The sequence below is a fragment of the Meriones unguiculatus genome, chromosome 14 (genome assembly GCF_030254825.1).
Source record: "Meriones unguiculatus strain TT.TT164.6M chromosome 14, Bangor_MerUng_6.1, whole genome shotgun sequence".
Classification (NCBI taxonomy): domain Eukaryota; kingdom Metazoa; phylum Chordata; class Mammalia; order Rodentia; family Muridae; genus Meriones; species Meriones unguiculatus.
This window is the reverse complement of record NC_083361.1, coordinates 90137035-90197982: the sequence shown is the minus strand read 5'-3', so window position 1 is coordinate 90197982 and position 60948 is coordinate 90137035. Positions and strand designations below refer to the sequence as shown.

The 60948-nt window shown below is 39.4% G+C and overlaps 3 protein-coding genes and 1 pseudogene across 3 annotated transcripts; all 4 read left to right on the top strand.

Moving 5' to 3' along the window:
* The first annotated feature begins 7999 nt into the window (after positions 1–7999).
* LOC110542046 (olfactory receptor 6B9-like) lies at positions 8000–8755 on the top strand (annotated as a pseudogene).
* Positions 8756–20541: 11786 nt separating this feature from the next.
* LOC110542048 (olfactory receptor 6B9-like) lies at positions 20542–21577 on the top strand. The gene has a single exon (XM_021628703.2). It carries the CDS (start codon positions 20612–20614, stop codon positions 21545–21547), a length of 936 nt encoding a protein of 311 aa, XP_021484378.2. The 5' UTR covers positions 20542–20611; the 3' UTR covers positions 21548–21577.
* Positions 21578–35667: 14090 nt separating this feature from the next.
* On the top strand, positions 35668–36624 carry LOC110543751 (olfactory receptor 6B9). The gene has a single exon (XM_021629981.1). It carries the CDS (start codon positions 35668–35670, stop codon positions 36622–36624), a length of 957 nt encoding a protein of 318 aa, XP_021485656.1.
* A 15318-nt stretch (positions 36625–51942) lies between these two features.
* LOC110543510 (olfactory receptor 2D3-like) lies at positions 51943–52887 on the top strand. Its single transcript, XM_021629815.2, has one exon. The coding sequence runs from the start codon at positions 51955–51957 to the stop codon at positions 52885–52887; it is 933 nt and encodes a 310-aa protein (XP_021485490.1). The 5' UTR covers positions 51943–51954.
* Positions 52888–60948: the final 8061 nt, after the last annotated feature.

Below are 60948 nucleotides of genomic sequence, written 5' to 3'. Positions count from 1 at the left end.
CTCATCAGAAGTGGCTGCATTGTCATCTTCTGTGGCCTGGTAAGGCTACTCCCCCCTCAGGGGGAGGTGATCAAAGAGCAGGCCAATCAGATTATGTCAGAGGAAGTCCCTCTTCCCATTACTATGTAACCCACTTGGACACTGAACTGCCATGGGCTACATCTGTGCAGGGGTTCTAGGTTATCTCAATGAATAGTCCTTGGTTGGAGTATGAGTCTCTGCAAAGTTCCCTGTGTTCAAATTTTCTTGTTCTGTTGCTCTCCTTGTAGAGTTCCTGTCCTCTCCAGCTCTTGCTATTTCCCACTTCTTACATAAAATTCCATTCACTCTGCCCGACAGTTGGCCATCAGGCTCGGCATCTGCTTTGATAGTCTGCAGGGCAGAGGCTTTCAGAGGCCCTCTTTGGCAGGTTCCTAGGTTGTTTCCTGTTTTCTTCTTCTGGCTTTCAGAGGCCCTCTGTAGCAGGGTCCTAGGTTGTTTCCTGTTTTCTTCTTCTTCTGATGTCCATCCTCTTTGCCTTTCAGGATGGGGATTGAGCGTTTTAGTTAGGGTCCTCTCTTTTGCTTAGTTTGTTTAGATGTACCGATTTTACTGGGTTTATCCTATGTTGTATGTTTATATGAGTGAGTATATACAGTGTGTGTCTTTTTGCTTCTGGGACAACTCACTCAGGATGATCCTTTCCAGGTCCCACCATTTACCTTCCCACCAGCAGTGGAGAAGGGTTCCCCTTTCTCCACAACCTCTCCAGCATGTGTTGTCACTTGAGTTTTTCATCTTGGTCATTCTGACGGGTGTAAGGTGAAATCTCAGGGTTGTTTTTGATTTGCATTTCCCTAATGGCTAATGAGGTTGAGCATTTCTTTAAATGCTTCTCTGCCATTCGGTATTCCTCTATAGAGAATTCTCTGTTTAGCTCTGTTCCCCATTTTTTAAGTGGATTACTTGGTTTGCTGCTTTTCAGCTTCTTTAGTTCTTTATATATACTGGATATGAGTCCTCTGTCAGATAAAGGGTTGGTGAAGATTCTTTCCCAATCTGTAGGCAGTCGCTTTGTTTTGATGACTGTGTCCTTTGCTTTACAGAAGCTTTTCAGTTTCATGAGGTCCCATTTATTGATTGTTGTTCTTAGAGCCTGTGCTGTTGGTATTCTGTCAGGAAGTTCTCTCCTGTACCAATGAGTTCTAGGGTATTCCCCACTTTTTTCTTTTTTTTCATCTCTCATACTCTTTTATTTAACAGTTTTTTTTTTAATTTTTCATCAATTACACTTTATTCATTCTGCATCCCCCCATAAGCCCCTCCCTCCTCCCCTCCCAATCCCACCCTCCCTCCTCCCTCTGCTTGCATGCCACTCCCCAAGTCCACTAATAGGTGAGGTTCTCCTCTCCTTTCTGATCTTAGTCTGTCAGTTCACATCAAAAATGGCTGTATTGTCCTCTACTATGGCCTGGTCAGTTCACATCAAAAATGGCTGTATTGTCCTCTACTATGGCCCCACTTTTTTTTTCTAGTCGATTTAATGTGTCTGGTTTTATGTTGAGGTCTTTGATCCACTTGGACTTCAGTTTTGTGCAGGGTGATAAGTATGGATCTATTTTCATTTTTCTACATGTAGACATCCAGTTAGACCAGCACCATTTGTTGAAGATGCTATATTTTTTCCATTGTATGGTTTTGGCATCTTTGTCAAAAATCAGGTGTCCATAAGTGTGTGGGTTTATTCATTTTTTTTTTATCCCAATCCCAGCTGTAGCCCTCTCCTTTATTTTGACTTTTTATTGGGAATTTCAATTATCTTGATAGTCATACACAGATATTACTTTGGCTTATTGTATTCATAAAATGATAATTAAAGTACAGAATAAACACCCTGAGTTACTGCTTTATATACTTAGCACTTCAGCAAATCCCACTGGCTTTTTTTAGACATCACAGGCAGTCTTGGGTAAGCTTGAGTGGACAGTCTTATGCAGTGCAGAGAACAAAGTCTGTCTGTCAGGGGTCTTCAGTTTTTCTTAGACATTTTCCTCATGACAAGATTGCTGTGGCTGGATTTTATTTCCATTGGTACATTTTATGAAGATCTGTGTGGCTAGGGTTGTAGCTTAGTGAGAGATACTTCCTACTAACTGCAAGACTGGGGCCAGTCCTGGATTATCTGGAAACAAGTATGAAGCACATTGAACTTGTTATATATACTTCCATTGAATATGACTTGAAGAAGAGGAAGAAGGTGAGGAAGAAGAAAAAGAAGGGAAAGATGAGATGTAGAAAAATATAGAAGAAGGGGAGAAGAGAAGTACTAGGTCCAGACTCCTTCACTACTCACATATAGAACTAGTCAGATCCTTACAGACTGAAAGAAGCATTCCTAGGATTCTGCCTCAGTATATATTATTCTACTTAAAATCCCATTAGTTTCCAAAGGACATGTACATAGCTTAAAACCTTACACCCGTCAGAATGGCTAAGATCAAAAAGTCAAGTGACAACACATGCTGGAGAGGATGTGGAGAAAGGGAAATCCTCTTCCACTACTGGTAGGAATGTAAACTTGTACAACCACTTTGGAAATCAATCTGGCGCTTTAGCAGATAATTAGGAATAGCACTTCTTCAAGATCCAGCTATACCACTCCTAGGCATACATCCAAAAGATGCTCAAGTACACAATAAGGACATTTGCTCAATCATGTTCATAGCAGCTTTATTTGTAATAGTCAGGATCTGGAAACAACCCAGATGCCCCTCAACTTAAGAATGGATACAGAAATTGTGGTACATCTACACAATGGAATATTACTCAGCAATAAAAAAACAAGGAAATCATGAAATTTCCAGGCAAATGGTGGGAACTGGAAAATATCATCCTAAGTGAGGTATCACAGAAGCAAAAAGACACACATGGAACATACTCACTCATAAGTGGACATTAGATATATAATATAGGATAAACATACTAAAATCTGAACACCTAAAGAAACTAATCAAGAAGGAGGACTCTGGCTAAGATGCTTAAACCCCATTAAAGAGGATGGAGATCAGAAGAAGGAGAAAACAGGGAACAGGACAGTAGCCTACCACAGAGGGCACCTGAAAGGCTCTATGCTGCAGGGTATCAGAGCAGATGCTGAGACTTATAGCCAAACTTTGGGCAGAGTGCATGGAATCTTGTGAAAGGAGAAGGAGATAATAAGACCTAGAGAGGACAGGAGCTCTACAAGGAGAGCAACAAAACCAAAAAATCTGGGCACAGGGGCCTTTTCTGAGACTGATACTCCAACCAAGTAGCATGCATGGAGATAATCTAGAACCATGCACATATGTAGCCCATGGCAGTTCAGTGTTCAAGTGGGTTCCCTAGTAATGGGAACAGGGACTGTCTCTGACATGAACTGATTGGCCTGCTCTTTGTTCACCTCCCTCTGATGGGGGAGCAGCCTTACCAGGCCACAGAAGATGACAATGCAGCCACTCCTGATGAGACCTGATAGACTAGGATCAGAAGGAAGGGGAGGAGGACCTCCCCTATCAGTGGACTTGGGGAGGGACATAGGTGGAGAAGGGGGAGAGAGGGTGAGATTGGGAAGGGATGGTGAAGGATCTACAGGGGGATGCAAAGTGAATAAACTGTAATTAATAAAAAAAGTGGCTATAAGTCTCAGCGTCTGCTTTGATAGTCTGCAGGGCAGAGCCTTTCAGAGGCCTTCTGTGGCAGGTTCCTAGATTGTTTCCTGTTTTCTTTTTCTGGTGTCCATCCTCTTTGCCTTTCAAGATGGGGATTGAGCGTCTTAGTCAGAATCCTCTCTCTAGATTAGTTTCTTTAGATGTACAGATTTTAGTAGGTTTATCCTATGTTATATCTATGTGAGTGAATATATACCATGTGTGTCTTTCTGCTTCTGGGATAACTCACTCAGGATGATCTTTTCCAGTTCCCACCATTTACCTGCAAATTTCATGATTTCCTTGTTTTTCATTGCTGATTAATACTCCATTGTGTAGATGTTCCACAATTTCTGCATCCATTCTTCAGTTGAGGGGCTTCTGGGTTATTTCCAACTTCTGGCTATTACAAATAAAGCTGCTACAAACACAGTTTGTAAACAAACACAGTTTAAGCAAATGTTCTTATGGTGTACTTGAGCCTCTTTTGGATATATGCCTAGGAGTGGTATGGCTGGATATTGAGGAAGCGCTATTCCTAGTTGTCTGAGAAAGCGCCAGATTGATTTCCAGAGTTGTACAAGTTTACATTCCTACCAGCAGTGGAGGAGTGTTCCCATTTCTCCACAACCTCTCCGGCATGTGTTGCCACTTGAGTTTTTGATCTTGGCCATTCTGATGGGTGTAAGTTGAAATCTCAGGGTTGTTTTGATTTGCATTTTCCTGATGCTGAGACTTATAGCCAACTGTTGGGCAGAGTGCATGGAATCTTATGAAAGAAGTGGGAAATAGTAAGACCTGGAGAGGACAGGAGCTCCACAAGGAGAGCAACAGAACCAAAAAATTTGAATACAGGGATCTTTCCAGAGACTCATACTACAATCAAGTACCATACATGGAGATAACCTAGAACCCTTGCACAGATGTAGCCCATGACAGTTCAGTGTCCAAGTTGGTTCCATAGTAATGGGAATAGGGACTGCCTCTGACATAAACTGATTGGCCTGTTCTTTAATCACCTCCCCCTGAGGGGGGAGGAACCTTACCAGGCCACAGAAGATGACAATGCAGCCACTCCTGATGAGATATGATAGACTAGGATCAGAAGGAAGGAGAGCAGGACCTCCCCTGTCAGTGGACTTGGGGAGAGGCATGCATGAAGAAGGGGGAGGGAGGGTGGGATTAGGAGGGAAGAGTTTATGGAGGGATACAAAATGAATAAAATGTAATTAATAAAAGTTAAAAAAAGAACAAAAAAGACATGATTATACTGATATGACTCCCATTCTGATGACCCACTGGATGATGAATGATTTTATATTCCAAAATAATTGTCAAAAGAAAGGATTTTCAATAAATGTTAAAAATGTATAAATTAAAAAAAAGTTTCAGTATGCCAAAAAAAAGAACTCAACTCAGTCTTTTAAAATAAAGCATAAACATACAAGCTTGACTCTTATTGGCCAACTTTTTTCATTTATCCTTTCTTCATACTTTCCTCATACTTTCTACTGTTCTATTCTCAATTTCTATGAGATCAACTTTTTCAGATTTTACATGTGAGTAACATCATCATATGCAGATTTGAGTAACACTAGGAAAAAAGAACATATTCATAAAGGTATACACACTCACTTACATTCACCCCATACAATACACACAGACCCATATATTGCTATATTACAGATGGCATACATGTATCATTCTACCACATAGTGTCATATGGATGTATAATTATGTCAATTAAAATAATAAGCTAATAGAAAAGCAACAACTGGTTCAATATTAAGAAACAAACAAAGAATGAATGTACTGTTTTATGAACCCAGTTAACATTATTTTAGAGGAGTTTGTAACTTGGCATTACATCAATGAACATACAGGAATAAGATGAAAGGGTCATGCCTAGAGTTAGAGATATAGTCCAGATATGAAGAGTAATCCATTGATGGGTAGAGATTCAGCTTCTCTGTGCTAGTCCCCTGGACATAGTCTTGGCAGTGCACAAAGTTTCCCTAGAGTCAGGACAAATGTGTAAGTGAGCCTCCTGAGAAGACAGAGGTGTCTTCACTGAAGTCAGCATGAGGTGATTGTGCAGTATACTCTCCTGTCTCTTCTCCTGCCTTCTTGTGTCACTGTTGTAATAAGTTCCATGCAGCACAGACAAGGACTAGATGTTGACTTCAGAGAATGGGAACACCCACCCACAGTAGCCCTCTCCTGTGTAAATGTCTCAAGAGTTTTCCATTCTCTAAGAGGGCTCTTTGACTATGGTGAGTGGTTAGAGGTACCAGGTGAAATTATTTACCTTAAAGAAAGCTCCATGGAAAACTAGGAGCTTGTGAAGCGTCAATAGCCACCATTTGTGGACATATGAGAGATTCTGAAGGAAAATAATAGGTAAATGAAAGTACAGTGCCCAATGCACAACTTACCTCAGGTTGGAGAAATGTGGACAGGTGGAGCGCTCTGAGCACTTGACCAGACACAAAATATGCTCTTGCTCAAGAAGTATTATGCTGTGCTCTCCCCTGAGAAGAGTATAGAGAGTGTAAAAGCATTCTGTAGCACAATAGCAGGCTTCTTTTCTCTTCAAAATATAGAGGTAGGCAGGCTCAGGGTTCTTTATTCTCAAAATAAGATAATAAAAAGAGAATTCTTCATTAGTCAGTGATACATGTAGACTTTACTAAGAAGAATATTAGGGACAAGCAAAGTGGAGCAACATTTAAACAGATAAGTGTGCCTGAGTACATGAGAAGAATTCATTAGCACAAAGGTAGCGTGGAGGTCCTATGTTCTATGAACTTCAGAGCTCTTCCATGGAGACCAGAGCTCAGTTTTAATTTCTCAGACCTTGGGTATATGCTTGTTGTAACAAGCATCATGAGAGTGCAAACTCTGGATGTGTCAAACATGTATGATCTGGTAGATGAGTACCTCCTGTTCCTGGAGACAGACATCTTCCTCTCTGGCCAATTTCTCTTGGACTTTAAAGGTTCAGGAGATACATGAATATAATTATGAATCTGTATTCAGTTAATATTCATGTGCTTACTAGTTCTCTTAGGTATGTGGGTCATAGTCCTGAAGATATGAATATTGAGGTTTTCAAGTGTTAGATCTCAAACCTGGGACAAATGGCTAAGAAGGTGCTTATTAACATATCAAAGCTGACCCTGGCCTCCAGGTTCTCCCAGCATCCCTCAGTCCCTACCTGTTACAGAGTCTTGGCTGCTATAACCTGACCTCTACCCTGAACGCTCCAGCCAAGGGGTTGGGCTGCCCTATCCTGAGAGGCTCTTCTGTATAAAATCCAGCCATTTGTCTATGCTGGTCCTCTGATCCTTTTTGCCTTCTTGGCCACTGTACTGGTTTTCCCTCTCTCTCCTCTTCCTTCCCCTTTTTCCTTACACGGCTTGGCTCAGGGTCATGTTCACTCTGGATTCTTCCAGATGCCTCTGCCTCTGGCTATGCTCTTCCTTGTATCTACAACAAACCTCTTTCACCACACATAGGAGCATTAATGTCCTCCCTTTTCTTTTTTTCCACTCAGCAAGCTTGAAAATATGTAGCAAGAAATATTTACATATGATGAGTTTACACTAGGAAGCTAATGCTGGTTAGATACTTGTCTCATTTTTTTATGTTTCTTATGTATAAACATGAGTTGTGAATTATCAGGTGAAGCAAGTGGGGAAGGGTTAAATAGGAAAGTGGGAGAATATTTACAAAGCCCTGTTGTCACAATCAGTAGTGGGGTGGAAAATCAGTTATGTATGCCTGGAGCAAAGACATTTAGTGTCATAAAAGATGAAGCTGAATAAATAAGGATTAGAACCAGAAAGTACTTCCTATGCATAGTAATTAAAACATTTGGATTTTAATGTGAAATCAACCTAGGAGTCCTAAAGAAATGTTAAAATAGTTCCCTCATTTAAGAATGTCAGGGGCTCCATTTATTATGAAGAAACCATGCTAGCTAAAATATGATATAAAAGGGGTCACAGATATATTATACTTTTGAAACTTTCAGAGCCAATGCTATTGTCTCTGTTTTCTTTTAGAGAAATTAAAAAAAGACATTGGATCTATGTTCATTGAAAAAACTGTGAAAGATAGCTACTGACTTTCAAGTCACTGGCAATCAGGATAGTGAGAGCTGGATGAAAATGAATTTTGATAGAAGGAGATAGTTTATTTAAAAAATCTTTGAAGAAATATGTAGCTTACATTTTAAGACATAACACTAGCAGAAAGTCAGAATTACTAACTCACTTTGCTCTTTTTTAACTGATGTTGCACACAGCATTGTTTGCAGTGATTCAGCCATGTTGAACACAAGCTCCAATCAGCGAGTTCACTCTGGTAGGCTTTCCCACAGATCCTTGGCTTCAGATGTCCTACAGAGATGGTGCGTCTCCTCCACAGGCTGCATGACACATCTCTCTTTCTTTATCTCGCTTGCATGCACAGAGCATGTGTTCCTCGCAGCCATGACCTATGGCATCTGTGTGGCTATATCCAGGCAGAATGACCACCAGGTTATTGTGTGCTGCTGGTGGCTTTCCGTTATGTGGCTCACTTCATGATCACCATGATCAAAGTCTACCTCATTTCACATGTCACCTTCTATGGCTCCAATGTTATGAGCCACCTTCTCTGTGATATCTGACCATTCCTCACACTGGCATGCAAAGATATTCACTGCTAAATTACTAGACTTTCTTTGGTTATTGTAATTCTTGTCTTCTCTTTAACCACCATTGTCTTCTGTACGTATATGGTGTCTAACAGTCAGGGCATATACTCCACCAAGGAAAGACCTCTTCCTCCTGTGCCTCCTGCTTCACTGTGGTCATAATTTATTACACAGCCATGATTTTCACGTAAAACTGACTCAGAGCTTTTAATTCCAACTAACTTATCTCAGCTGTGTATGCAGTCTTCACATGCTGAATCCCTTCATTTGCTGCATAAGAAACCAGGAAGTCAAGGTTGCTATCAAGAAGACCCTAGCAGGCAGTCAGTGTGTCCAACTCAGGTCATCACCCTGCCTTGAGAAGGGCACAGAACCCCATCCGTAATATAGCCCAACAGTGCTGGTGGGCATGTTTGTTATTAGCAGTTCTTCATGCACGTCATTTCCTAAAGAAATCACAGGAGGAAAGTAAACAAAATAAAAACCTAAACTCAAAAGGGAAGCCAGACACTATGTAATGCTATAACTATAAACTATTATTCTTTGGTATAGACATGTCCATAACTTACAAATGATATGTTTAAGTACATTGAATGCTTCTTACAGATTAATTACATATAATTATATGTTTAGCATTTATTTAATATATGTGAAGTGCTAAAGTAAAACTAATGCTCTCAATAATATCTATTGGTTCTACAAACCTTGAAAAAAAATCCCAGGTGCCTTAGTTTCCCTTTCAGGTTCATAAGTACAGACTTGATGATAATGCTTGTAACTTTATGTTGTTCACATATTGAACCTGTAAGAATGAATCTTGTATTGATATTAATACTATTTTTCAAATCTCAAACTTGTGATCCAATATTTTTTATTATATGCTGCCATTTTATATTGAAGAGAGTCAGGAATGAAATTTCAAATATATCTGGATAAAGAGTGTCTAAAATTGTAACTCATCTTTAGTTAAGAAAAATCTTTTTTTTTTCCTAGCACAAACAACCAAAGTGTGTTTCAATCAGGAAAATGGACAGTGTGCTGCCATCTAAAGACTGTGTCTAAATCTATTTAAAACCATTCTATGTACTTTTGCCAGGACATGCCTTTCATTGTAGAGTTGTTGACTTCTGTATGTGGCCTACTGAAGGCATTACCAACATCACTCCTCTACTGTAGTCCCATTTAATCTTTCTTTCCCTTAGATAGACATTATCATCTACACGCTCCATATTTCACCATGTTCCTTTCATTTTGCTCTCCCATCAGTTCTTCTTTTTAATGTGTGCTTTATTATTATTATTAATTACACTTTATTCATTTTGTATCCCCCCATAAGCCCCTCCCTCCTCCCCTCCAGATACCACCCTTCCTCCCCTTTCTGCATGCATGCCCCTCCCCAAGTCCACTGATAGGGGAGATCTTCCTCTTCTTCTTTCTGATCTTAGACAATCAGTTCTCATCAGAAGTGGCTGCATTGTCATCTTCTGTGGCCTGGTAAGGCTATTCCCCCCTCAGGGGGAGGTGATCAAAGAGCAGGCCAATCAGTTCATGTCAGAGGCAGTCCCTCTTCCCATTACTATGTAACCCACTTGGACACTGAACTGCCATGGGCTACATCTGTGCAGGGGTTCTAGGTTATCTCAATGAATAGTCCTTGGTTGGAGTATGAGTCTCTGCAAAGTTCCCTGTGTTCAAATTTTCTTGTTCTGTTGCTCTCCTTGTGGAGTTCCTGTCCTCTCCAGCTCTTGCTATTTCCCACTTTTTATATAAAATTCCATTCACTCTGCCCGACAGTTGGCCATCAGGCTCAGCATCTGCTTTGATAGTCTGCAGGGCAGAGGCTTTCAGAGGCCCTCTGTGGCAGGTTCCTAGGTTGTTTCTTCAGTTGAGGGGCATCTGGGCTGTTTCCAGCTTCTGGCTATTACAAATAAAGCTGCTACAAACATGGTTGAGCAAATGTCCTTTTTGTGAACTTGAGCCTCTTTTGGATATATGCTTAGGAGTGGTATGGCTAGATCTTGAGGAAGTGCTATTCCTAGTTGTCTGAGAAAGCGCCAGATTGATTTCCAGAGTGGTTGTACAAGTTTACATTCCCACCAGCAGTGGAGAAAGGTTCCCCGTTCTCCACAACTTCTCCAGCATGTGTTGTCACTTGAGTTTTTGATCTTGGCCATCCTGATGGGTGTAAGGTGAAATCTCAGGGTTGTTTTGATTTGCATTTCCATAATGGTTAATGAGGTTGAGGATTTCTTTAAGTGCTTTTCTGCCATTCGGTATTCCTCTATAGAGAATTCTCTGTTTAGCTCTGTTCCCCACTTTTTAAGTGGATTACTTGGTTTGCTGCTTTTCAGCTTCTTTAGTTCTTTATATATACTGGATATGAGTCCTTTGTCAGATAAAGGGTTGGTGAAGATTCTTTCCCAATCTGTAGGCAGTTGCTTTGTTTTGATGACGGTGTCCTTTGCTTTGCAGAAGCTTTTCAGTTTCATAAGGTCCCATTTATTGATTGTTGCTCTTAGAGCCTGTGCTGTTGGTGTTCTGTCAGGAAGTTTTCTCCTGTACCAATGAGTTTTAGGGTATTTCCCACTTTTTTTTTTCTAGCCAATTTAATGTGTCTGGTTTTATGTTGAGTTCTTTGATCCACTTGGACTTTAGTTTTGTGCAGGGTGATAAGTATGGATCTATTTTCATTTTTCTACATGTAGACATCCAGTTGGACCAGCACCATTTGTTGAAGATGCTATCTTTTTTCCATTGTATGGTTTTGGCATCTTTGTCAAAAATTAGGTGTCCATAAGTGTGTGGGTCATTAAAATACTGTAGGGTTGAAAAACATCAACAAATTATGACTGAAACCTAAAAAAAATGGTTAATATTAAATACCAGTTTCAGTTTCTTGTCTTTTTAATTTTAGGTTTGCTTATATTATGTATGTAGGTCTTTTGCCTGCCTGTGTCTATGTGTAACTGTGTATATCTGACAACTGTCAAGTTCAGAGGAGGACACCAGTTCCTCTGTAACTGAAGTTATGGATGGTTATGATCACCATCTGAGCATTCAGTGCTGAATATAGGTCCTCTTCGAAAGCAAGAGATGAACTGTCTACCCCACCCCACATCCTTGTTTGTTTGTTTATTGACAAGTGTTGATGCCACTGAAACATGGTTTTAATGGGAACTGAAACTGAGTGAGGGATGTATTAGAACTTTCTTTACTGCTTTTGAAACTTTTCTATAAACCTAAAATAATTCAACATTAAAATGTGTTTTTTAAGAAGAAATGTACTGAGTATATTGTTCTAGGTTGGCAATCACCATCTTTTTGTACTTGGGATGCATTGCTCTGGGCTCTTCTGGCTTTTGTAGTTTCCATGGATTAATCAGCTGTTGTCTTGATGAGGTTTTCTGTGTGGCTTGTCTCTTGCAGCTCCCAACACACCTTCTTTGTTCTTTGTATTTAGTGTTTTAACTATGATAGGGCATGAGCGATTTTCTTGTGTGCTGTTTGTGTTCTATGTGATTCTTGCACTGTGATATTTTTTAATAGTGATTTATATTAAACAATTTAATAGAATTCGGGCTGATTCTTATGGCTGACAAAAGCATGTTGTCCATCTCTTCTTGATTTATGGTAAAGTGTGCAGGAAAAAACATTAGTCTTTTGTGAAAAACTCTTAGATTTTTTAACATGTATTAAATTTCACTAAATACATGATTTTCTTTATCTAGAAGTCTAAATTCTATCCATTGTGCCACAAATTCAAGTACTACATACATTTAAAACTAGCTGATTAATAAAAGAGACTTAAACTAAATATACACTCACCATGTACATTTTTTAAAATTTTTTATTAATTACACTTTATTCATTTTGTATCCCCCCTTAAGCCCCTCCCTTCTCCCCTCCTGATCCCACCCTTAAATTCCTTTTAAAATATATTTTACAATTTAATATTTATTTATTTTTCTTTTAAAAACAATAGCAACATGTTCACAGAGTAGGAAAAGACATTCACAAAGAATTTCAGTTTATTTATATCCCAAGGGTGCTCTCACCATCCTCTCCTCCCAGTCACACCCTTCCTTTCCTTCCTCCTTCTCGTCTCCCTTTCCTCCCAGAAAAGGGGAGCCCCTCCCTCCGCATCAACCCTTCCCAGTTCATCAAGTCACATCAGGACCAGCATATCCTCATCCCCTGAGGCCAGGCAAGGCAGCCCTGCCAGGGACAAGTGATCCAAAATCAGGCAATAGAGTCCATGTTGGAAACAGCTCCCCTCTCCACTTGCCAGATGCCCCACATGAAGACCAAGTAGCCCATCGACAACATCTGTGCAGGGGGCCTAGGTCCAGACCTTGCCTGCTCCTTAGCTGATGTCTCAGTGTCCGTAATCCTCCGTGGGACTGGGTTAGCTGTCTCTGTTGGTCTTCTTGTGAGGTTCCTGTCTCCTCCGGGTCCTTCCATCTTTTCCCTAACACTTCCACAGGACGCCCGGAGCTCCACCCCATGCTTGGCTGCAAGTCCCAGTGTCTGTGTTGATCCTCTGCTCGGAGCCTCCCCGATGACAGTCAAGTTAGACTCTTGTCTGCAAGCATAGTGTTGTGGGTGGGTCTCAGGTTGAGCCAATGATTGGTTGGATATTCCATCAATCTTTGTTCCCTCTTTATTCCTTCACTTCTTGTAGGCAGGGTAATTTTTGAATCAAAGGTTTTGTTGGTGGGTTGTTTTCCTTCCTTCTACTAGTCCTGAGCTAAGTAACTAGCATGCCCAAGGGAGGTGGCTGGAATGTCACCCAGAAAGGAAATAGAATAGACAGCAGAAGTGGGTGAGGAGAGATGAAAAGGGGAGGGAATCAAGGGTGGGGATCAGATGTGGAGGGAACAGGGGTAGGAGGTGAGAGAGCTGGGAACAAAAAGGGAAACTGAGGAGGGACATCTCTTTGTTAAACCGGGAGGCCTGAGAGGATACTGGTGTGACTCTAGCTGAGACTCCTAACACGGGGGACATGAAGACTGAAGTGACCACATTTTCAGTTCTTACACATTTTATCCACTCTTTAAACCTCACCTCGATACTGGCATACAGAAGTGGACAGGCCCATCCATCAGAAAACAAGGGTCTGTGGAGATGAACCTCTCATCTTTTTTAAGAATCATTCTTCAGGACAAAACTTACCTTTTGAGTTTTATGTTCCATAGTCTCAGTTAGTGGAGTCCTGAGGTGGCAGTCCCTCTTGAATTACTATCAATTTACCATGTATCCTTAACAAAGGATATGAATGGAGGAGGAAGAAGGACAGGCTAGGCCCATTCTCCACCAAATTCTTATTGATCTAACGTAGACTCTTAGTGATTTGGTCAAAGCACCTCTATGTTCCTCATTTCTCCAGGTACCTTCCACTGTTTCTATCAGGTGTCTTTACTAGAGTGTATCTGCTAGGCCTTCACTCTTACAAAATTTCTAGTGCTAGATTTTAGATTTGGGACTGCTTGAGGCACAAATCATAGCAGAGATTGACAGCCCACCAGGCTGTGGCAGCCTGACAGACAGAAGGAGGTGACACTTCCTCTTTAGAACACAGAATGTATATTACAAAGATCCACTCAGTGACCGAGAGGTCAGGGCAAAGAACGTGGCCTCTAGTCACTTCTGAGGCCTAAAGACTCTGTAATCTCTTGTATATTATGATCATTCCATCATCTTTCCTGTGCTACTGTTTAAACTAAAATCATTCTCAACTCTTTGAAGATCATGGCCAACTCCCAGCACAGAAAATAGTTAACATCTGTGTAGATACAACAACAACAACAAAAACCTTTTAGAGCTGTTTTCTTGTTGTTTTGATTTTTCTTCTGGAGTATTCTTATAGTTGACTCTGCTTCTTCCAGTTTCCTTGAGGTATAGATGACTAGTAAAAACTATTTATTGAAGGTGTATACCATTATTTAGCATATGCATATATTGTGAAATGTGCCTTTTTTATTTCTCACAGAAATTATTTATAAATTCACTAAATTATTATAAAAGCAGTCATTGTGATATAAATTAAACTTCAGAAATAATTCATCTTATGAAACAGAGATTGAGAGAATGGTGGCCCAACCTGAGACACACCCAATGGGAAAGAATCAATCCCTGACATTATTAATGAAACTCTGCTATGTTTGCCAACAGGAGCATAACTGTCTTCTGAGAGGCTTCATCCAGCAGCTGGGGGAAACAGATGCAGAGACCCACAGCCAAACATAAGCTGAGCTTGGGAAGTTTTGCGGAAGAGTGAGATGAAGGACTGAGGGGACTGGAAGGGTTAAAGACACCACAAAAAGATAAGTTAATTCTACAGAGTTAACTAACCTGGGCCTATAAGGGCTCACAGAGACTGAACCACCAACCAAAGAGCACGCATGAGCTGGACCTAGACCCCTACACATATGTATCAGGTGTGCAGCTTGGTCATCATGTGGGTTCCCTAACAATGAGATTAGTGGTTCTCTGTTGACTGCCTTTGGATTCCTCTCCCCTAGCTGGGCTGCCTTGTCTATCCTCAGTGGGAGGGGAAGCATTTTTTCCTGCTGTGATTTGAGGTGCCAGTGTGGGTTGGTACCTTTTGGGGACCTCTCCTTTTACGAAAAAAAAATGAGAAGGGAAAATGGAGGGGGGAGGGAGTTTAAGGATGGGACTAGAAGGAAAGGAGGAAGGGGGGTGGGATCAGTTTGTATAGTCATTAAAAGAGAAACTAAAAAGAAATTATTCATCTTAGAACTGAAAAAATTCACCCTTGGATTAATATTTTCCCTTTCTTTCTGATACCCCCAAGACTGGTAATCACCTTCTATTTTCTGTTAGTGGGTGCAAATTTTAATGTTTCCACATGTAGATGAGATCAGACTATTTATATGAGTGGTTTTAGTATATCTCACTAAATATCTATGTTGTAGTAACAGAATATCCTTGTTTTTGAAGAGTAAATAATGCTGAATCCAGACATACAATCCAGTGGTTAGGAGCACTTGCTGCTCTACAGAGGACCAAGGTTCTCAGCACCCACATGACTGTCTATAAGCTTCTGAAATTCTAGTTTCAGGGATCCAGTGTCCTCTTCTCACCTCCATGGTCACTGGGTATGCACATGGTACACATATATACACATACATTGAGGAAAAATACTCCTATACACAACAATAAGATAAATAAATCTTAAAAAGCAAGGAAATAATGTTCTATTGCAAAGATACACTACAACTCCTTTATTAATTTGTTCATGTTTGATTACCTTCAGTGATACATTTTTCTTTTGTTCTTTTTTCTCATTTATTAATTTAGTTATTCACTTTACATCCCAATCACAATCTCCTTTCTCCTCTCCTCCCGATTCCACCTTCCCCAGCTCCTCAGGAAAGGTACCAATCTATTCCTGCATATCTACACATCGACTCTAATCAGGACTAAGGTCATCCTCTTTCACTGAGACCAGTCAAGGTAGCCCAGCTAATTCAGTGAGATTCAAAAGCAGGTGACAGAGTCAGAGACAGCCCGTGCTTCAGTTACTAGGGGACACACATGAAGACTAAGCTGCCCATCAACTACGTATGTGTAGGGAGCCTGAGTCCAGTCCGTGTTTGCTCTTTGGACGGTGCTTCAGTCTCTGTGAGCCCCCATAGGCTTAGGTTAGTTGGCTCCATTGGTCTTCTTGTGGCATTCTTGGTCCCTCCAGGTCAAGCTATCCTTCCCTCTTCTGTATGACTCCTCAAGCTCCACCTAATATTTGGCTGTCACTCATAGTTTCTTCAAAACATTTTTTAGGTTTTACTTTATTAATGTCTGTTCTAGTCATTTTTATTTATTTTTCTCTTAATGATTTAAATTTAGGTTATTGTATTCTATCTAGTTTCTTAATATGCAAGTGTAAGTTTTTGTGTTTTTAATCCACACCATATTCACCAATATAAATACACATGATTGTATTTTAAACAGAATTTGATAAGAAGACAGAGGTTCAGCTTCTCAGGTTCTTTGCAGAGCACACCAAGTTTACCTACAGCCAGGACAGAGTAATCTACCTTGGTCCTTGGGGAGAGAACACAAGAGAAAAAGTATAAACAAGTGCTGAAGATATTGCCCTGCCTCTCTTCTTGTCGTCTTGAAGTTGCCATAACTGCAGACCAAGGACCTGCCTGGTTCTCTCAGGACTAGAAATCCACAAACCAGCTCTCCTCACACTCACTGTAGATATCTGAAGAAATTTTCCATTCTCGGAATAAAGAAAGGTAGACAATGGTTAGTGTTATCAAAAGAGGTTTACATATCCAAAAGAAGTTTCCCAGGAATATGAGGAGATACCCAGCAGTTACAGGTTGTATTCTTCAACAACAACAACAAAAGTGTATTTGGGGAGATATGAAAGGAGTAATGAAGAGTCAACACTTCTTTACTTAAAGTTGGGATGATTGTGTTAAATGTGCGCCTTAGCTCTCAGAGGTTCTCTCTCTCCCTCTAGATATATAGGTATTTATATATATATGTATATTATATAATATTATATATTATTATCATTCTAGAAGTCAGTGAGTATCGCTGTCCCTTAGAACAAGTACATTCTGGACTGTAAAAGAGTCAGAAGTAGGATGAAAGGGCATTCTCCCATAAGGCACTACAAGAATTCAGATCTTACTGTCTTTGCTTCTAAACAAGTGTCACAGATGACATGATTCTGTATTCCTTTAGGCCTTATACTAAATCATAAAATATGAGGAAAGAATTGGATGTGCTAATAATAAAATAATAATAAAAACAATTCATTAAAAAGTAAATTAGGAAAAAGACGTGAACAACATTTTCCATGGTTGCTATAATTTTATTTTCTAGCAAATTATGATATTTTAGTCTCTGGACTTTAATAGGAAAGGTGAGCAAAAGAAAGAGAAGGAATAACTGTAGATTTCTATGAGTACACATAAGTGAAAACATGCACAGGTTTACAATTGAGTATCTAAATGTAACTCAATGATAGTAACTACAAACAGGAGAAGTCGATGATTCAATGTTAAGTGCCTCCTCCTCACTGGTTTAGTAGTTCTCACATCTCAGGTGAAGCTGATATAGCTTTTATGACTCTTCACTTTATAGGAGAGGAAACTGGAGGGCATCCTTGCCCAGTCATGCCGAACATTGCTAATAGGAATTGCAAAGAAGACCAAAGCCTTTTCCTGACCAGACACTCCATGCTTCTAGATTGCATGTAGAGGTGAGTAGGAGGTAAAGTGTGTGGCTTGTGACTGAAGTGTTATACAAGGGAGTAGTTTACACCACGCCTTCCCTGAACTCTCTTCACCTTAATGCAGGGTCACCTGCTGACCTGGAGCTCGTCTCTTCTCATCGTCTCGCTAGCCAGCTTGCTCCAGCTACTTCTTTTCTCTGATTCTAATATACTAGCATTGCAGACAGGTCACCATTCACACCTGCCATTTACATGGTGTTGGGGAAATCTGAGCTCAGGTCTTCAAGCTTGATAGCAAGTGCTATATCCACTGAAACATTGTCACAGCCTTTTGACACAGTTTCTGTAGATGTCTCCTAAGTGAACATTTCCAGTAATTACTTTCATGTAAAAATTTCCATAGACTCCTTGAAGACATTGTGGTGGGTCAAAGGACTATAGCTAAAATATCACTAAAAAAAAAAAAAGGTTTGGAGGATTTTCTGATTGAATGCTAATCTCCATTATTTTATTTCAGGAATCAATAAATGTTTGTTCAGTGATTCCCTAGTTAAACAGAAATAGAATCATCTTGGAGAGGTAAACGAGTCTATCTTCTCTAACAAAGGATCTAGAAATGGCATTGACTTTTTGACTACTATTTGCAGACGACAGCATTAGGGTAGACGTGGTTTTATTTATTTATTTTTTATGAACAAATATTTTTTATTCTGATTTCTTAAAACATTTCTCTGAAACAGAGAACACTCATAAATAAGTTCATCAAAATAAGGCCTGTTTTGTTTATTTTCAAATGTCCTTGGAAGACAAAGCTTTCTGTATTATACGGCTGCAGTGTCAGACTGTGTGGGTCAGCCACACTAAACATTATTGAAACATGAGTCTGACAGAACGTTCTGAAGTCAATAGCATTACATTCCAATTATAATAAATTTTCTGTCTTACATGAAATGGACTGCAATGTAATAGAAAACACATATGTGACCTTGTTGTTTATATTGCTATTAATTTTTAAAATTATTATTATTGTTATTTATTACAATTTATTCACTTTGTATCGTTGCTGTAACCCCCTCCATCATCTCCTCCCATCTCCAGCCATCCTATCTCTTCCCCCTTCTATGTCCCTCCTCTAGTCCACTGATGGGGAGGTCCTTCTCCTCTACTATCTGACCCTAGTCTATCAGGTCTCATCAGAACTTCCTGGATCTTTTATCTCTGTGGCCTGGTTAGGCCACTTTGCCAGGGGGAGGTAATCAAAGACCTGGCCACAATGTCCGTGTCAGAGACAGATGCTGCTCTCCACATGGAGACTGAACTGCCCATGGGCTACATGTGAGCAAGGTGTCAAGGTCATCTCCATACATGGTCCTTGTTTGATTCATCAGCCTCTGCAGCACCTCTGAGCCCAGAAGTTTTTGGCTCTGCTGGTCTCCTTGTAGAGCTCTTGTCACCTACAGATCTTTCTATTTCTCTCCTCTTCCATAAGATTCCCTGCACTCTGCCCAAAATTTGGCTAAGAGTTTCAGCATCTGCTTCAATACCCTAATAGGTAGAGTCTTTCAGAGACCCCCTGTGGAAGGCTCTTGTCCTGTTTCCTGTCTTCTCCTACTTCAAATGTCTATCCTGTTTGCCCTTCTGAATGAAGATTAAGCCTCTTAAGCCTAGGGTTAAGATTAACCCTAGGGTTCTCCTTGTTGTTTGCTTCTTTAGGACTATAGACTTTAGTATTTTTTCAGTATGTTTATTGTATATTATATGACTAATATCTGCTTATAAATGGGTATATACCATATGTGTCTTTCTGCTTCTGGAGCTAGACCACTCTTGGGCATGTATCCAAAAGATGCTCAACCATGCAAGGACACTTGCTCAACTGTGTTCATAGCAGCTTTATTAATAATAGCCAGAATCTGGAAACAAGTAGTTGCCCCTCAACTGAAGAATAAATACCAGAATTGTGGTACATTTACACAATGCAATACTACCCTGAAATTAAAAACTAGGAAATCATGAAATTTGCAGGCTAATGGAGGGAACTAGAAAAGATCCTATTGCTATTAATTTTAGAGTGAAAAATACATGCAGAGAAAGCTTAGACTTTTATTGATTATTTTACTTTTTGAGAATTTCATATATGAGAACTTTATGAACATAATTTTTACTCCCACCCACAAAACCTAATGAGTTCAGTTAGTGTTGAATGTATGTGCATGTGTTTAGGGCTGACCACTTGGGATCATCCTATCAGGATGATAAAGTAGATGCATGGATAGAGTAGTTTCCCTCTCTCAGCATCCGTTGATGCCTGAAGGCCTTCATGTAGAGGTGGGGCCTTTTGAAATTTTCCTCATTAATATTGGCATGTCAACTGATCTTGTTTAGGGAACTATATGTGTTGAAATTTCACAGCTATAAGTTTCCTATAACTTCTAGAAGACACTAGCAACTGATGGCTTCATCATCTGCCCCTTAAAGTCCTTCTTCCCTCTTCTGTGATGTTTGTTGGGATTTAGGTGTAGAGGTCGCATTACAGATGTATGACCTGGGGTTGGATACTGCACAATAGCTTACTGCCTATACTTTGAACAATTGTGGGATTGTAGTAGGTTCTGTAATCTCTGTAACAGTCTCTGCCTGCTGAGAAAGAAACTTCTTTGATGAGAGGTGAAAGCTATACTTGCTGAGGTAGGCTGGTGTAGAAGCTACATGACCCCAGCCAGACCTGAGATTATGGTACACTCAGGGGCAGGCAAGATTCTGGCGACCCCACCAGGGTGGGCTGGTGTGATGGGCAGAAGAAAAAGAAAACTTGTGATTCTGGAAAGCTTTTTTTAAAATTATTTTTATGAAATTTGTTTCATCTCATTGCTATAATTTATTAATATAAATTATATTGTGAATTTTATTCATAATAAGAGTGAATTACTAACATTTTTTTGGTCTTGATGCCCTAGACATTGCCCTTATTTGTGGTGTTACCACAGAAGACATCAACATCTCCCAGTGCCTTTGGTCGTGCTGGACATGAACATCACTCTGGTCAGTGAGTTCATCCTGGTGGGCTTCCCTACAGCCCCTTGGCTACAGCTCCTCTTATTCTTTCTTTTCCTTGTGGTCTATATGCTGATTATAGCAGAGAATCTTGTGATTATATTCACTGTTTGGGCCACTGGCTCCCTCCACAAGCCCATGTACTATTTCCTAAGTAGCATGTCCTTTCTAGAGATCTGGTATGTCTCTGTCACTGTCCCCAAGATGCTAGATGGATTCCTCCTGCAAAGAAGGCACATCTCTTTTACTGGCTGCATGACCCAGCTCTACTTCTTTATCTCACTTGCATGCACTGAATGTGTGCTCCTGGCTGCTATGGCCTATGACCGCTATATAGCCATCTGCCACCCTCTTCGATATCCAGTCATCATGACCACAGTCTACTGCATGCAATTAATGGCCCTTTCCTATTTTAGTGGTTTCATGGTCTCTGTTGTCAAAGTCTATTTTATTTCACATGTTGCTTTCTGTGGCTCCAATGTCATGAACCACTTTTTTTGTGATATCTCACCAATCCTCAAACTGGCTTGCAAAGATATGTCCACTGCTGAGCTCGTAGACTTTGCTTTGGCTATTGTCATCCTCGTCTTTCCTCTTATCACCACTGTCCTCTCTTATATCTACATAGTGTCCACCATTCTGCATATACCCTCCACCCAGGGAAGAAAGAAGGCCTTCTCTACCTGTGCTTCCCATCTCACTGTGGTCATAATCTATTACACTGCCATGATTTTCATGTACGTTCGACCCAGAGCTATTGCATCTTTTAATTCTAACAAACTCATCTCAGCTGTGTATGCCGTCCTCACACCCATGTTGAATCCCTTCATCTACTGCCTAAGGAACCAGGAAGTCAAGAATGCTATCAAGAAGACCCTGGGAGGTGGCCAGTGCTTCCTGCTCAGCTGATACCCTTGTCTTGAGAAAAAGACATTGCCCATGCAATTTATGAGAACTATTGCGATCCTTTTATTAATAGTTTCACTTCACAAACTTGGATTTGTAAAGAAATCGTAGCACATGTAACAAACAAACACATAGAGGCTGAAAGGACCTAATCTTTATCACTTCAAGCATAAGCAGTTATTAACAACTGTGGTTAGTTATAGCACCTTGAAATGATGGAATATTTAATAGATGTATAACATTTAGAAGCTATTACTAGCATTTTACTAAAAATAAACTATTTGATTCTCAGAGCACTTTATGATCAGCTGGCTGACATTGTAAACGGAGAACATGAGGTACAAACAAGTTAACTATGTTGTCCCGTGATTAAAACTAAGTTAATGTCAAAGCTTTTGCCTGATCCCAGGAAATCTGGTTCTCTCTGCATCTTTGATCTGTGATTGTAGCTCTGGAGAACATTAGCCATCAAACAATTTCTGGAAGGAAAAATGCAGTCTAGTGGTTAATATCTATGGAGAGATGTGATGATAGCTGGTAGCTGTGCTGTGCTGACTGCAGTGTTTGTAACTACGTGGGGTAATTGATGATGACAACCGTTGGTTTCAATACTAATATATATCATTTTATTTCTGTGCTTAGCTCTGTATTTCAAATATTACAACTCATTTTTCTCTATGAGGAGAACTCATTTGTTTCATATTTTAAAAATTGATGTTTCTGAAGCTTCTATCAAATGAACAGTAGTTACTGATACAATGATGCAGGAGCAAGGTGAGTTGACTGGTTAGCCTTGGCTGCAGTACCTTTTCATGGTGGGTGACAGGCTCACAGATGTCACTTGTGCTTAACCTCTCTACCACAGTACAAGCCCCTTTAGGAGCTGAGAGTAACTCCTTCATCTCTACAATGCCTGCCACGGTGCTTGATATGATACGTCCTTTAGACTGGATCACTTCAACCTATTGGCCTCTGGTTGCATTTGATTGAGCCAGTGGGAAGTGACAGCAGGAAAGAGAGAAAGAGAGAGACAGACAGACAGACAGACAGACACACACACACACACACACACACACACACACACACACAAAGAGGGTCAGAGAGACAGAATGAATTTAGTAAGTGCTTTTTTTTACCATTTTTATTTGTTCTTATTTTATTCTTTTTAAATTTTTATTTTTATAATTACAGTTTATTCACTTTGTATCTCCCCTGTAGCTCCTTCCCCCCTCCCCTCCCAATCCCACCCTCCCTCCTTGTTCTCCACCCTTGTCCCTTCCCAAGTCCACTGATGGGGAAGGTCCTCCTCCCCTTCCTTCTGATCTTAGCCTATCAGGTCTCATCAGGAGTGGCTGCATTGTCTTAGGAAGTACTTTTTAACTGGATGACTTCACCCTATAAATTGCAACTAATTGCAATGAACCAACACCTTTGCCTTTTCATTTTTGGGTTATTTTCTCTTATCAGAGTAAACAGACTTGGGTTAAGGTTTGTGAAAGAATTTTCTAAATATATTGCTCCAAGTGCTTTTAATTCACTGGCTTTCACTGTATTTCAGTATAAAATGTATTTTAAATTACTCCATTGGGAATTGAGTAAATGGGAAAAATATTGGGGGAATGGATGAACATTGTAAATTCAATGTTTAGCTTTAGCACTCCACAGTTGGTTAAGTGCTGGCCACACAGGTATGAAGACCTAATCCCTAGAACCCATGGCAAATTTGGGTGTGCTGGGGCGTGCTTGTAACCCCTGTGGTGGGGCTGTGGAAACTAGCCAATTCCTAGAGGTCGCTTGTCAGCAGCTCTAAAAATGAAAGACTTTGTGTGAAAAAAGGGGGAAAAAAGTAAATGGCATCTTAGTAATGACACTTGAAATTGTTCTCTAGCTTCACACGCATGAATACACATATGCACACACAGGCACCTACTAAATTCATCCATATAAACAAAGTCTTTGGCATTACCTAGTGTGAGTTCTGTGACCTTCATAGGTCATTAGAATGTCGGTTTCCTTGCCTGTAAAATGTCTATCATAATATCTACATTCAGAATTGGCATAAAGATTAAAAGAGAATGAATATATGTAGGAAACATCATGGTGCTTGGCATGCAGTCTTCTAAGTTATTCAGTAAAGTCCAAGATAAGATGAATGCTTCAAATATATTTTTAAGAAACAGCTCCTGAGTGCTCCATGAGGCTTTCCTTTTTTTTTCTTCCAGTTCCCAGACTGTAGTGATTGACATCGTAACTGTCAAGAGAAATTCTTGCAACTCGTGCTTAATCTCCATTTAGTGTAACAGTATCTCAATTATAGCATTCTAAATAAGGATAACAATTTGGATCCACAAATGATTTCTCATTCTAGAAAGTTTCTAATACATCTATTTATGGCCCAGTTCTCCAAATTAATTTTGATTAAGAAGTGTTAAATTGTCAATAAACCTATGATGAATCATTCACTATCTTAATATATAATATTTTGATCTATAGCTATCATGCCTGTGCCTTCCAGAATTACTAGCATATCTCATTTATTAAAATACCACACCCTTCCCAAATGCTTAAAATTTTATTATTATAACTTATGTAAATATCCTGGATTTTTATACCTGCTTCAACATTTTTCATAGACTAAGGTTGCAAAGTTTAAAACCTTAGTTCTAAGTAATTTGCTTATTTTTAAATGCTTCTCTGAGACTTCATATTATTATGTTTCAATTTTAATAGAAAATTATAATTGTAAGAGTTTATAGGGTACCGTAGATTTGGCATATATTTACAATGTAGGATAATTAAGGCATATCTAATATCTCACTTGTATTTTTGTCATGAATAAAAACACAGTCTCAATCTCAAAAAATATGAAGTACGTGGTGTATATCTATTTGATATCATCAGTAAAGCTTATCCTTCTATCAAGTTAGCCTTTAGAAAGGAAGATCATATCCTATGTGACAATATGGATGCACTTTGGGGACATTATGCTAAGTAAAGTAAGCCAAGCACAGAAAGACAAAAGCTACATGGTATAAGGTGTATGCTGAGTCTATGAGGTGTTGACTCACACGTGCATTGCATGCAGGAGGAGGCAGGCTGTGAAGTATTTTTTAGCTTGTGTGGATTAAGGAAGCTGTGATTCACTGGCCATTTATCAGCAACTGAAACTCTTACTACTGTGGCTGGGATAAGGGAGTTTCTGGGGTTGAAAGCTGTCTCTGACATCAACCCAAAATTTCTGCTCAGTCTTCATGAGAATCCTGTAAGTAATAAATTTTCCTTTTGCTTAATTGAAGTAGAGTGGATGTTGCTATCATAATATTGATAATGCAGATACCGTAGGAAAATATTTGTTCATTTTTCTTTGCTTTTTTAAAATTATAAAACAGAAAAGAGTAATTACTTTTTTTTTTTTTACATAATATATATCTGAAGACCTTGCCATTAGGCATTTAGGTCAACAATGTTTGTCTCAGTTATTTATTTATATTGTTTGTCTGTTTGTTTTTATTGTAAGAGTGTTCTACATGCCAGAAGAGAGCATCATAACCCTTTATAAGTGTATGGGATTCATCATGTGGTTGTTAGGAATTGAACTCAGGCCTTCTGGAAGAGCAGCCAGTATTCTTTTTTTATTTTAATTTTTTATTAATTACAGTTTATTCACTTTGTATTCCCCCTGTAGCTCCCTCCCTCCTCTCCTCCCAATCCTACCCTCCTTCTTCCTTCTCCACCCATTTCCCTCCCCAACTCCATTGATAGCGGAGGTCTTCCTCCCCTTCCTTCTTATCCTAGTTTATCAGGTCTCATCAGGAGTGGCTGTATTGTCTTCTTCTGTGGCCTGGTAAGGCTGTTCCCCCAATCAGGGGGTGGTGATCAAAGAGCAGGTCAATCAGTTCATGTCAGAGACAGACCCTGTTCCCATTACTATGGAACCCACTTGTACACTGAACTGCCATGGGCTACATCTGTGCAGGGGTTCTAGATTATCTCCATAAATGGTCCTTGGTTGGAGTATCAGTCTCAGAAAAGACCCTGTGCCCAGATTTTTTTTCTCTCCTTGTGGAGCTCCTGTCCTCTCCAGGTCTTACTATCTCCCTCTTCTTTCATAAGATTTCCTGCATTCTGCCCAAAGTTTGGCGATGAGTCTCAGCATCTTTGATACCCTGCAGGGTAGAGCCTTTCAGAGGCCCTCTGTGGTAGGCTCTTGTTCCCTGTTTTCTCCCTCTCCTGATGTCCATCCTCTTTGCCTTTCTGAATGGGGATTGAGCATCTTAGCCAGAGTCCTTCTTCTTGCTTAGCTTCTTTAAGTGTACAGATTTTAGTATGTCTATCCTATATTATATATCTGATATCCACTTATGAGTGAGTATACACCCTGTGTGTCTTTATGCTTCTGAGACACCTCACTTAGGATGATTTTCTCTAGTTCCCACCATTTGCCTGCAAATTTCATGATTTCCTTTTTTTTTTAATTGCTGAGTAATATTCCATTGTGTAGATGTACCACAATTTCTGTATCTGTTCCTCAATTGAGGGGCATCTGGGTTGTTTCCAGCTTCTGTATATTACAAATAAAGCTGCTACAAACATGGTTGAGCAAATGTCCTTGTCTGACAGAGGGCTAATATCCAGAATATATAAAGAACTCAAGAAGTTAAACAGCAACAAATCAGTTAATCCAATTAAAAAATGGGATACAATGCTAAACAGAGAATTCTCAATAGAGGAACATCGAATGGCAATAAAACAGTTAAAGAAATGCTCATCATCCTTTCTTATCTGGGAAATGCAAATCAAAACGACCCTGTGATTTCACCTTACACCCATCAGAATGGCTAAGATAAAAAACTCAAGTGACAGCACATACTGGAGAGGATATGGAGAAAGGGGAACCCTCCTCCACTGCTGGTGGGAATGTAAACTTGTGCAACCACTTTGCAAATCAATCTGGCACTTTCTCAGACAATTAGGAATAGCGCTTCCTCAAGATCAAGCTATAGCACTACTAGGCATATATCCAAAAGAAGCTCAAGTACACAACAAAGACATTTGCTCAACCATGTTTGTAGCAGCTTTATTCGTAATAGCCAGAACCTGGAAACAACCCAGATGTCCATCAGTGGAGGAATGGATACAGAAATTGTGGTACTTTTACACAATGGAATGCTACTCAATTTGTTAATTGATGACCAAGTCTGGATTCTTTCTAATCAGTCTGGACCACATCTAATGCACAAGGTCATCTCCCATTTCACTGGCCTAAATTTTGGACTCTGAAAGACCTAAACACCTTCCTTCTTTTTCTTTAATATGAAGTCTAGTAACAGCTGTCTGTCCAGTTCTTTGCATTCTGAAAATAACAGGACAGATGGAAATATTAAGTCAGAAGAGAGAGTGAAGTTTGCAAACTTGTTAGAACATAAACACTGTAAGCTGTTGGCTCTGTGTGCTTTGTCCTCTTTCAAATTTCCTTTGTTCTGGATTCCCTTTTGCTTTCCTCTTGGATCTCTGAGGGTGGATATTCCTGTTACCATGCTTCTAAAAGAAAGAGCTAACATATTTTTTTTAAATGGTAAGAGGGCTAACATCATGCTACATAGAAGACAGAACTTTCAGGTTTGCTTCATGCCCAATGCTCACTCTCCTAGACCCATGTGCATTTACTTATTTTTAATGCTTAGAAGAAGGGAGTAGACATAAGATTTGTTTCTCCCTGGAGTCTAATATGCATCAAAAATACTATGAAATTCTTTTGTGTGTGCTTTAATCCCTTCATCTGCATCCTCCTTCAAATAATACTAACACATTAAAAAGACATAGTTACTTTATCACAGAGAGAGAAGAAAATGGAGGATGGGGACCTACCCAGGTCTATGTTCTGGCTGGGAGGAGTCAACATACAAATTGACCAGGGATTGCTGGCAGAAAAATAGGTCAGGAGCAAGAGTCAGAAAAAGAATGAGAGAGGACTGCGAAGTGCAGTGAACAGTGATGGAGAAAAATCACAAACAACAAAAGAATTTCTTTCATCCTGGGCTCTAAGGAGTATCAGACAAGCCAAGTAGTAAGAACAGATTTTGGATTAATTTTTTTTTCATATGTGCAAATTGAATTTATATTTTGTTTTCCTTGACTCAGTAACAGAATAAGGTAGCATTTTCTTGGACCCTTGTTGTATAGTCTTTTTTTTATTTTAAGTGGAGAAGAATAAAAGCTGTGGAACTCTTGAGCGTCATAGACAAGTTTCCAAGATCTAGAACAGGCTACTCCAAAGTTGCTGCTTTCTTTCTGTTCCTTTTTATCATCTTTTCTTTTCAACCCCTTTCAAATGCTAAGACAAAGATTTATATATGACAACATTTGTGTTCTCAAGAATACCTGCCCATCAGACTGATAAATAGACAACCAAACCAAGATCTCAAATTAGATTTTCACCAGGGCAGCAAAGAAAAGAATCAATGAAAGGTGGTTTGGTAAGATATCTGGTCTTAATTTTATTTCACAACTACTTTGTTTATCAGGGGTCAAACACAATCCAGGGGCTGTGATAGATAATAGAGTTGGTAAAGTAAGTCAAAACAGAAGAAAAACTAGTATTTTCAAGGTGTTCATAAATCTAAGAGTGACAGGCAAACAAAACAAAATGTTGCTGCAAGGTGCAAAATGTTATAACATCAGAAGTTGCAATGAAAAACAACTGGAATGTGGGAAGGATGCAGGGAGGAAAGTGGGTGGCCAGATTGGTTTGACAGAGAATAATATTTGAACAGCCACTTTCCTTGAGGCATGAGTGAGGAAGAGTTATAGGTACCAGAAAAAGTATGTGTGGCCTGTACTATTGCGAAGAGTGACATACTGAAGAACTTCACACTCTTCAGAGTAGCTCAAGCTTGTCTTGAATATCTAGCAAAGAAAGAACTTAGGACTTAGACTGAGTTAAGGGACACACTCAGCAATGTTAGGAGCATAGGAAGAACTGGATGGATTTAACATACATCTTCCTATTCATATTTAAGCAAGGTCACTCAAATTGCAGGTAGGAATGGTCTTAAATAATCAGTGGACATTTTGCCAGCATCTGGGCGGGCTCTAGAGCCTTTCCCTGCACTCTGTTTTCTGCTCAGACTTGGATGATTGCTTTGTTTTTAACCCTGCCAGCTACCCCAGCTAAACAAACTCCCTCCCTTGCAGTATTCAGCTAGTTCTCATCTCGCTGCTCTTACTTCCCGGCTGGAGCATCTTCTGGGTCTCAGCAGGTGAGCCGCTGTCTATAACTAATACTTTCCAATCCTAATACTTTCAGAGTTAGGAGTAGATGGGCATAGCTAGTCCATGGCTGGGTCAGAGGTCCATGTACTGTACACTGGAGGTCATGAAGACACTGATGATGTTTAATGAAGAATATTACAAATGTCAGGAGTTCTTAAATTTTTTGTAAATTTGAAAGTTCCTCATGACAAACAATTTTAGACATTGGGAACTTTCTTTTTTAATTAAATTTTTAGTTTTTTATATTAATTACAGTTTATTCACTTTGTATCCCAGATGTAGTCCTCTCTCTCATCTCCTCCAATGCCCCTCGCCAAGTCCAAGGATATGGGAGGTCTTCCTCCCCTTCCCTCTGACCCTAGCTTATCAGGTCTCATCAGAACTGATTGCATTGTCCTCCTCTGTGGCCTGACAAGGCTGCTTCTCCATCTGGGGGAGGCAGTGAAAGAGCCTACCACTGAGTTCATGTCAGAGACAGTCCCTGTTCCCCTTACTAGGAAACCCACTTGGATACTGAGCCCCACAACTTTCTACTGATCAAAAAAGCTAAGATTTAGTGTAGAGGCTAATTTTATAGATGTAAAATTGGATAAAAGGGCTTGAAAAAAGAAAATTTATTTCATTTTTAGGATCAAGATGAAAGATCAGCCATGTGATCAGGATAGAAAAGAATGGGCCATTGGTACAGAATTATCTCAGGAGTAGATGAGAAATATGGAAGAGAGAAGATATTTGAAGAAATACTATTATTGTACAGTAAAAATATAGAAAGATTAAGGTTTCTGGAGAATGATAGTCTTACATATAATTTCATCCCTGCCACTAAGAGCTTTTGTGAATTTAGTCACATTATTTACTCCCGTTACTATAATGGGGAACCACTAATAGCTATTTTATTATGGTATGGTGAGAATTACGTGTTAAGATGTTTAGAAAAGTAATGGCACGTTTTTTGCCATGGAATTGATGCAGTAAATTGTCATTGTTGTTGTTATCACTGTAGATTACATGATCTTGCAGTGACCAAAAGCTGCCATGAAAAAATGCATGTGGTAAAAGCAAAGTAGGAAACTTGATGTATGTTCAACAAGGTGAAAAGGTATGGCAGTAGCCTCATGTGGCCCTTGGTCGACTGCTCAGAGTCATGGATATGGACAGAGATCTAGACGTCTGAAGCTATACATCTGTTAATAGTTTTAAGATGAACATATAACTCAATGATACTGGAAGCATGGGACAATACTAGAGATTACGTAGCTGAAACTCAGCCCTTTTCCCATATGTTACCAGTGTGACAAGAGGTGTCCATCAATCTGTTGTTATAAGTGAGAAAATTAACAGGTTTTATAAGAAACTGTGCAGAGAACCAATCCTACCTAACTCCATGTCCCACCCTTCTCATTGTTCATCTCCTTCTATTCTGCCCCAATTATTTCTAACCAAAATCATTCCCTTCTACTTCCTCACTCTATAGGTTTACATTGTTGGTTTTCTTCCCTCAGTAGTTACATACCTTTCCAAACTCTGCAATACTTCATGCAGTCCAGACTGTGTCTTCCAAGGCTTTCTGAGCTTCCCAGACAGGCACACCTGGTCTCTACCTTGAACTCTCACTCTGTTTGGTGATCTATTTTTATTACTGATATCTCTTTTGCTAAGTCCTTTGCTAAGTAACTGCAGTGTTTTTGTGTTTCTCAACTGCTTCCAATTGCAAGGGTAAACACACAGCAGGAGAAAGGAAAAGTAGGTTCAGTGAATGGAAAATGTCTTGTTTGGTTTTCTTTTTGCTGGTCTTGGATTCTTTGATGCCTCTGCCTTATTCACTGAGTGCCATGGCAACAGGTATGTGCAATGCACTTGCTAAAGGCTGACAATTCTGTAACAAGACGGGAAAGAGTTGGATATTTCTGGAAAGAGAACAGGCATAGAAAGGAAGCAGTAGAAGAAAAGGAATTCAAGAGGGGCTAGTCGATATCCAGTGTCCTAAGGCAGACACGGAGGTATAATCAACAAAGAACAGGATGATTATGTTTAGGGAGACATACTTGATCAGTTGATTAACTTTCAGAAGTGTAGGAAATAACTCAGTTAACAATATCTGCTTAAGACTTTTTGAAATCCTGGGTATTAAACCCAGGTCCTTACATACGCTAGACAATTGTTGAATGTGCCACATGCCTGTGGATTTTTAACTATCTCAACTGCTCAAATATTTCCTAAACCAGCCCAGTAAACAGCAAATGTGAACCACCCATTAGAAGGAACACAGTGATCTGCTCATGGTCAGCTTTCTCTCACTTTACTGCTATGACCTCACTGCCCCTTCTGTTTACTTTGCTCCTTGTCATCCTTCATCCTGCAGATCACGCTAAGGTATTAAAAATGCTATCTTTTATCTAAAAACCTCTTCCACCAGGATGTCAGGTAGCTAACACTTTTATATCCTTCATAAGTTTTATAAGACCTGTCTCTAACATTGTTTTTAGGTTTTTTTTTTATAGTTTATTAACTTTGTATCCCAGCTGTATCACCCTCTCTCAATCCCTCCCAATCCCACCCTCCCTTCCTCATCTCCTCCTTGCTCCTTTCCAAGTCCACTGATAGGCCAGGACCTCCTCCCCTTTCATCTGAGCCTGGTTTATCAGGTATCTTCAGGACTGGCTGCATTATGTTTAAAGTGTCAATCTGTTGCAACTGGCTGCACTCCTGTTTTCCCGGTATTTGTTAAGTATCTACTCAGAACTTTTCCATTTCTACATTTCTATCCATGGTGTAGTAACTGTTTACTGTGTGTCTTCTTCCTCAGCATGTAATTACTAAAGGGTGCTTTACCTGACTTCTCTATCGTGTTAGCTGAGACACTTAAGTGCTAAAATTACTGCTTTTCCCACAGTAGGTTTCATATACAAAAGAGATGGTACAGCTGATTATTTTCTTGAATTGTACTATAGTTTACCTATAAAGCTCTGATGGGATCATCCTTTTTTTATTTTTCTTGTTTGCTTTTAAGAAGGGACTTACTGTACAAGTCTGGCTGTCTTGGAACACATCATGTAGACCAGCCTGGATTCAAACCTGCAATAATTCTGTATCAATCTCCTTTTTGCTTTGTGCCATCAACCCTTGCTAAACTGTCATAGTCTTTATGCACTGGAATAAATTTTCTCTCATCAGGCCTCAGATATCCATGTTTAAATAAGAAAGTCCTGTTTAGAACAAGAAAATTTGAACACAGGGAACTTCCCAAAGACTCATACTCCAACCAAGGACTATTCATGGAGATAACCTAGAACCCCTGCACAGATGTAGCCCATGGCAGTTTAGTGTCCAAGAGGGTTACATAGCGATGGGAAGAGGGACTGCCTCTGACATGAACTGATTGGCCTGCTCTTTAGTCACCTCCTCCTGAGGGGGGAGCAGCCTTACCAGGCCACAGAAGAAGATAATGCAGCCATTCCTGATGTGATCTGATAGACTAAGATCAGAAGGAAGGAGAGGAGGACCTCCCCCATCAGTGGATGTGGGGAGGAGCATGCATGCAGAAAGGGGAGGTAGGGTGGGAGTGGGAGGGGGAGGAATGAAAGGCTTATGGGGGGATACAAAATGAATAAAGTGTAATTAATAAAAAAACTAAAAAAAAAAAGAGAAGATGCTCTAATGTCCAAAATACATATGGTAGGTTTTCTTCATCTCTTGGTAGAGATGTGGGTGGGAACATTTATCTAAACTACCACACACTGAGTTAACCAGTTCTACTTTTCAGAGTCATCATAGAAAATATATAATTTAATATCAATTATTTTATTAATAGTTAAATAATTGTTTGAAATTTGCCTTAAAATAATTATAGTTAACACCGTCACTTAAAATAGTTAGATATGCTATTGCTGTCCTTCCATGATCATCATTTCCCTTTTTAATGCACAATTTCTATTCAAGTGCAGTCAAATAAAAAGTTACTGAATCAAAAAAAAAAGAAAGTCCTTTTTATTAGATAGAATGTTGGATCCCTCCTCCAGTGAGCTACTTATTTTGTGACTATTAATTATTAGACTATAATAATTGCTTGCTTATTTATTTATCCCCCTTCAAGTCTTCAAACATAAGAATCTGACCCTTTTCACCTTTATATTTCTTCTCTCTCTCTCTTTTCTCCTTTCAAGGTTAGGTCTCACTATTTAGCACTGGCATGCCTGGAACTCACTTAAGTAGACTGCTAACTTCAAACTCAAAGTGATCTGTCTGCCTCTGAGATTAAAGGTATGCACCACCACACCTAATGTCTACTTTATATTTTCAATATCCAGGAAAGGACAGCCTTAAACAAGGTGTCAGTAGCTCCCCCTTACCATTAATTATGCTCTGTGGCCCCTTTCTACTATTGAGTGAATTGGCTTAGGCAGTTGAGGTCTGTTTCAAATTAGAAAGTCAAAAAGCCATAAGCCATGGCATAGAGTTTAGGCTTATCCACCTGTCTGTTCCACTGGTGGGCATTTTCCTCATTGCTTCCGTGTACTCTAGACATTGAGTCTGTTTTCCCTGTGGACTCTCTGTCATGTGTATAGAATGTGTTTTATGTACATTAAAATGAGACTTGTTAAGTGGGCCTACCTACAAACATTCCTTTACTACCCACCTTTGTAATGGTTCAGAGCTAAGCTATGTGCTTCTTGACTTTTTAACAACTCTTGGGTAAAAACGTCTCCTGAGAAATGTTATTAAAATTAATTAAAGGATAATTCTTTTGTGGTGAGAAATAAGTCATATTTGAGTTCTACTTCACTATAGACATTATCCCAGTATATAATAACTAACTAAGTTTTGTTTACTTTGAGGGGTCTTTAAAAAATGAAAATGAGAAATAATCAATGGATATTTAGCCCGTTTCTCATGTTACCTGAGTTCTGCCCTTTTTCTTTTGAGGAAATTTCTGTTTCCTTAAAGGTATTTTTCTCTTTAATTCATTTTACTTATAATTTTATTCCAGCTTCTGTCTCTATTCAGACTGTAATTGTGTCCTCAGACTATATTGCTCCCTCGCTCTCTAGGAAGACCTTTCTGAATTCACATCTTGAATCTCTCTTCCCAAATAAGCTTCTCAGATGCAACCTGTTTCAATTTGTATCTAAAGCAGTGATGTTTACTGTCAGGAATTAGAACTAATTAAGTGACACTTGTTTTAATTCTGAAATTTAACCTTGTGTTTTCAGAAAGCACAGTTTGGGTTGATAAATTAACTTGAAATTAAATAACATGAGGTACGGCCTAAGTGCATATTTGTTTGTGAATAATTTTGCATAGTATACTCCTCCCTTATGTACAGGTTTGATTCCCATGATTACAATTACTTATGGTGAACTACAGTCTAAAGCATTAAATGTAAAGTTACAGAAACAAATGATCCACAGGTTTCAGTTGTTTGGCCTTCCAAGCAGCATGATAAAGCCCCGTGTCACCGTCCTCTCACGAAGCATTCCTGCGTTCAGTGTAGGCAAGCTACTCTGCACCGCCTTCTTCTAGTCTTTTCATTGTTCCTCCTGTGTCAGTGCTTATGTTCCGGTGACCATTGTTTTATGCAACAATGGCTCAAAAGTGAAAAACTAACGATGCTGGCAAATGAAGAGGTAAATTTTCCTGCCATAATAAGGAAAGGGAAAAAAAATGATATGCCAAGGTTGCTAAGATCTACGGTACAGTGAGAAATAAGCTAAAAGAGAAAGATATCAGCTACAGATTACCTTTTAAACCTATACTTTTATTACTGTTATGGTTTATTATAAACCATGATTGCTGACATCTTACTGTGTCTAGACCATAAATTTGAATATGTGGCATGTGTGTGCACTCATATGTGTGTGTATGTGTGTGTGTTCACGTGTGTATGTACACCTATACAGAGTGTATGGAGAGGGTAGCCAAAGTTTTGATTATCTATTTCATATCACATCTATATTCATATATATATATATTTTCTATTAGTATAATGATTTTTATTTGTATTAATATAAGACATCCTTTTTAAAATTTATTCTTCTCTCATATATTATATCCCAACCACAGTTTCTCCTCCCTCCATTCTTCCAAGTTCCCCCGGACATGCTTCCCCTCTCTGCCAAAGCCACTCTCCTCTTCCATTTCCCTTCAGAAAAGATCAGGCCTCTTTTCTATTTTTTTAGTATATAAACTAAAATGGCATAAAGAATCATAGTAATACTAGGACAAACCCTTATATCAAGGCAGAACAAGGCAACCCAGTAGGAGGGAAAGGGTTCCAAGAGGAGGCAAAGGGTTCCAAGAGGAGGCAAATCAAAGTCATTGCTCTAAACCCAGGAAGAGAAGCATTACTTGAGTCTTCAAAAGATGTACAGCCATGTAGAACCAACAGTTGTCCTGACCAGGAGGTTTTTAATCTAGTAGTCATGCTTTTAGTTTTATCCTGATTTTGAATTTCATTCATTCCAGGAACTGTCTGATGGACCATACTAAAATGTTTTTCTAGTCACATGGTTTCCTGCCTCATAGTTTCTTCTGAAACCTGAGAATCCACTGACATGAAAGTGCTCATCCCTAGTACCATCTGCAGACCAGATCCAAAGATCTAAACCTTACATATGGCCTCAGGATGCCGTTTCAATGTTCTTGGCTGTGTTCTTTATTTTAGGTGGTCTCTTTTTCTGGAAACATGTTGTGGTCTCTTATATTTGCTACATCATATCCATGATGGACGAGGAATCTAGAGTAGAGTTTTACAATAAAAATCTCTCCAGCCCAGTGCCCCCGAGTCTTGTGGAGCTCGCTCATGAATTTTCTGATATTACAATTGCATCCTTTGTCATATGAAGATAACAGCTATGTGGAAGGAAAACATCACCAACATCAGTGAGTTCATCCTCGTGGGCTTCCCCACTGCTCCCTGGCTGCAAACTCTGCTTTTCTTCATATTCTTTATTACTTACCTGTTTGTACTTTTGGAGAATCTTGTCATCATTCTTACTGTGTGGGTCACTGGGTCCTTGCACAAACCCATGTACTACTTTCTGGGTACCATGTCCTTTCTGGAGGCCTGGTATATATCCGTCACTGTCCCCAAGATGCTCACTGGATTTCTTTTTCACCCCAATACCATTTCTTTCTTGGGATGCATGGCCCAGCTTTATTTCTTCATATCCCTTGCCTGTACTGAATGTGTGCTTTTAGCTGCCATGGCCTATGATCGCTATGTAGCCATATGTTGCCCTCTTCGCTATCCAGTCATGATGACCACAGGGTTTTGTGTCCAGCTGACTATCAGTTCCTGGGTGAGTGGCTTCACCATCTCCATGGCAAAGGTGTACTTTATCTCCCGAGTTTCCTTCTGTGGAAATAATATCCTGAACCATTTTTTTTGTGACGTGTCGCCCATTCTTAAGTTGGCCTGTATGGACTTATCTATGGCTGAGTCAGTGGATTTCGCCCTAGCCATTGTCATCCTCGTGTTTCCTCTCTCAGCCACAGTTCTTTCCTATGCTTTCATTGTCTCTACAATCCTGCACATACCCTCAGCCACTGGGCAGCAGAAGGCCTTCTCCACCTGTGCTTCTCATCTCACAGTAGTGGTCATCTTCTACACAGCTGTGATCTTCATGTATGTCCGACCTCGGGCCATTGCTTCATTCAATTCTAACAAGCTGATCTCAGCCATCTATGCAGTCTTCACTCCCATGCTCAACCCTATCATCTATTGCCTGAGGAACAAGGAAGTCAAAGATGCCATTAGAAAAACCATAGCTGGCAGTAGACCTCTGTCCTTGGGAGACTCTATTTCCTGAAGTGGCTTAGACATTTGTCATTTGACTTAGCATCAAAAGACACTTTCGTTGAAAGAAATTCTGTAATTATAAACATACTGACTTAGTTGAACAATCTAAAGAGAAAATCAGAGACCATAGAGAACCCTCTTTTCTGTCAGGCCTTAATGAAACACTTTTTATAGAATAGATTTAGTTAAAATATGCCTTACCAAAATAGTTATAACGCAATTTTATTATCTATGAAATACTCTGAATAAATAATTGAACTATTTCAGTTATAACTGAACTATTTCTAGAGTTCTGTTGGTTATTGACTTTTAATTATTCTGTTTTAAAAGTCTTTTATTTAGCATGGGCACAGAGATGAATCTCTGTGAAAAATTAAACAGATATGAGTTATTATTCTTTGATGTGGGTTGGAGACACAAATGAAATATAATCAACAATAGCTCATTTTGTTAGTTTTAACATTTAGCAAAATGAGAGAAAATTTCTTTCTAACTACAATAGGAATACTGTGAAGTAGTGCATGTGTCAACTTTTCAAAACACACAGATACATATACATTCACACACACGCACAAACACATGCACACATGAATGCACACGCACATGCTTCTACACATAAAATTTGGGTGAAATAGTGGAAGGTTGAACAGTGAGAAATTGGAAATTGCTTGGGCACTGATTAAAGCACACCCATTTTGGGTAATGGGCACTGATTAAAGCACACCCATTTTGGGTAATGGGCACTGATTAAACCAAAGCACACCCATTTTGGGTAAAAGCCGCATTGGCACTGACGAGAGACCAACCCCTTTTGCTAGGCACCACTTGGCCTGCATGTGAGAAAGTTTCCAAGTTTTTCCATACATCCACCTTTTAATTTGTTTTACTTTGAATTTTTAAATTATAGATGTTGGATCCTACCAAGTAGTATGTATGTTCATGTAGTAGTAAGATAATAAAAGAGAAATGGGTTCTGTTTGGCTCAGTAGAAATGTTGAATAAGTAAGTTGGAATGTGATCTCCCAAGAGTTAAAAAATGACAGGTATACTGACTGTTTTCATCCAACATTTTATATGTTTTAATTAGACTGATTGCCTACTCATATTTGATTTTTTTTTTTTACTTTGTTTACATGCTGTTGGGAACAAGCAAAAAAAAAAAAAACCCAAACAAAACAAACAAACAAACAAACAAAAAAAACCCACGTTATTCTAAGTACTACCATTTCGTTTTCAGACTCCATTTAATCATAGGGAGGAACTAAGTTCAAGGTCCCAGGCCCTCGTGGAACTGGGGACTTCCAAATAGCTGATCAGCTTATGTTGTAAGGAGGCAGTTGTCTGAATCCAGCCATCTCAGGGGCAACTTATAAAGAAACAATTGTTTTGAGTCCAGGCATTTAAGGAAAATTTTTCCATCTTGCTGGCAGGGCCAACTAAGTTCATGTTCCTAGGCCCAGGAACCTACACCTTTCTTGATTGATGGAAACTCCTTTGGTCAACCCTTAGGTCAAAATATGATTGGACAACGCTACAGTCTACCCTGTTCTTCCTCGCTTTATGGTTTCATCCTTAAAATATGCTGTACAACGAGCCTTCAGGGTCACAGTTCAGCTGAGTCTGTTCTGCAGCCCTGATCAATCAGTACAGGCTTGATTACAATACATTTTTGTCACCTGCATTAATCTGGTGTTGGAGTTATGGTGGATTTAAGTGGACCCCACAATACAAAAAAATACCTTTTTGTATTTAATGTTGTGATGCTAAATGAGGTTGTTTTTATATTTATACAGCTGGAGGTGCTTTATTGAATTGGATAACTTCTATCTATCATCAATTTAGATTCTTTTGTCCTTTACTGCTGTTCACCTACCACTCATGCCTGTTTATATTTTCTTTTTATATTTGTTTCTAAGATATGTGCATATAAACCCATAATTGTTACAAATATTGTGTCATTTTATACTTCTAACTTTAAACTATTTTACTGAATTATAAATACCCCTGGGTTTCTTTTTTAGAGTACATTTTAAAAAATATTTTCTGTTTTATTTAATTCAGAAAGATATTCTCAAACTCATCCTTGATGTAGTATGTGTTAGGACCTCCTTCCTTCTTTTCTTCCTTCCTGCCTATCTCCTTCCCATCTTTCCTTTTTTTCTTTTCTTCATTCTTCTTTCCTTCCTCCTTTTTGATTTTTTTCAACATAACATTTTTCCTGGTTATTTGGGAATTCACATCGTCATGCTCATATCCCAGTCCTTCCATGTCTGCTCCCCTTCCCTTGTGACCCATCCACACCAAAAGAAAAAGAAGAAAGAAAACAAAGAGAAAGAAGAACAAATCTATTTTGTGCTGTTCATGTACTCATTGTAGAATGGTCAAATTCTCAGGCCCCTGAGGAAAGCTGAGTCCTTCTCCACCTACACCCCTGCCAGAAGCCAACAATTGTGGAGAGCTAGCCTTCAGCATCCCTACCACGACTGATGAGTTCTTTTTGTTGGTTTCCTTTTGAGGTTGTTGCTTTTAGGGGCATGAGGTGGGGTGGAAATAGGGGTTGTCACAGAAGCCCCTGTTTCTCCTTCTCAGCTGGACATATGCAGTCATCAAGAGGAGCTTCCTTGCCTTTACAGTCAGCAGGATGATGTATCCTGGGCTTCTATATGGTTCCTGGCAACAGAACGGACCTGAAATGTCCACACGGTTTCCAGCATCAGCAGGAACCATGAACCTCCTCTTGGTCTCGGGTAGCAGTACGGAATGGCCCATAGACATCAACATAGCCATCTGCTGAAGCGTGGCCATGGACCAGCATGGCATCTAGGAGAAGTACAGATTATGGAGGCTTTTCAAGGCGGTCTAGTTCGATAAATAAAACATTCTTCATCTCTCACATCCTGTCTCTCTACAGTGCCAGGGTGATCATGGGGTTGGCCAGCTTGTTTGGGAGCTGAATCTGCACAAGCTCAAGGCTGCTACACAGCATCCTGCTGGCCCTTCTGGGTAAAAATAACCTGTTCCTCCACAAATGCAGCCTTCTCTCATAGCTGTCACTGTTGTAAAGTCTCAAGTTCTGCATGCACCACACTGCTCCTCCATCTTTCCTGACTCTCCATCGCATTAGTTCATTGTAGTGGCATTGTGTAACACAGTATGCCTTTTTACCCAATCAGCTTTACATGCAAAGGTTCATTGCAATGTGTTTTGGTCTGGTTCAAGGCTTCTGGCTTCTGCTAGGGAGAACAACCCAAAGTCATGGATCTGGGCTTGTGTGGTAGCTAAGCTGGTCAACCCAGGCCACTCCAGGAAAGCAAGGGGCTAGGGTCATCTGTTGGTTTACATTTTTAAGGAGTATCTTATCCCTTCACTTTTAATGAATAGTATGCTTAAAGTTGAAGTAACGTGTGTAGGCAGCATACAAAAGAGCTATTTTACTTACCATCAACAATGGAGGAGGGTTTCCTTTTGTCCACATCCTCTCCAGCATGTGTTGTAACTTGAGTTTAGCCACTCTGATGTCTGTGAGATGGAATCTCAGAGTTGATTTTCTTTGCATTTCCCTGATGATTATGGACACTGAGCATTTCTTTAAGTGCTTCTCTGCTATTCACTATTCGTCTGTTGAAATTCTCAGTTTTGCTCTGTACCACATTTTAAATTAGATTATTTCGTTTGTTGATGTTTAATTTCTTGAGTCCTTTATATATTCTGGATATTAGCCCTCTATCAGATATAGTGTTAGTGAAGATTTTTTCCCAGTCTGTAAGCTGTTGATTTATTCTGTTGACTGTGTTCTTTGCTTTACAGAAGTTTTTCAGTTTTAGGAGGCTCCATTTATTTATTGTTGTTCTTAAAGACTGAGCTGTTGGTGTTCTGTTCAGGAAATTGCCTCCTGTGTCAATGAATTTAAGACTTTTCCCCACTTTTTCTTCTAACAGATTTAGTGTGTCTGGATTTATGTTGAGGTCTTTGATCCACTTGGTCTTTAGTTTTGTGCAGGGTGATAAATACAGATCTATTTGCATCTTTCTACATGTAGGCATCCAGTTAGACCAGCACCATGTAAACTTGTACAACCACTTTGGAAATCAATCTGGCGCTTTCTCAGACAACTGGGATGAGTGCTACCTCAAAGCCTAGTTATACCACTTCTGGGTATATATCTGAAAGCATATATAGGTTCTACAATACAAGGACATTTGTTCAACTATGTTCATAGCAGCTTTTTTCCTAATAGTCAGAATCTGGAAACAACCTAGATGTCCCTCAGCTGAAGAATGGATGCAGAAATTGTGGTACATTTACACAATGAAATACTTCTCAGCAATTAAAAACAAGGAAGTCATGAAATTTGCAGGCAAATGGATGGAACTAGAAAGGATGATCCTGAGTGAGGTATCCCAGAAGCAGAAAGGCACACATGGTATATACTCACTTATAAGTGTATATTAGCCGTATTATATAGGATATACATACTAAAATCTACAGACCTAAAGAACCTAAACGACAAGGAGGATCCTAGGGAAGATGCTTAGTTATCATTCAGAAGGGAAAACAGGATAAACACCTGAAGCAGTAAAAGAGAGGGAACAGGACAGGAGCCTACCACAGATACCCTCTGAAAGACCCCAACCAGCAGGGGATTGAAGCAGATGCAGAAAGCCAAACTTTGGACAGAACACAGGAAGTCTTATGGAAGAAGGGGGATATAAAAGAACCTGGAGGGGACAGGAGCCACACAAGCAGACCAACAAAGCCAAAAAAAGCAGGACCCAGGCGGGACTGCATCAACCAAAGAACATACATAGAGAAGAGGTAGACCCTCTGCTCAGATGTAGCCCATAGACAGCTTAGTCTCCATGTGCGTTCCCAAGTAAGAGAAGAGAGAGTCGCAGACATGAATTATGTTGCCTGTTCCTTCATCAATTCTCCTTGGTATGGTGACCTATCCAGCCCACAGAGGAAGAAGATCCAGGTAGTCCTGATGGGACCTGATAGGCTAGGGTCAGTAGGGAAGGAGGACTTCCCCTATCAGTGGACTAGGGCAGAGGGAAAAGGGAGGAAGAGTGTGGGAGAGTGGGATCAGAGGAGATGAGGGAGGGGGCTAGAGTTGTGATATAAAATGAAAAATTGTAAATAAAGATAATAAAAATAATAAAAGTTAAAAATAAAAAGCTAGTTTATTTTTATATTTTGTATTTCTATTTTTTTTATTACTATTCATCATGGGTAATTTTTCTTCTCTGACCTACTCCAGCTTCTCTCAGGCTTCCTTTATCTGACTCTTCCAACTTAAACTTCTTTTTAAAATTTAAACTGTTATACACAATGTGTCTTGATCTTATCTACCCTTCAGTTCTCCCCACCTGCAATCCCCTAGGACCCTCATTCACATCTCTCTCCCAACTTGATGGCCTCATTTAAAAAGTATTTATTTGTGTTTTTTTAATTGCTTATTTTTTGTTTTTAAATTTTTTTATTAATTACAATGTATTCACTTTGTATCCAAGCTCTACCCCCTCCTTGGTCCCCTCCCAATTCCACCCTTCCTCCCTCTTCTTCTCCCATGCCCTTCCCCCAGGAAATGATAGGGGAGGCCCTCCTCCCCTTCCATCTGACCCTAATCTATCAGGTCTCATCAGGACTGGTTGCATTGTCTTCCTCTGTGGCTTGGTAAGGCTGCTCCCCAATCAGGGGGAGGTGATAAAAGAGCCAGCCACCGAGTTTATGTCAGAGACAGTCCCTGTTCCCATTACTAGGACACCCACTTGGACACTGAGCTGATATGCACTACCTCTGTGCAGGGGTTCTAGGTTATCTCCATGCATGGGGTCCTTAGTTGGAGTATCTGTCTCAGAAAAGACCACTGTGCCCAGATTTTTTGTTTCTGTTGCTCTGCTTGTGGAGCTCCTGTCCTCTCTAGGTCTTTCATCAACCACTTTGGAAATCAATCTGATACTTTCGCAGACAATTAGGAATAGCACTTCCTCAAGATCCAGCTATACCACTCCTAGGCATATATCCAAAAGATTCTCAAGTACACAACAAGGACATTTGCTCAACCATGTTTGTAGCAGCTTTATTTGTAATAACCAGAAGCTAGAAACAACCCAGATGTCCCTCAGTTGAGGAATGGATACAGAAATTGTGTTACATTTATACAATGGAATACCACTCAGCAATTAAAAATAAGGAAATCATGAAATTCCCAGACAAATGGTGGGAACTGGAAAAGATCATCCTGAGTGAGGTAACCCAGAAGCAGAATGACACACACGGTATATACTCACTTATAAGTGAATATTAGACATATAATATAGGATAATCATACTAAAGTCTGTACACCTAAAGAAGCTAGTCAAGAAGGAGGACTCTGGGTAAGATGATCAATCTTCATCCAGAAAGGCAAACGGGTGGACATTGGAAGTGGGAGAAAATAGGGAACAGGACAGGAGCCTACCACAGAGGGCCTCTGAAAGACTCTACCCAGCAGGGTATTGAAGCAGATGCTGAGACTCATAGTCAAACTTTGGACAGAGTGCAGAGAATCTTATGAAAGGAAAAATATTTACTTGTAATTTATCTTAACTCACTGAGACTGCATGAGCCCAGACATGAGCTTTTCCACTAGGGCATGGAAATACCACAACCCACATATCCTAAAAAAAGGGACTGTCTCTTTTTCAATAGATATCAGTTGCTATTAACTTCTTTCTTTTTTCTTTTTTCTTTTTTTTTTTTTTTGATGTGTAAGCATTTATTTTAAAATTAACTGAACTTGTTGGGGTAGTGCAAGAATGACTGATGAAGGCAACATTTGCTGCTGTACTAACAATTGATTATAATTGTGGGAAATATATTTAACACATTTCTTCATATCTATCCTTATACTTATATCTTTGTAATTTATCTTTGGAAGCAGAAAATCTTTTCTTTCTTTTTTTTTTTTTCAATGCAGTTTATTCAGGAACCTTGAACAATAATCTGACCCTGGGGAAAGCCAGCCCACAGCTTAAATAGCCTCTGGGTAGCCAACCCAGGCGTGCCACGGGGGCAATGCAGATAGGTCCACATACATGGAAGCAAGCCAGATCCTCAGCCTTAGCCAAATGTGGAATTGTTCATGACAGAGAGCACTCACCATCGGGAAGGGAAGGCGGAAACCAGCTCCATCTTTAAGGCATAGCATTCCGCAGCTCTCTACAGTTCCCCCTTTTATTAACTTCTTATAAGGCTGGGAGAGATGGGTAAGGGAGGCAGGCTACCCTTTCTGATAAATAGGGGAGGGGAGAGGGGAAAGGGGGAGGATGGGAGCAGGAGGAGACAAGGGAGGGGTCTATAATGAGGATATAAAGTGAATAAATTATAAAAAATAAAATTAAATTAAAAATGAAACTTCTTCTTTAGGATCAGGGCTATGCAAATCTTCCACCTGTGCTGGGATTTTTAGCAGGCTTATCTTGTGCAGGTGTGTGTAAGTAACCGTGGCTCTGAGGGTTCTTGTAAGCAATGTCTCTCCTATGTATAAGCAACACGCTCCCAGCACGCACCTCCGTCTCTGGCTCATACATTCTTTTATCCGTTCTTCTGAGATGTTTCTTGAGCATTGGGGGCTGGGGCTGGATAGAGATAGCCTATCTAGGCTGAGCATTCATAGTCACTTATTCTCAGTAGCTTTTGCACTGACCACTCCCCACTGTAATAGGACACTTCTTTGCACAGGACTGAGATCTTCAAATATAATATAATATAATATAATATAATATAATATAATATAATATAATATAATATAATATAATATGATAATATATATTTTTATATTTATATAAATCTATAAAAGCGTGTTTGACAATATAAATTTGCTTAAAATGTCTTGATAATAGTTTTTTTTTTTTCAATGCAGTTTATTCAGGAACCTTGAACAATCATCTGACCCTGGGGAAAGCCAGCCCACAGCTTAAATAGCCTCTGGACACCCAACCCAGGCGTGCCACGTGGGCAATGCAGATAGGTCCACATACATGGAAGCAAGCCAGATCCTCAGCCTTAGCCAAATGTGGGATTGTTCGTGACAGAGAGCACTCACCATTGGGAAGGTGGAAGGTGGAAACCAGCTCCATCTTTAAGGCACAGCATTCCGCAGCTCTCTACAGTTCCCCCTTTTTGTTTTAGACACATCAGGCAAGAGTAGAGGTCTGATCTCTGATATTAGAAATAAATTGGGACTTTGTACAGATGTTCATTTAGGTGTCATCCACCCAAAGAGCATCAGACCCGTCTGATATCTTTTTCTCAGAGGCGGGACCTGGGGTATCAACCCACATGCAATCAGACACGCTCTTCTCTGGGTCCAAATCGGCTGACCCTGAGTGCAGTGCTTAGCCTCGCATCCTGAGCGTAATATTTTGGCTTTTTATGGTATCCAACCATGCTTGGGGAGAATGTCCTGCTTCAATGGCTGTAAAGGCCTGAATGATCATGGCTGCATCACACTGTTGTGAGACTCTAATCTTGCATATATACCACAGGCAAACCAAGGAGACCAACACCAGAAGGCCTGCTAACGCTCCCATGCCCGCCCATTCCTTCAGATGATTCATGGCTGCAGCAATCCATGATGATAATCCTGTGGCTAGTCCTGTGTCCACTCTGGTAGAATTTACTGTGACAATGGCCACTCTCAGCTGCTCCATCGTAGTATCGAATTCTCCAGTCCAATTACCTAAAATATAGCTAGACAATTGTTTAGACAGATTTGCAGCACAGGAAAAATTCTCATGTTATATGCTAGTGACTCAAAGTCCAGCATATTTTCATTGACAGCCACGTTGAGCGATTTGCCATAGGGTATCAATTTGCTCCTGCAAGAGGTCAATCCTCTGATTGAACACCATCAAGCTTCCTTTTAGTTGAGCATTAATTCCTTTATGTACAACTAAGGCATGAGCTACATTGGCTAAATGATTATTCAGGGTCTGAGCAGTCTGCCCAGTATGACTCATGGCTAATGCCCCGGTGGTAGCTCCAACAGCCGCCAATGAGATGGTAGTAACAATGGTGGCTGTAGTTCCAAGATCCCTTTTCTGTCTGAAGAGAGTCATAGCGTGAGGGGCATCAACGGGCACAGGCACCCAGTGAGGCATGCGAGTAACCAGGGCATACCTAAATTTACTAGCATTCCAGCATTGGGCAAAAAAGCAAGCATCATTAACACAATTACTTGGCTCTATCTGGCTAATAATGAATAAAAATGGGGGATATAGACAAACAGGTGTGGGCTTATAGGAAATATTATGAGAAGCCTTAACCCCCTCGTTGAAAGTTTTAAAAGTACTAATATGAAGTTCAATACACAACTGAAGCGCAGCTGTTCAGTTAAAGAAATTCTCCTTTCTTACAGATAAAGGGTATCATTTTAGTCAATAGAACTTGGTAGGAGGAGAAACAGGTGAAGTATCTCTGGTTCAATCTTGATATTGGCACCAGTTCTGGGGAATGTGGGCAGAAAAAAATTCAGTGGGCAAAGAAGAAATTACTGATCACATACAAAGCAGAAATTACGGATCGTGTATGTATTCAGTTGTGGCTCACTAGAGAGCAGAATGTAATTCAGGTAATTGTCTGAGGAGAATAAAGAGCTAGGCACCTGTTTAAAAGAAGCGCTAACCACAGTAAAGGTCTGAGTAAGGCTCGAAGAACAAGGTGGGTGTTTGAATTTCTGCTTCTTTTAGTAATAAAACCATTGTGTATTAGGTAACTATGCACACATAACAAAAGGTGTTTAACAGTGTTAATGTTTAGGACCACTTAAATGTTATAGGATAAAAACATCATGTCAAGTTCTAAGAAATTACGAGCTATTAATTAAAGGACCCATGCATACAAGGAAAAACTTCATTTCTGCTTCGGTAATCGAAGTGTGTTTAGCTTTGGACAGAGGTGGTAAGGGTATTTTGAATGACAGCGTTTGAAGGCAGCAAAATCATCTTTCTGTAACAAGAGATCAGTAATGATAACAACTTTCTCTAATACTTGCCTATGCTTGTGACCTTCACAAATGTCACAAGCACCAATGTACTCTTCCATTTTTTTATTGTTGTATCTTTTTAAAAATTTATCTATTTTTTAATTAATTACAGTTTATTCACTTTGTATCTCAGCTGCAGCCCCTTCCCCCAGCCCCTCCCAATCCCACCCTCCCTCCCTCATCTCCTCCCAAGCCCCTCTTCAAGTCTACTGATAGGGGGGTCCTCCTCCCCTTCCATCTGATGCTAGCCTATCAGGTTTCATCAGGACTGGCTGCATTGTGTTCCTCTGTGCCCTGGTAAGGCTGCTCTCCCCGGGGGAGGTGATAAAAGAGCCAGCCCATGAGTTCATGTCAGAGACAGCCCCTGCTCCCATTACTAGGCAACCCACTTGGACACTGAACTGCCATGGGCTACATTTGGTCAGGGGTTCTAGGTTATCTCCTTGAATGATCCTTGGTTGGAGTATCAGTCTCAGAAAAGAACCCTGTGCCCATTCTTGATCAATTTTTCCTTCTCATTTATCTAATTTAAGATTTATCAGCACCTTCAAGTTTCCTATAAAGATAAAAATAATAACTAAAGATCAATAGAATTATAATTAATTTAATGATAAATTACAACATCAATGCAAATAATTATTTCACTAACAGAATAAAAAAGAGGTAGATGTTTGAAATATAGTAATAAGAATGTGAAAGGAATATGTCTTTATATAAAAGAAATAAAACTGATACAAAGAGCATGTAACTGGACACTTTCAATAAATCATACCAGAAAAAAAACAAACAAACAGATTCTTTGTCACATTTTTATATTCTAGCTAAAATGAAGTAATAGTATTCAGGACATTTTTAGATAAACAATACTTTTGAACATTTTACTACAGAACCAATACAACAGAATGCAAATTTACATTTTTCTATTAATAAGGGGACCGTGATGATGATATGCCTTTTTGTATGTACTTTACAATTCACTTTACTGTCATACATAGAGAAAGGACAGGCAGAGTTGGACTATTGGGTCATTCTAAGATTCAGAGCATACAAAATTCTTTTGATGGTTAGAGGAGAAATGGAAAACAGGCTTGTAGAATGCAACCTACAATTACAAATCAACAAAACAAAATGTCCCAAGGTATCTCATTTTGTGTAAAGGTAATAAAGTTGGCTATTGTTACTGCCAAGAGGAGCCCAAGGGAATATTGTGTTTGCATCCTTTCTCAAGACTTCAATCTTTAAAGAACTCTCAGGAAAAGGGTTGATAGCGATGCTGGTGCTTGAAAGCTATGTGTCTATGCCAGCCCACAGCAGCAATAGTTGGTAACGAGGTCTGCTACAACATTTGTTTCTGGTCTAGCTGCCAGGAAAAAAGTCTGCGAATTACCGGGGCCCTACCTCCAGATTTGCAGCTCAGACCTCTAGATAACTAATGTACTCAGTGTGAGGTCCCCTATGTGTGCTTCCTCTTCTCCAGGCCTCTGGGTCAGGAGAAAGATCCTGCAGTGACCAAGGAGGATGATCCTGAAGGAAACAAGACACCCCTCAACCCCAGAAATCTCAAGTCTCTCCCAGGAGAAAGCCAAATGTTCATTTTAGCCTACAGTCTATTTGGGAGAGAATGCTTTCCTTTTCCTTCATCTTGTCTAGAACCTCTAACCTTAGGAAGCTTTGGTCTTCATAAGGGCACTGGGTTTGTTTCTAATGTAGCCCCATGGAAACAACTGAATAACTTTTAAACTAGCCATCATTTTCCTCCCACCAGTATCTCACTGTTCTTTGAGTATTCAGACTTGTCCACAGTGGTGTTTTCTTTCTCTTTTACTTTTCTCTTGATCAGTTTTCAGTGAAGCCCCCTGTAATTATGGGGGTATTTCTTACAATACATGGTAGAACTTTAACTGTGTACAGCTGACTACTCCAGCAAGGGAAAGAGGTCAGAACTGGTGAGTACTAATGTTGATGTGTATGGGTTCTGTAGGTACCAGTAGAATAGTTTTCAGAGAATGATACACTCTGCCTGGGGCTGGAGGAAGAAAGAGAAACTTACTACAATTGATGACAAATTTCCATCTCACCAGAAGAGCTGCCAGTGGACCTTTCCATATTTACAGGGGTATTATTAATTTGTGATTGTCCTACTAGCCAAAGAATAGCCTAATTCTAAAGAGATAACTTATTTTGATAAACATTAACTATGCCTTCAAAATTGCATATTTTGTTTAAATATTGGAATATTTGAATGCAGATGTATATAACTGACAGTGTTGAGAAGGGTCTTATTCATTCCTGTATTCATTTCTTTTCTTTTTTTTATTTTATTTTTTTTATCAGTTACATTTTATTAACTCTGTATCCCAGCCATGTCCCGATCCCTCATTCCCTCCCAGTCCCTCCCTTCCTCCCGCCCTCATCTCCACCGTGCCCCTTTCCAAGTCCACTGATAGGGGGGACCTCCTCCCCATTCATCTGAACCTGTTTTATCAGGTATCTTCAGGACTGGCTGCAAAGCCCTCCTCTGTGGCCTAACAGGACTGCTCCTCCCTTCGGGGGTGGGGAGACCAAAGAGCCAATCATTGAGTTCCTGTTAGAAATAGTCCCTGTTCCCCTCACTTTGGGAAACCAATTGGTTACTGAGCTACCACAGGCTACATCTGAGTGGAGGTTCTAGGTTATATCCATACATGGTCCTTGGTTGAATGTCAGTCTCAGAAAAGACCCTGTGTCCAGATATATTTGGTCCTTGTGGAGCTCCTATCCTTTCCCCATCAGACTAACTCCCCTTCTTTCTTATGATTCCCTGTACTCTGCCAAAGGTTTGGTCATGAGTCTTTGCTTTGAAAACACTGCTAGTTAGAGTCTTTCAGATGCGCTCAGTAGACTCCTGTCATACGTTCAATGCACATCCCATCTGTCTCTCTAAATGAGGATTGATCATCTTACCCCATGTCCGCTCAATTGATTATCTTTTTTAGGTGTATAGATTTCATTATGTTTATCATATCTTATAGGTCTATATAAGTGAGTATATCCCATGTTTGTCTTTCTCCTTCTGGGATATTCCTCCAGACCCAGCTATACCACTGCTAGGTATATACTCAAAGTTTGTTCAAGTACACAAAAAGGACACTTGCTCAACCATGTTTATAGCAGCTCTATTTGTAATAGCCAGAACCTGGAAACAACCCAGATGTCCATCAATGGTGGAATGGGTACAGAAATTGTGGTATTTTTATACAATGGAATACTACTCAGCAATCAAAAAGGAGGAAATCATGAAATTTGCAGGCAAATGGTGGGATCTAGAAAAGATCATTCTGTATTCATTTCTTTATTCATTCAGTTAATCAAAATTTTTGTGAATTTATTTCATGCCAAGAGATACAGTTATATGAAATGTTAGGACTAAGATAGATTTATTAACTTGAAAAACCTAAGAGACATGTTAAGGTCAGATATTTGTGAATGTATAATCATTAATACTTAATGAATGTACATTTTAACATTTGCAAAACTATGGGAATAAGGACAGGTCATTGCATAAAAATTCACCATATTAAAACGTGGCAAATTCACTCCCTAAAACTATTGGAAAATGGTATCAGCAATGAAGATTTTATAGATACCCTTAAGCATTTTGGACTGTAACAATATTCTTCTTAAAGTTTTAAATATTAACTTTAATAAGAAACACATTTTACATTATAACCAAATCTATAGTCAAAAGTGTACACAATTATTGAAGGAAATATTTTCTTGGAACCATGGTTATGTTATTGCTAGGGACTGTATTTTCTATTTCAATTAAGAAATACTAATGGCAAGCTGCATTTCATTACCAGTGAATATATTGTAATGACAGTTTCAAAAACTTATTGATGGCAGTGACTTTTTCAGTAATCTTCCTGTCATCTCAAACCAAAGTGAGAGGCAAGATTCTTTTATTTGCGTTGGTTTCTGTAACATTCTTTCTGACATGATTTTGCTGGTCCCTAAGCCGTTGCACCTATCTGTATATTAGACCTGAACTAGTTCAGATGCAGTTTGGACAGCAGTTCTTTAGCTGAAGCCTGCCTCTGTGCTCTTAACTCAAGATACACTTAGCAATTCATGAATCCGTGGTTCATATCAATGGTTTTGTTCAGGTTTCTTCTAAGGTATACCTGAACAGAGGGTCATGTGTGTAAATACAAATACGCTGCAGTCTCTGACTTTTCTCCTCTTACTAGGGTCTGGCCAGTAGGACTGACTTTCTTCTGTAATATCACTGTCATTCTGAAGAGCATTCTAAGATGGGTGCTTCAGTCTTTTCCAGGAACATCCACTCCAGCTTCATGCTCCACTATTTACTTTCTGTACTCCTTTCTGGTCACTTATCCTTTATCTTGTATGCAGTCATCACATTGCTTCTTTGTTGCAGATATACACCGAACTATAGACAGTGACTGTGCACCCTTCCTGGCTTCTGAACATTTCTCCAATGCCTGATTTCCTGCCAATGCGCACATCTAGTCACCTGCAGCATGAATGAGGCCAAGCACTATCAGGCCACATAAGACACTGTCCTTTTCAGACAGTTCCTGTGACTGACTCTGGACTTCATAGAAAGCCTTTATATTTTATTTTCTATTTCTAATTGTATGTCTTCCACATGTTTCTACATTATAACAAGGTTATAACTTTGTAATTCCTGTTTATTTATTTATTTTTTTTGGCTGGGGAAAATGTTGGAGAATTCCATGAAAAGAAAATGAAGAAGATGATTATTTACATCTGATATTTGATTAAATCAAGGCTAAAATATTCTTTGTGAGCAGTTAACTGGAAGGCAATCTTAAGAGTTTTTCACCAAAGGGAGAATTCTTTATTGTTTTTCAAAGATATCTATTATATTTGTAAAATTGATCTATGATATTGACATTTATCACAACATGCAATTTTTTATGTTAGATTAACAACATGTGTTGGTCTGAAGAAGTTTCTGGAATTATGCACGCAACTGTTGAACAATGGCTCCATAGGTCTGTCTGACAGAGACACTCTGTCAGCAAGGATTGCTAAGAAGGCATCGATGGTCCTGGTTTCGATGTACCTACCGAATCAATTAGATTTAAGAGCAGTGTAAGTATGCAGTAAGCAAAAACAAAACAAAACAAAACAAAACAAAGCAAAAACAGCATCTTAAATGCTTACCATAAGTTTTAAACTAAATTTTATTTTCTTCTCATGACATATTTTTATTTGTGGATTTGACCATCAGAGTCAACATTTGATTGTTCCATGTATGCTAATTTGTAAGAGGAGTAAACATCCATGGGCAAAGGTAACCACACTTATCTGACTGAGTTCATTTTGCTGGGCCTTTCTTCAGATCGTCAGACTCAGATCTTGCTGTTTGTGGTATTTTTCATCATCTACGTGCTTACTGTGTTTGGGAACCTGCTGATCATACTCCTCATTCATGTTGACTCTCGACTTCATACACCAATGTATTTCTTCCTCAAAAACCTGTCATTGAATGATCTCTGTTTCTCTACAACTATTGTTCCCAAGATGCTAGTCCACTTTCTAGTCATCAGAAAGACCATTTCATTTGCTGGGTGCTCCATGCAGATGTTTTTTTTCCTCATCATGGGCTGTACAGAAAGCTCTCTTCTAGCAGTCATGTCCTATGACCGCTACATAGCTGTCTGCAAGCCCCTGCACTACTCCACCATCATGACACACAGAGTTTGTGTTCTGCTAGTTGTAGGATCCTGGGCTAGTGGAATATTTGTGTCTGTAGTAGATACCACATTTACTTTATGCTTGCCATACCAAGGACCAAACCTAATCAATCATTACTTCTGTGAGCCTCCTGCACTCTTGAAGCTGGCATCAGAAGAAACCTACACAGCTGAGATGGTCATCTTTGCAATGGGTGTAATAATTCTCCTAGGTCCGGTCTCTCTCATTCTTTTCTCCTACTGTAATATTATCTCCACTGTGGTTCAAATACAATCAGGCGAGGGGAGAATCAAGGTCTTCTCTACCTGCAGTTCCCATTTCATTGTTGTTATCTTCTTCTATGGCTCAACAATATTTACCTACATGCAGCCAAACTCAAAGAAAATGAATGAAGGGGATAAAATAATCTCAGTGTTCTACTCAGTGGTAACATCCATGATGAACCCGTTCATTTACAGCCTAAGGAACAAGGATGTGAAAGAGGCATTAAGGAAAGTACTTAAAAGAGAGATAAGATAGAAGAATATATGCATGAATCAGGGGAATAGGCTATTCTGAAGTTCATCAACGTCTTAGAGCTCTTTCATTGTGGATTATCTCTAATCTGAGAGTAAAGTTCATTCATGTGTGCTAAAGAATGTTTCCGCAGCCTTGTCCAAGATTCTTATTTTGGGTGTGTCTCACTTAATTTGTGACAGTTTCCCCAATAACAGAAAATAAAATAAAATAAATTTAAAATAGTGAGAAAATTCTATAAACTGCTGCTTTCATGAACCAACCTATTTCCACACATAGGGTGTTTCCTTTGGCTCTAAATCTATGGATAAATCTCATAGATTTAGAGCCAAACTCTTTCCAAACTCTTATTATCCTTCCATTATTCATAGCTAACTTTAGTAAATATAATTTTAATCCATAGATATCTGAACTACTTCTATAACTGAGTATAATGGTACAAACCCATTATCTAAGTTCTCAAGAGCACATTGCAGAATGATATTCACAGGTTAGGCAAACCTGGGCTACATAAGGATTCTAGGCCCATCTGCGATGAAGATTGAGACCCTATCTCAAAACCACACAGACAAAGTAATCAGACCATAAGACAACTTGCAACAGTGGATCTGCTACTACAGCAACAAGGTTTGACATTTGTCATCCAGAACACGTCTTGGACACCCCCCCCCCCACCAAGATTGGTCATTTGTTCTAGAGAAATAAAACTGAAAAGCAGATTTGCCACCAAAGCTGTTGTGAGAAAACCTTCTGCTCCAAACATCATAGCAGGTCCTCTCTAGACAAGTTCTCCTTTCCTCTGAAGGTGGGATAGTATTATTTGTTTTAATTTCCACTGTGTAAAGCAGAATACCATGAGCGACATGTGAGAGGGGATTCTGGAATTTTCTCTATGAGCTGAATTAGGCCTCCTTTGTACTATAACTCAGGAGAGGAACAATATTGAGGAGATAGAGTTTCTAGGTTCTTACTACGGTTCAGAATATAACATTCCCTTCTCTTAGAAGAAAGCACATTGATATTTTATTCACTACATTTCATGAAAAGTCCAAAACTAGGCTGAAATGAAATGAAGCCTATACTTTGTTGCTGTCCAAGGACACAGACCACTGCTATCCTTGGTCTCAGGGACATGACAATGTAAGATAGGGCCATCCTAATGTTGGCAATTTCACTCTGCAGTCTTCCATTTCTCCTGGAAGAACTGATGGCACAGAAGCATCCCATCTTCTGTGCTTCTTTTCTCAGGGTTATATAGATTCCCCCCTCTTGCCCCACTTTTCTACCATGGAGCCCTTTGTAAGGATTCTTCTCATGAAAGAATATTGCTGCTCATTTTAGGACACCTCCCACCTTTTTTCACAAAATGGGAAGAGTACAAAAACACTTTGTTTTCATAGAAGCAGTTCATAATTAGAATTTGTCTCTATCCAAAAAATAAAAAAATAAAAAAAAATTTGTCTCTAATTCTGTGATAACCTCATATATAAAAATGAAGTGATTATGGACAAAGAATGAGGTGATAATTTATGCCAAGCAACTTTATTAAGAACTACAGCATCATCCTGCCTGGAAAACATGAGAGAGCAATGCGGCACAAAGCTTGTGAGAATAATCAGCTAACATCTTATTTAACCTAAGGTCCACTCCATGAGCTAGAACCCATATATGATACTGCTTGGATGAGCAAGAACCAGAGACAAGATATTCCAGAGACCTAGGGTAAAACCAAAAAAGAGTGATAAAATGACTCCTAAGGATATTCTGCTACATTCATCATTTTCTTCTCAGTAATCATCAGTGAGGTTTACTCCTGCAGCAGATGGGAACAAATACTGACCTATAGACAGACATTACACATAAAAGAGACCTTGGAACACTCAGTTCTAAATGGGATATCTTCATCAAATCCCTTCACCAGAGCTCAGTGAACCCTGTGGAAGAGGAGAGGAAGTTTTTTGTTTTTGTTTTGTTCTGGTTTTTTTTTTTTGTTTGTTTGTTTGTTTTGTTTTTGTTTTTTTTTTTTTGGTTTTTTTTTTGTTTTTTTTTTTTTGTTTTTTTTTTTTTTTTTTTTTTTTTTTTAGAGTTTAAGAGACAGAAGGGGTGGAGGGCACCAGGAGAACAAGGCCTTCTGAATCAACTGAGCAAGGTTCATATGAACTCACAGATGCTGAAGCAGCAAACACAGCATCTACATGGGTTGGCACCAGGCCCTCAGCATATATACTATAGTGTTAAGCCTAGTATTTTTATAAAACTCCTGACTGTGTGAACAAGCGAGCCTCTGATTCTTGTGCTTTCTCTCGGGCCCTCTTCCTTGTCTTAGTTTTCATTGTCCAACTTTGACATGATGGCTTTTGTTGTATCTTAACCTATTTTTTAATGTTTCTTGTTATCTCTTAGAATCCTGTTTTGTTCTAATGAGAGGCAAAAAGGAAGTGGATCTGTTTGGGAGGGTAGGTGGGGAAGGAACTGGAAGGAGTAGAGGGAGAGGAAACTATAAGCAGGATATATTGCACAAGAAAATATTCTATTTTTAATAAAGGGATAAAAACATAACAACAGCGAAAAGAAGTACAGCATCTTTTTACATTTTTCAGGTGAAAAATGACCAAGGACACAGAAAGCTAAGTCAGACAATGGCACAAAGCACACAAGAGACCTCAGACACAGTAGCCTTTGGGGTTACGACCACAGCCCAGGGGAAAGAATTGGGATCCAAAAAGCCATAACCTCAACCACTCTGAGACACTGGCCCCAACCTCAGAGTGCCCTTGCCAAATCCACTCCTGGATAAGGACACAGAGCTAAAGTTCCCTTCTTCCTTTCATCAGGGTTTCTGAAAAAGTCTTGGGTCAATTTGGCTCCCCAAAGTTAAGATCTTGAAAAATGTAAATCTATTAAAATGTAAGCTGTCAACATATCTAAAGCACAATAATTAAAGTTAATTTAAACTGATATTTCTAAAGCATTGTGAATGGAGTTATCCAATGCAATATATGAATCATTTTTAAAATGAACTCATCTGGCTGTGGAGAGATCACTATAAACTGGACATTTAGTTATGCTCTCTCCACAACACTCAGGGGCAGAAAAATGGTAAAAGCCAAGGATGGCAGATGTCTGCAGAGAAAGTGTGTTTGCTAGTACACAACATTGCACACATGAATCTACAGTGGCTGGGAATGTATGCACAAGATCAAGCCAGCCAAAATCCTGTTGTGGATGCAGACAGGGTCTTGAAGTACCATCCCTACCTTAGAAACTGATGGTAGTTGATGACTCCTGGAGGTAGGAGAATGACTTTTCTTTAGGGACGTGGTCTCTGAAAGGCTGCCCAGGCCCAAGTAGATGTTCCTTCACCAACACAAAAAGAAAATATTAAGTGGATTCATTGCTTTAAAAATATTTTTAAAAGTGTGGGAGAGTATGAAAGGAATCAGAGGGGAGGGAACTAGTGGATTTTACAGAACATGTTATATGAATACGAATTTCTAAAAAAAATAAAATAAAATGACCTCATTTTCTTGTAGTTCAAGGGCCCAATAAAACCATCTGAAAGCATTTGAATGCTTTGCTAACATCTTTCTACTCAACATCTAATAAGCAATTATTTTATTGACCTTTTAGAATTTTGAAGCCTATTTGGAGGTATGGATGACTTTTGCCTAGAAATTTGAATTGTTGTCTTCCCTTCATTCAGATTCAAGGAGCAGTACTGTGCAATCACTCTACCTAGCACCCTTTACAACACATCAAAGTAGGATTTTTTCTCTTTTTTCCTAGACAGTTTCTCTGTGTTGCCCTGGCTGTCCTGGAACTCACTCTGTGGACCAGGCTAGCCTCGACATTACAGAAATCATCTTGCCTATGCCTCCAGAGTGTTGGGATTAAAGGCATGCACAACCACCACCAGCCAAAGTAGGTTTTTAAAAATAGCCTTTAGGTTTAATTTTTAACTAGCTTTCTCTTGATTTAAGTATTCTGACATCTTCCTAGCGATAGCAGCAATTTGGTACTTTCATCACTAGGGTTTCTGTCATTTTGTTTGTTTGTTTGTTTGTTTCAAATTGGACACCAGAGATGTAAAAAGAAATGTTAATAGTGAATATTAGGATAGGTAAAAAGTCAAGAATACATATATTCTGGAGACATGGTGGTTCAATTCCAGATTCTGTAGTCACTGCTCTCACACAAGCATGTGGGAAGTGACAGGTGGTTTTACAGTGATTGTCACTGCTGGGAAAAGCCAAAATGATGAACCAGTTTTGAGATAAGAATGATTCTATAAAAAGTCTCAAAATGGAACATGAGGAAAAGAATTATACTTTTAAATGTCCTTGCAGACAAACAAACTTGCATTGAATTCAATGTCTAACATTCCTGCCCCCAAATTCTGGCGAAGAGCAGTGTGCCAATATTACCTTCCCAACCTTCAAATGTGTTACATGCTACACCTAGAAATTAAAAGAAACTGGTAAGGATTGTCCCGCACTGGTCAGATGATCTGGGACTTATGATGTGCAATACTGAGGAATGGCCTGTCATACTTTGGAAGCTCCATGTCAAAGTGCAGTCACACCCAATTGAGTGCACACACACATGTGGAGTCAAGAGAACGTTATGTGCTCACCTTCCCAAAGACTGACAATGGTATGCTATTTGTTCTCTTTTCTTATGACTTAGAATTTGGCCGGGTTCTCAGCCCAAGGTGATACTGGAGAAAAATCTGTGACACTGTAAGTGAGGTGCAATACTTCCTCAAGTTCATCTTACATGTCTGCTTGTGTGCTAAGAACCAACAACACACATGTGTGCTGTCAATGAGATCCCATGGCTGGCACCTTTCTCAAAGTGGAAGTGCACAAGAGTGGGCACATTACTTGTCTGTAGTTTGAAATGTTTAAAAACTTTCATAGTAGTGACATCACAAAACTGGAATGAAGATGTGGCTATAAATTACAACATTTATAAAAACTGTAACTGACCATGAATTGGAAATTAGAACAGTCATCAGGGTAAGGAAATCAGAGACTTATGACAATGTTTTTTTCTTTCTTTTTTAATTAATTAATTGTTTAATTAATTAAAGTTTATTCACTTTGTATCCCAGCTGTAGCCCCCTCCCAATCCCACACTCCCTCTGTCTTCTCCACCATTGCTCCTCCCCAGTCCACTGATAGGGGAGGTTCTCCTCCCCTTCCATCTGACCCTAGCCTATCAGGTCTCATCAAGACTGGCTGCATTGCCTTCCTCTGTGGCCTGGTATGGCTGCTGCCCCCTCAGGGGGAGTTGATGAAAGATCCAGCTCCTGAGTTCACTTCTGACACAGTCCCTGTTCTCATTACTAGGAATCCTCTTGGGCACTGAGCTGCCATGGGCTACATCTGTGCAGAGGTTCTAGGTTATCTCCATGGATGGTCCATGGTTGGAGTATCAATCTTAGTAAAGGCTTCTGTGCCCATATTTTTTGGTTTTATTGCTCTCCTTATAGAGCTCCTGTCCCCTTCATGTCTTTCTAGCCCCCCTTCTTTCATAAGATTCCCTGCACTCTGCCCAAAGTTTGGCTATGAGTCTCAGCATCTGTTTTTTTTTTTTTCATAACTTTTGTTAATTATACTTTATTCACTTAGTATCCCCTCATAAACCCTGCTTCTGCTTTGATAGTCTGCAGGGCAGAGCCTTTCAGAGGCCCTCTGTGGCAGGTTTCTAACTTGTTTCCTGTTTTCTTCTTCTTCTGATATCCATCCTCTTTGCCTTTTGAGATGGGGATTGAGCACTTTAGTCAGAGTCCTCCCTCTTGATTAGTTTCTTTAGGTGTACAGATTTTAGTAGGTTTATCCACCAATCTGGTGCTTTCTCAGACAACTAGGAATAGCGCTTCCTCAAGATCCAGCCATACCACTCCTAGCATATATCCAAAAGAGGCTCAAGTACACAATAAGGATATTTGTTCAACCATGTTTGTAGCAGCTTTATTTGTAATAGCCAGAAGCTAGAAACAACTCAGATGCCCCTCAACTGAAGAATGGATACAGAAATTGTGGTATATCTACACAATGGAATATTACTCAGCAATCAAAAATAAGGAAATCATGAAATTTGCAAGTAAATGGTGGGACCTGGAAAGGATCATCCTGAATGAGCTGTCCCAGAAACAGAAAGACACACACAGTATATACTCACTCATATAGACATATAATATAGGATAAACCTGCTAAAATCAGCATCTGTTTTGATACCCTGATGCAGAGAGTCTTTCAGAGGCCCTCTGTGGGGGCCTGTCCTGTTCCCTATTTTTTTTTCTCTCTTCCAATCTCTCTCCCATTTGCCTTCCTGAATGAATATTGAGCACTTTACCCAGTGTCCTTCTTCTTGATTAGTTTCTTTAGGTGTGTAGATTTTAGTACAATTATCCTATTTTATATGTCTAATATCCACTTATAAGTGAGTATATACAGTTTCTGTATCCATTCCTCAACTGAGGGACATCTGGGTTGTTTCCAACTTCTGGCTATTACAAATAAAGCTGCTACAAATATGGTTGAGCAAATGTCCTTGTTGTATATTTGAACATCTTTTATATATATGCCCAGGAGTGGTACGGCTGGATCTTGAGGAAGTGCTATTCCTAATTGTCTGAGAAAGCGCCAGATTGATTTCCAAAGTGGTTATACAAGTCTACATTCCCACCAGCAGTGGAGTAGGATTCCCCTTTCTCCACATCTTCTCCAGCATGTGTTGTCACTTGAGTTTTTCATCTTGGCCATTCTGATGGGTAGAAGGTGAAATCTCAGGGTTGTTTTGATTTGCATTTCCCTGGTGACTAAGGATGTTGAGCATCTCTTTAAGTGTTTCTCTGCCATTCGATATTCCTCTATAGAGAATTCTCTGTTTAGCTCTGTACCCCATTTTTAATTGGATTACTTGATTTGTTGCTGCTTATCTTTAAAGGACATTGCCAAGCTCTTAGATCTTAGGCTGTCAGTTGCTGTGTAGCAACAGCCATGTGAACACACAGTGCACAGGAAGCCAGCATTACAGAGGCAGCTTGTTCTGATGATGCTTATGTGATCAGAGCAAACTATTTTCAGATCTTAAGGGTAAATAGCTTTTCTCTCATTCTACATGCTCATGCTGCTCTCTCTGCATTTGTATCGAGGCTTTTTAGCTTTGTCTGCTCATCAAATTTTGCTATTATTTCCTAGAATAGTAGATTTTCTTTCATGATAATAATACAATGGACTTTTGTTATATTGTAAGGTAGTTTACACATTCATACATGCATATACAAGTGCTTCCATTTTCTGTGATATAATTTATTTTAATTAGAAAATTGGGTTGTTTTGTTTTAGTTTTAAAACATCTTGGTTTATTTTTAAAATATTATGTGTATGGGTGTGTTGTCTACACGTATGTCTGTGAGCCAGGACTGTGCCTGGTGCCCTCAGAGACCAAAGAGGCAACAGATCCCCTGCAACTAGAGTTACAGACAGTTGTTGACCGCCATGTGGGTCCTGGGAATCCAACCTGGCTCCTCCGGAAGAGCAGCAAATGTTCTTAACCATGGAACCATCTCTCCAGATTCCATAAGTTTTGAGTATGAGCACAGATAAGGGTTTTGAATCTTCTGGTAGTTATTAGTTTATGTAATATAATCCAGATGATGAACAAAGAGTCAGTTCTTTGTATTTACAGATTCTGCTTCCAAGAATGGAACTAGTTGTGAATAAAAAAAAAAAAGTGTATGTGTATTTCGATAAAAGCATTTTCTGGCTCTTGGGAAGCTAAAGTAGGAGAATTGTAAAAGAGTTAAAGAGTGATACCTTGAACGAAACTCAGAAATATGTAGGCCTATATTGAGTTTACAAAGACACTTTGGGCATCCTAGTAAATATACAGATGATTGAAAAATACATGGAGCCTGTATATAGGTTATGTTCAGTGCCATTTAAGTGATATAAGGGTCTTCGCTGTCTAATGATTTGGTATCCACTCCTGGAACAAATACTCTACAGAGTCTACAGTGTGACAGCTGTTCTTCCATCAGCCACACTTCACAGT

Bases quoted from the DNA above. Each gene is read 5' to 3' on its own strand.
- LOC110542048 (XM_021628703.2), top strand. From the start codon at position 20,612: ATGAACATCACTCTGGTCAGTGAGTTCATCCTGGTGGGCTTCCCTACA.
- LOC110543751 (XM_021629981.1), top strand. From the start codon at position 35,668: ATGTGGAAGGAAAACATCACCAACATCAGTGAGTTCATCCTCGTGGGC.
- LOC110543510 (XM_021629815.2), top strand. From the start codon at position 51,955: ATGGGCAAAGGTAACCACACTTATCTGACTGAGTTCATTTTGCTGGGC.